Raw genomic sequence first — 71,630 nt, forward strand, 5'->3', positions numbered from 1 at the left:
GAATGGCTGGCTCGTTTGTCAGGCGAGCGCTCGGTTGTCAGGCGATCAACCATGCATCGTGTATCAGGAATCCAAGAGATAAACATTAGAGCCTTGTTGCTTGTAGAACGACAGTGGTTGTCAATCACGCGTTCATAAGTGAGAATGATGATGAGCGTCACATAATCATCACATTCATCAAGTTCTTGAGTGCGAATGAATATCTTGGAATAAGAACAAGCTGAATTGAATAGAAGAACAATAGTAATTGCATTAATACTCGAGGTACAGCAGAGCTCCACACCTTAATCTATGGTGTGTAGAAACTCCACCATTGAAAATACATAAGAACAAAGTCTAGGCAGGGCCGTGAGGCCAGCCCCCAAATGATCTAAGAACTAGATGTCCAAAGATGAAAAATACAATAGTAAAGGGTCCTATTTATAGGGAACTAGTAGCTTAAGAATTACAAAGATGAGTAAAAGACATAAAAATCCACTTCCGGGCCCACTTGGTGTGTGCTTGGGCTGAGCATTGAAGCATTTTCGTGTAGAGACTCTTCTTGGAGTTAAACGCCAGCTTTTGTGCCAGTTTGGGCGTTTAACTCCCATTTTGGTGCCAGTTCCGGCGTTTAACGCTGGGAATTCTGAAGGTGACTTTGAACGCCGGTTTGGGCCATCAAATCTTGGGCAAAGTATGGACTATCATATATTGCTGGAAAGCCCAGGATGTCTAATTTCCAACGCCGTTGAGAGCGCGCCAATTGGGCTTCTGTAGCTCTAGAAAATCCACTTCGAGTGCAGGAAGGTCAGAATCCAACAGCATCTGCAGTCCTTTTCAGTCTCTGAATCAGATTTTTGCTCAGGTCCCTCAATTTCAGCCAGAAAATACCTGAAATCACAGAAAAACACACAAACTCATAGTAAAGTCCAGAAAAGTGAATTTTAACTAAAAACTAATAAAAATATACTAAAAACGCAACTAAATATACTAAAAACATACTAAAAACAATGTCAAAAAGCGTACAAATTATCCGCTCATCATTCCCCCTCCCCTGTCACGTTTTCCTTCTTTCTTTTCTTTTTGTTTTTTTTCCTTTTATAAAAAAATTTCATAAAATTTCAAAAAAAAAATTTAAATAAATAAATAGCACCAATATTTTTCTTAATTTCTGAAATTAAGTTTGGTGTCCCCGTAGTAATTTTTCTCTAAAAAAAAATAAAAATATTTCTGTTTTGTCTTCTTTGCTTTCCTGTTTGCCACATGGTGCGTTTAATCCTTTTTGGTGTTTTGTGCTAAGGAAAAATAATGGAAAGAGATCACATGGGTTACTACTTACATCCAAGTAGTGATTCATACTATGGTGGATGGAGAAACTATCAAAATTTTGGTTAGCAAAGCCAAAACCAAAGAAACTTCAGTGCTCCATGTTCCAACTACCAAGAACCATCATCTCTCTACCCATGTCAAGAGCCACCATCAAATATTGAGACTTCTCAGAAGAAGAGTGTTATGGAAGTAGAAAGTCTTAATGCTATTCTTGCCCAGAACAAGCTTATAACTCAGTAATTAAGTCTACTTACTCAACAGATGAGTGGCATGCAAGTCCAAACTATCAACACCCAACACCCAAATTTTGAGTAGGGAGAGCAACCTCAGAGGCCACAAAATTTTAATCATAGTTCTCAGGATATTTTTTAACAGAATAATTCTAATAACCAACAGTTTCAGTCTTCTCAGCCCCAACAGAACAATAATTTGGAAGCAATCTTGAAAAATTTTATGCAGAAAACCAGAGCCTCAATAAGAAACTTGGAAGTGCAAATGAGCCAAATAAGCAAGCAATTAGAAGAAGAGAAAGATGCACAACCTCTAATGACCTTGGTAAGTAATGAAGAAGAGATTGCATTAGAAGAAAGCTACCAAGAGGAAGAGGTTGAAATTGAGGAAGCTTGCAAAGAGGTAGAAGAATTCAAAGAAGAACACAAGGGAGTGGAGCTTGCAAGACCTCTTCCAAAGCCATCACCATCCAATACAACATTCAAGTGGGTAAAATTCCTATCCTTAATCCTTACCTTCCCACTTGAATATGGACTACTCGAGACGGATGGTCAACTTAGAGCGCTTTGTGGCATTAAGAGTAAGAGGAAGATGGTTAATGGTAAGAGTTATCAAGCAAGGTTCAATATGGTTTCATGCTCCAAATTAAAGTGGAAGGATTGGTGTAGAGCTAATTTGAATAGGTCTAGAAGGTTGTTTGGATGTCTCTGTGAGAATTCAGATTGCTTGCCACCAGGTGAAAATAATGGTGATCCACAAGAAGACGGACGTAAAAGCAAGATTTGGGACCCTGGAACTCATTCCCATAATTAACTCTCTTGGGGCCTTGTCACTTGCTCCAATTTGCTCAAAGGCGTTATACGCCTGGTTTGAGATCCCGGTAGCCATTGGAATTACAAACATTGGTGGAGATTCTTGGATCAGTACAAGAACAAGCCACCATGACAAGGAGCTAACCACATGTCCAACTTAAGGACTTTAACTAAAAATGCTTGGTGGGAGACAACCCACCGTGGTATGATCGTTTCTTTCCATTCTTAGTTGTTTTTCGTAGTAGTAGTTTTCACATTTATTTTTATTGAGTTCTTACTAATTTTCTGATCATGCAGCTATTTTATCTCAGGAACCAAACACCTCAAGCTATATATATATATATATAAAAATTTGCCACGTGACGCGACCGCATCAGCGACGCGTCCGCATCGCAAGGAGAAGGGAGAAAATAAAAACGAACAGAGAGTCACGCTGGAGCGTGGCTGGAGGCGTGCCAGTGGCACAAATCGCCCCACGCGACCGCATCACCGACTCGTGTGCGTCATGTGGGAATATTAGCATCCCACGTGACCGCGTGACCCACGCGGCCGTGCCCTGATTTTTGACGTAAAAAGGGTGCACAACCAAATATTGTGCTGGAGTGGTGCTGGCCTGGTGCTAGACGCATAATCCCTATCACGCGACCGCGTTGCCAACGTGTCCGCGTAATTCCCTTCTGAAGCCACTCACGCGATCGCTTGCCCCACGCGATCGCGTCACCCCAAATTTGGCAAATATTTAAATTCGAACAGAGAGTTGTGCAGGCGCGAGGTTGCACTCGCGCCCGAAGCATAACATGGGTCACGCGACCGCGTGACTGACGCGACCGCATGAACTAACTAAAACGCAATCACGCGAACGCGTGGCACGCGTTCGCGTCGCTTGCGCCACGCTAGTTCGCCGCCCAGTTTTCTTTCTCTCTCTCTCTCTCTCCCAATCCTAATTCTCTCTTATTCTTTTATCCTTTTATTTTTTCATAATATTTGTCTCTTCTATTTTCAGTTCTTATTTGCTTGAGAACAAGCAAACCTTTAAGTTTGGTGTTGTTGGACGCTGCGCTTATTGGTTTTCTGGCACAAAAGGGAGGCGAATCATCTTCACTAAGGAGCACAACCTGAAGAATAAAACGACCACTAGGATAACTAAGGTGGTTGCGTTCCTTTCATATTTTTTTCCTCCCTTCTTTTTCTATGTTATGTTCCGATTTTCTGCTATTTTGTTTTGTTGTTGCATGATCCTTTATTAGTTAGAATTCTAGGACTAGTTTAGTTTCTTTTTTTTAATTTTATGCTGAAAAGATGTTTCATGTACCACTCACTGAACTTGAATCTAAAAAGAAAAGAAAAAGAAGTGATGTATTGCATGAGAAATTGAGTTTAATTCTAAGAATAGTCTTATTTACTTAAACGTGGTGGTATTTTCTGTAATTTTTGAATGCATGATATGAACAGTGCATATTTGAATTTGAATCAAGAGATGTTGATGTATAAGGAACAGGAATTTAGAGAATTATTATGACTTCTTTGAAATAAACAAAAATTTAATCCTTGAAGCAAAAGAAACAGCAAAAGAAAAAAATCATTATATAAATAAATAATCAATAATAAAAGCAAGGTCCAAGGCTCTAAGCATCAATGACTAGGGAGGTCAGACATGATTAAAAGCTCAAAAGAGTTGTTTCCCTAGTCATATGCTTGTGGTGTGATTGTGTCAAGTAATCCTTGAGACAGAACACTTAGAGTCGAGACCAAGTGCGTTTAACAGAGTATGCCAAAGGCTTTGAGCACCACTATCTGGGAGTAACTGAAAGAAAAATCAGAACTCAAAGGGAGTTCCCCAGTTAAGTGCTTGTGGTGTTTTTGTGTCAAGTAACTCTTGAGACAAAACATTTAAAGTCACGGCTAGGCTCAAAGGTGCAAAGCACCAAAGAAAAAATAAATTAAAGTAAATTTTGCTGTGTTCAAGGATTAAACTGAAATGTAAAGATCAGAGAATTCATAATATCATCCGGATTCTAATTCTGAATGACAATAACATTCTTGATTCAAAGGAGAGTGAGATGCCAAACCTATTCATGATTACAGTTATAAACCCACTATAAAAAGAGACATGAGCTTAATCGAACTTTCATTCTCATGCAAATTCACATCATAAGCTTATATTAGTTTTGGTTGCTTGAGGACAAGCAACAGTTTATGTTTGGTGTTGTGATACGTGAGCATCTTGTCTATCTTTTCCTAGTGAATTTGCATCTAATTTGTTGAGTTTAATTAAGAATTAATTATATTTTAGCCACTATGGATGCTATTTTGAGTTTTGTGCAATTTTATTTATTTTAGGTAGCATTCGAAGGGATTTAATAAATTTTCTGCAGAGAAAAAGAAGAAACCAAAGAGATGACCAGCGAAGACCGACGCAGACGCATGGCTCACGCGACCGCGCGGAATGGAGAAATTGCAATGACGCGATCGCGTGCCTGACGCGAACGCGTGGACTGGAATCTGCACAAATGACGCGAACGCGTCACATGCGCGATCTGCAATAATTCAGAAAATGCTGGTTACGATTTATGGGCTGTTTTTGACCCAGTTTCCAGCCCAGAAAACACATATTAGAAGCTGCAGAATGGACAAATCAAGTGGTCTCCACCCATAAACTGAAGATCTATTAATTAATTCGAATTTAAATTCAAATCTTATCTTTTAGGAAAAGATATTATTTTTTATTTTTGATTTTAAAACCTATTAGGATTAGTAATAAATAGAAACTCGGTACATTTAGACAGGTACCGTATTGTTACCAGAACCCTTATTTTTCTTCTCTGAACCATGAGCAACTAATCCTTCATTGTTAAGGTTAGGAGCTCTGTCTATTTGTATGGATTTATTCGTTTGATCTTTCTAATTTAATTCATGTTTTGATTTATATTTCAATAATTGTTTTCGCTCTTAATTTAATGAATATTGGGTGGAACGGAAGTATGACACATGTTCTAATTGAGTTCTTGTAAAAATTGGAAAAGCTCTTTACTTGAACAACAGCTTGAAAACATATTATACTGAATTTCTAATTGTTTGTATTTAACGGGATACGTGACATATAATCCCTTTATTTTTGGATAATTAGAATTCTTTTGGCATATAAACTAGATATTGATCATCACCCTCTAATTGGAATTAATTGACCAAGGAATTGGCAATTAATGAATTTTAAAGAAGACTAGGAAGGTCTAAGGAATTAGGGCCTAGTCACATATAGTTTGCCATGAAATTATATCTTGCATGATTAAATTAGTTAGTGATAAAAAATAAATCTAGAAAATAGATAACTCTGAAACCTTAACTGCTTTCTCAACATTTTATTCCCAACTCATTTATTTGTCTATCCTTTTGATATTCTAAGTTCGAACTTAAACCTTTTGAACATCTCAAAACCAATTTTTGCTTGCCTAACTAACCCAATCAATCAATTATTGTTGCTTGATCCATCAATCCTCGTGGGATCGACCCTTACTCACGTAAGGTATTACTTGGTACGACCCGGTGCACTTGCCGGTAAGTAGTGTGTGTTGTAAAATTCTGCACCAGGGTTCAGGAGTTTCGAAGTCTTCAATCATGCATTACTTGCTAAACAAGACTGAAAGCTTATTAAATCGCCAAATTTTCTAGCTGTAATGACCTTGAAAGCCAGATATTACCCATGTCAACTCTTCACCGATTCAAATATAGGACACAACTCTAGCTATACCTGGCAGAGTATATATGGCTCTAAGTGGGTCGTAAAGCTAGGAGGTTTTTGGAGGGTTGGCACAGGGAAAATGATTAGAATATGGGATGATCCGTAGCTGCCTAATTAGAATAGTTTAAAGCATGGAGTAATCTGTCAGATATGGATTCACAAGCTATATTGGATAATCTTATTAACTCAATAGACAAATCATGGAACCATAACGTTATTCAGAACACTTTTCTTTCCTTTGAGGCAGACAAAATTCTAGCCATTCCAATCGACATACAAGGGCAACAAGACACATTTTATTGGAAATATAATAATGGAGTTTTAGGTTAAGAGGACATACCGGTTGGTTCGACAGCAAGCTCAGACACAGTGAGGGGGGAACAACCTGGCAACCATCATTAATTGGAAACAATTTCGGCAGACTAAAGCCCCACCAAGAACGCTGAATTTTATGTAGAGATTCCTTCATAATTCTCTTCCCACAAAGCTTAGCCTGCAGTGGCGAAGGATTAATTGCTTAGCTTTATGTCCACAAGGCTGAGAATATGAAGAATCAACCATTCACCTTTTCTTACATTGCGATTAGGCTAAGTGTTTCTGGTTCAGTTCCCCATTTACGCTTCAATCAGCCAATTCACATAACACTTCCTTACAATCTTGGGTAACCCATATGTTCTACAAAATTGGAAAGTAACACATAGTTTTATTCTTTTATTGAATTCAAAAAATTTGGTTTGAGATGAATCATTTTCTTTTCAAGAATGAGACCAAATTACTTGAAAGCGTAGCATTGGATACGCAGCAACAGTTCTCCAAGTTCACCGCTGCTGTAACCTCCACGATTTCTTCTCTGGTAGTGTTAAGATCTCCGCCTTCAGGAAGCCACAGTCTCGCGTTTTGGACTGCACCACCACCAACCTTTTTCACGAGGAAGCGTCATTGTCCGCAACCACCATGGGGAGGTTGTCGCTACAGCCACATTTCCGCTCCCAGCCGTTCTCTCTGATAGCGAAGTAGAGACTACTGCTGTCTTTTTGGGCTTAGATTTTGTTAGACAAGGCTATTTTTTGGACTTTATTTTAGAATCTGATAACATACAAGTTATTACTACTTTACTAGATACATATACAAAGATTAATCCTTTTGGGCTGATTGTTTCTAATAGTAAAGCCCTTTTGTATAGCTTTAGAACTTATCAAATCTCGAGTTAAACCCCAAAATGGTCTCTGAAATTGGCGTCGTGCACTAAAATCATCCCTAATATTTCAATTGCACTAATTACGTCCTTAAGATTGACAAAAATGCACCACATTAATCCCTGACCCATTTTTCATTAACGGCGTGATGACATGGCTTGATGAGGTGGCATGTTAGTGACACGTATCACTTCATGATTTGACCATGTATAACAGTATGATGATGTGTTGACCAATGGCGTGGCATGCTGACGTGGATATTGTGGCACGTGTCACAATGCTATTTGGTCACGTGTCGCAAAAGTATTCGTCCACGTGACATCTATTATGTCATCATTGTAGATGCTGCAAATTAGTCCCTCACTTTGCGTTAAGTGACTCATTTTAGTCCCTGAAATTGAATACCATGCACTAAACTAGTCCCTTCACCAATTTTTTTCTTATTTTTTTAAAAATTTAAAATTTTCAACATTTTAGATGTATTAATTTCAATTCTATTTTTTCACATATCGTATAAATACAAGTGCTTTTATAAAAATTTTTAGAATTTTAGTTTTAATTATATAATTTTTTTCTATAATAATTTAACATTGGTAAATTTTGTAATATATAAGTATGTTATTATAAAAAAAGACTTATATGATTGATTAGATACATTTTTTCATAAAAAAATATATTTTTAACAAGAAGTTAAGAACTAAAATACACATTTTTCTGGTTTTTATGAAATACACATTTTTATTATGTGTAAATGGACTAGACTGAAGGCACTTCAAGCACCCTTACTACCATCTCCGACCTCCTTAGTCTAGACGAAAGAGGTCGGAGATAGTAGTGGGGGTGCTTGAAATATCTTCACGTCAATTCCAAGACAGCGGTTCAAGGTACCCGCAAGAAAAAAATATTTTATAAAAGCACTTGTATTTAAATAACATGTGAAAAAATATAATTGAAATTAATGGATTCAAAGATATTGATAATTTTAAATTTATAGAAAAAATTAGTGAACGGACTAGTTTAGTGCACGACATTCAATTTTAGGGATTAAAATGAGTCACTTAACGCAAAGTGAGGGACTAATTCGGTGCATCTACAATCATGACATTATGGATGACACGTGGACGAATACTATTACGACACATGGTACAAACAGACACGTGGCCAAATAGCATTATGACACGTGGCACAACCATCCACGTCAGCATGCCATGTGTCACTGGTCAACACATCATCATACCATTACACGTGGCCAAATCATGGAGTGACACATGTCACTAACATACCACGTCGTCAAACCATGTCATCACGCCGTTAATTGAAAATGGATCAAGGACTAACGTGGTGCATTTTTGTCAATCTCAGAGACAAAATTAGTACAATTAGAATCTCATAGATGATTTTAGTGTACGATACTAATCTAAAGATTATTTTGAGATTTAACTCATCAAATCTCACATGTGAAAAGAGATGAAAACTTAGTTGCATATGCATTAGCTAACACAATTCTTATCAGACCAAATGTTGTGTGGTTGGAGGAAACACCATCTGAGATTTGTAACCAGGTCCAACATGACATTTTGGGCCTTTCTACTTAATATAGCCTTTTCTTTTTAAATTCAAGAATTATAATTTAATCATAACCAAATAACCCAGGAGTAAACCAAAATTACCACTACCTTTCTTTTTATCCAAGATACCGATATTTTATTTTATTGTGTTTTTATTTTCTTCTTATCTGATGATGAAGCCCCAACCTTATGTCCTTACTGATTGATTTTTTGTTAGAACATTCTGATATGTTATTTTGGTCGTGGGTAGGGCCATAGACCCGGCCGAACCTGAAACAAGACGGAAACGGGTCACTTTTAAACAGTGAACCCGAACTAATCCCTCCAATGGCTACACTTCTGTTGACTATTTTTAGCTCGAGTTTTAAATCTCTAAGATTCCAATTTTATGACCAAAAACTATTTGCTCTGAACTCTCAACGACTGCGTTTCAATTTATTATATTCAAATATACAATAAACATTTTTCTCTATTCTTAAATTTTCTAATAGTCACCCAAAAAAAATTCTAATTACATAGTGTTCATACCCTGGCCCAATGATAAGGCCCAGAACCCCACGAAAAGCCCAATCCAAAAGATTGAGTCTCGCCCTATACCGACCTTCTCCCTACGAAGTCGGTTCTCACCAGGACTTACCCCAAAGAAGTCGGGGACGAAGATTAGCTGGCAGATAAACACACATTCAAATGAGTAACTTCCCCTAAAATCGCTCTACCCACTTCCAGAAGCCATATCGTAACCTCCCTAAGATAAAGGAACGATTATACACCCTGAAAAGTGGAACTACTCCAACGGTGGTTATTGGTTCACCACTATAAATACACTGACATCCCTCAGGTATCTCTAGGTCCCAATACTCTCTAGACCTGCTTGCACCCTTGCTGACTTGAGCGTCGGAGTGTCTTTGCAGGTACCACTCCCATTCACTCCTACTCACAAGTCGGACGGACGCCCAAAAGCACGATTCTCTTCGAAGGTTTCCCTCCACTAACGATTGGGCCAACCTAACGAGTCAAGCCAATTATCTCTGATTACCCAACGTAACATTGGCGCCGTTGCCGGGGAGCCGAGAGATCAACCAGTAATGGCAGACAACTCACCTGAAGATGGACATACAGCATCTGATTCCGGGCAAGAAAATCCAGATACCGGAAACAATGACGCAGACCTAACCCTTCATCAAGGAACCAGCGACCAGCATAAAGAAGGCACCTCTGGGCTCAAAAACCCAAAGGCAAATTCCTCGAAAGGACGAGATTCCGGAAAGGAAGGGCCACCCCATGCAATCGAGCTAATGGGGCTGGTCCACGGCCACCAAGGTCGTCTGGAGCAACTGGAACAGGAACGAGAATGACAACGAGAGGCAGAGCGAAACCTCAGGGAGGAAATAGAACGACGAAAAGAGTTAGAAAAAAAACTCAAAGCTTGAATCCTCCCTTAAAGGCCAAAACTCCCGCGGCAACCGAGAAGAGTCGCCCTTGGGAGGAGAGGACCCGTTCAGCGAGGACATAATGAGGGCGAAGGTTCCAAGAAACTTCAAAAGCCCTGATATGAACCTCTATGATGGAACCACAGACCCAAAGCATCATTTAAGCAATTTCAAAAGTCGGATGTATCTGGCTGATGCTTCTGATGCAACACATTGCAAGGCTTTTCCGACCACCCTGTCAAAAGCGGCGATGAAGTGGTTCGATAGCCTCCCTCCAAGATCAGTTACCAGCTTTGAGAACCTCTCAAGAAAATTTCTGATGCGATTCTCCATCCAGAAGGATAAAGAAAAACACGCACCGAGCCTCCTGGGAGTTAAACAGGAGGTCGGGGAACCTCTGCGTGATTACATGAAAAGGTTCAACAAAGTGTGTTTGGAAATTCAAGATCTGCCCACAGAGGCAGTTATCATGGGATTAGTAAATGGACTTAGGGAAGGACCCTGCTCACAGTCCATATCAAAAAGGCACCCGACCTCTTTGAGTGATGTACAGGAAAGAGCGTAAAAGTACATCAACATGGAGAAAAATGCCAGACTGAGAGAGTCGAGTTGGCGACCTGGGCACCCTCCCTCGATAAAAGAGAGGGAGAGGGAGCCCAAGAAGAAAGAAGACCTCGGTCTCGACAGACCCAGGAAATATCACTCTTATACTCCTCTAAAGGTTTCTATAGTGGACGTATACAGAGAAATTTGCAATACTGAAAGGCTGCCGCCTCCCAGGCCCATTAAAAATAAAAAGGGGGGAGTCGCAGCGATTACTGCGAGTACCATAAAATATATGGTCACTCAACAAACGACTGTTACGACCTCAAAAATGTGATAGAAAAGCTGGCCAGAGAAGGCCGACTTGACAGATATCTCATGGAAAGGTCGGACAATCACGGGAAGAGAAAGCGAGATGACGCGGATAAAAGAGACCCACTACCGCAGACTCCGGAGAGACATATACATATGATCTCAGGTGGATTCGCCGGAGGGGGACTTACCAAGTCCTCTCACAAGAGACACCTCAAGCGAGTCTACTAGGTCGGGAGCGAATCGCCCGACCTTCCCACCATCTCATTTACAAAGGAGGATGGGCAAGGAGTAATCCCTGGACACGACGATCCAGTGGTGATAACCATGATCCTAGCCAATGCCCATCTCCACAGAACTCTAGTAGATGAAGGAAGCTCGGCGGACATCCTTTTCAAACCCGCATTTGACAAGCTAGGGTTGGATGAGAGGGAGCTAAGAGCCTACCCCGACACCTTATACGGGCTAGGCGACACGCCAATAAAGCCACTGGGATTCTTACCCCTTCATACTACCTTTGGAAAGGGGGAAAAATCCAAAACTCTGAGTATAGACTTCGTAGTCATCGACGTGGGGTCAGCATATAATGCCTAATCGGAAGAGCTACCCTAAATCGACTCGGAGCGGTGGTATCCACCCCCCATCTCTGCATGAAATTCCCAACAACAGCTGGGGTAGCAACGGTGCGGGGAGACCAGAAATTGGCAAGAAAGTGCTACAATGAAAGCCTGAACCTGAGGGGAAAAGGCAAAGAGGTTCACATCATAGAGCTCGGCGGTGCAAGGGCCAAAGAAGAGTTGCGACCGCAGCCAGGAGGAAAACCTGAGGAAATACAGGTCGGCAAAGAGGAGGGGAAAAATACCAATATAGGAGCCAACCTAGGGGAAACTCTGAAGCAAGGGTTGACTAAGCTCCTAAGAGACGATTCTGACCTCTTTGCCTGGAAAGTCTCCGACTTGCCTGGGATAGATCCCGAGCTTATGTCCCACAAGCTCTCGGTGTATCCAGGATCCCGACCTGTACAACAGCGAAGGCGTAAGCTCGGCCCGGAACGAGCCCTAGTGGTGGAGGAGCAAGTACAGACACTCCTAGAAGCCGGCTTCATCAGAGAAGTTAAGTATCCAACATGGCTAGCAAATGTAGTGCTAGTCAAGAAGCAAAACGGCCAATGGAGGATGTGCGTCGACTATACCGACTTAAATAAGGCGTGCCCCAAGGACCCTTATCCACTCCCAAGTATTGATACTCTAGTAGACTCTAGCTCGGGGTATCAATACTTGTCGTTCATGGATGCCTACTCGGGATATAATCAAATCCCTATGTATGAGCCAGACCAAGAGAAAACATTGTTCATCACGCCCTAAGCAAATTTCTGCTACGTGGTCATGCTATTTGGATTAAAAAATGCAAGGGCCACATACCAAAGGCTGATGAACAAGGTGTTCGCCCCCCACCTCGGGAGCTTAATGGAAGTCTACGTAGACGACATGCTAGTAAAAACTAAGGAAGAAGCTGATCTCTTGACAGACCTCTCGCAAGTCTTCAACACCATAAGGTTACACGGGATGAGGCTAAATCCCGCAAAGTGTAACTTCGCAGTGGAGGCCGAAAAATTCTTAGGGTTTATGCTGACGTAAAAAGGGATTGAAGCAAATCCCGATAAGTGTCAAGCTATACTGGAAATGAAGAGCCCGACTTGCTTAAGGGAGGTTCAACAACTAAACGGCCGACTTGCAGTCCTCTCCAGGTTCTTGCCAGGATCAGCATTAAAATCCCTTCCACTGTTCTCTTTATTGAGAAAGGGATGCCAGTTCGAATGGACTCCAGAATGCGAAAGAGCGTTCCAGGAGTTCAAAAGGTTCTTGAGCCAACCTCCAATCCTAACCCGACCTCTAGTTGGGGAAGATCTCGTCCTATATCTGTCCGTAGTAGACAAAGCTGCGCATCAGCCCTGATAAGGGAGGACGAGGTCGGACAACATCCAGTGTACTTCATTAGCAAAGTTCTACAAGACCCCGAACTAAGGTACCACAAACTGGAGAAATTTGCTTACTCCTTGGTAATAGCCTCACGGAGGCTACGGCCTTACTTTCAAGCTCATACAATAAGAGTCCGAACGAACCAACCCATGAAGCAAATCCTCCAAAAGATGGATGTTGCAGGGAGAATGGTTCAATGGGCAATAGAGCTCTCCGAGTTCGACTTGAAGTATGAAACTCGGACAGCAATCAAAGCCCAATGCCTCACCGACTTCATAGCAGAATATGCGGGAGATCAAGAGGAAAAGCCAACTGCATGGGAACTCTATGTAGATGGATCCTCAAACAAGACAGGAAGCGGTGCAGGCATAATACTGGCTGACGAAAGGGGAACCCAAATAGAGGTATCCCTCAAATTTGAATTCCCAGCTTCAAATAATCAGGCAGAATATGAAGCCCTGATTGCAGGACTGAAGCTGGCAGAAGAAGTCGGTGCTACAAAAGTGATGATATAAAGTGACTCTCAAGTGGTGACCTCCTAGATAAATGGAGAGTATCAGGCTAAAGATCCGAACATGAAAAGATACTTGGAAAGAACTCTGGAGTACCTCGGGTACTTTGCGGAACCCGAGGTTAAGCACATAACCCGGGATCTCAATAGCAGAGCAGACGCCCTCTCCAAGTTAGCAAGTACCAAGCCAGGAGGGAATAATAGAAGCTTGATCCAGGAAACTCTCCAAGAACCCTCTGTCGTAAAAGTAGAGGACAAACGAGATGTCCTTGAGGTAACTGGGCTAAACCTCGGATGGATGAATCCCTTGGTCGAATATCTAAAATTCGACATCCTCCCCAAAGCGGAAAAAGAGATTAAGAAAATCCGGAGGGAAGCACAACATTACACTCTGGTGAAAAATATCATTTATAAAAGAGGAATATCAACGCCATTGTTGAAGTGCGTACCGACCTCAAGGACCACTGAAGTACTAGAGGAGGTTCATAATGGGATCTACGAAAACCATCTCGGAGCCAGGTCGCTAGCTAGGAAAGTAATCCGAGCTGGATTCTACTGGCCAACCTTGCAGAAAGTTGCCACAGAATTTGTGAAAAAGTGCCAACCATGCCAAATGCACGCAAATTTCCACGTGGCTCCCCCCGAGGAGCTCATTAGTATAACTTCTCCATGGCCCTTCGCAAAGTGGGGAATGGATTTGTTAGGTCCTTTTCCCCAGGCGCCAGGACAAGTCAAATACTTAATCGTGGGAATAGATTACTTAACAAAGTGGATAGAAGCAGAACCATTAGCCACCATCACAGCCCAAAGAAGTCAGAGGTTCCTCTACAAAAATATCATCACAAGGTATGGAATACCTTATTCCATTACTACAGATAACGGAACCCAGTTCACCGACTCCACCTTTAGAAACCTAGTGGCCAGTATGAAGATCAAATACCAGTTCACATCGGTGGAACATCCCCAAGCAAATGGACAAGTCGAGGCAGCCAACAAAGTCATATTGGCAGGACTAAAGAAAAGACTACAAGATGCAAAAGGAGCCTGGACAGAGGAGCTTCCCCAAGTGTTGTGGGCTTACCGGACGACACCACAATCTGCCACTGGAGAAATGCCCTTCCGACTTGTCTATGGTGTAGAAGCTATGATACCAGTGGAAATCAGTGAACAAAGCCCAAGGGTGACCCTCCATGATGAAATCGGGAACATACAGGGGCACAAAGAGGAACTTGATTTGCTCTCCGAAGTCCGAGAGCAAGCCCAAATAAGAGAAGCAGCATTGAAATAAATGATGACTATCAGGTACAACAAAAAAGTCATTCGAAGGAGCTTCACCGCAGACGACTTGGTCTTAATCAGAAATGACATAGGAGTCAACAAGTCTGGGGAAGGAAATTTCGCCGCTAATTGGAAGGGACCATACAAGATTAGGGAAGTCCTAGGAAAAGGCTATTATAAGGTGACCAACCTAAACGGCACCGAGTTATCAAGGTCGTGGCATGCTTGTAACATGAAAAAGGTACTATAGTTAAATGCGAACTCTACTCCCTGATGTACTCTTTTCCCAACTTCACGATTTTTTCCCAAAAATCAAAGGTTTTTTTTGAAGAAGGGTTTTTAACGAGGCACCACAGTAGAGACTAAGGGGGAATAGATTATTAAAAACCCTTAGTAGCAGTAAGGTACCTTCCCAAATAAATAAAGATCTTTTACAATATCTCTTATAAATTCCTTCTCGCCTGTTTTTATTTCTACAAAACGCGCCGACTTAAGCTCGACAAAGTGTGAAAATCCCATGAACCAACCTAGATGGTCGTCAGGATAAAACGACGAGGTACAAATCGGTGTAAAGAGGTAATAAAGGTTGATCGTGAGAAACTCGGAGACACTCCGACTCATAAGTCGAAATGAAAAACCGAGTAGGAGAAAAAACGCATCGCAAAAATAACCTAAGTCATAGGAACTCAATGAATCAAAAAATTGAGTATAAGGAATACCAAAAAGAGATCGAAAAACCTATTAAAAAGCCAAAGCTAAAGGCTGTCCTAAGCCCTTAAAATAAAAAGGCTCAAAGGGACAGACGGCCTAGAAAAAGGTTTTCAAAAGATCAAAGGGGTTTTTCAAAAACGCCAAAATCAGAAAAGCATGCACACCAAAAGGTAACTAAAACCCTTATCCAAAAAAGGAACTTTTTGTTAAACTTAAACCCTTATCCAAAAGGGTATTTCTAAGTATTTTTTGTTTACGGCCTTAAGAGGCCAAGAAAAATGTCAACCAAGTCACCACCACAAACATAAAAGAGTTTAAAAAAGAGGGGACCCACAGGCCGGGCCCCCATATAGCCAACAAATTTTTAGAGAACATCACCACCAGAGTCGGGAAGAGTAGTCAGAGCGCCATCAAGACCAAGGAGAGAAGTGTCCATAGGAGACGGAGAGGAGGTTCTGTGAGACCTCGAGGAACTCGGAGCATCCTTTGGAAGAGGAGGGGACTCAATGATTCTCTGCCCCCGAGTTTTCAAATTTGACTCAGAGACAACCTCGGGAGCAGGAGGAGAAACTATGGCACCATCAATGTCGACCTTGTCAGGATCCAAAGGAGAGAGATCCAGGTCGGGAGCAAGGACTCCGACCTGCTCCTTAAAAATCCTCCAGGCCTCCTCGGCTCCTTCAGCAATAGAGTCCTCCAACTCGGCGTAAGCATTCCGAGAATTCAACAAGTCCTTCCTCACCTCCACGAGGTCCTTGAACAAGCTCGAATAACTCTCCTGCGCCTTCTTCCTCAAGCCCTCCTCCATATTGCATTGGGCTTGTAACTTGCTCTCCTTCTCCCGAAGGCCATCCCTCTCCTCCTTCAACTTAGCGACCTCCTCCTTCAACTCCTTCTCGTGTTTCTGATATATGAGATGCCTTTCCTCCAACTCTTCAACCTTCGAGGTTGAACCCAGAGAGCTAAGAGGAGTCTTCTCAAAAATATCAAGAAACTTGGTGTACACCGCTGCCGCTCTGACATTCTTCTAAGCCAGAATAGTGAGGTGGTTCTGGATAGAAACATCATCCATACCTATACGAATATGGGGATAGATGTATTTTCGGATAAATGCAGGAGCATCCACCTTAGCCTCACCTTCAAAAGAAGAGCTAGACTCTAAAGTCTTCCGCTTCTTCTTCTCTGGCTCAGGAGAAGGTTGGGGGGAGGGGTAGGCTGAGAAGAAGCCGAGGAGGAAATGACGATGGGTTGAGAAGGAGTCTCCAAACTTCGGGAAGAAGGGAGAGGAGGAGGAAGAGGAGAGCTAGTTACCCTGGCGCCGCCAGCCCTGGCACGGGACCTCGCCTTGGCCTCCTGGACTCTCTGGTAAGATTCACTGGAATTCTTCTTCGCCATCTCTGTAAAAAAAACAATTAGTAGCCAAAACAAGTCGGAAGAAACAAAGTCGGAAAACATAAACAAAGTAAAGGCTACCTAATTGTGTCTAGACAAAGGTCGGAGCCCCCTGGAGAAACTTTTTAGTATCCAGATATAGGGCCCTCCCCCACACTTCTCGGAGGAGCCCCACAATGGCTGCCTCCACCTCATCCAGGTCGTCCAAACCATATTTCTCACAGGGGGACGCCTCTAGCCAGTACAGAGGAAAGCGAGGGGAAGAACTCTCGTCTAAGAAGAAGGGGTGGTGATCCTCTACGGCTTGTACTTTGAAGAAATAATTTTTGAAGTTATGAAATGATTCATCAAAAAGGGTGAAAATTCTCCGACCTTGTATAGCTCGGAAAGACACCCATTGTTGCTTGTTATTTTGCCCACTGAAGGGCTTAGTCATATGAAAGAGAAAAAAGAAAATTCTCAAGGACGTCGGGAAATCTAAAGCGTGGCTAATAAACTGGTAGATTTTCAGAAAACCCCAGGAATTGGGGTGAAGTTGGGTAGGAGCAACTCGGCAGTGACGTAAGACAGCAATTTTGAAATCAGAAAATGGAAGAAAAACACCCAAATGGGTAACCATGCTCTCATACATGTAGAAGAAATGAGGAGCCGCCTCAGTAGCCCTCCCGAAGCAAACCCGGTCTTCCGGACCCGGGACCACCAATTCATACTTCGGCTCATCCTCCTCAGAAGTACAAATTCTGTGGTGAGTGCGAAAGTTGGTAATAAATTCGGTATCAACCAAAGGTTTCTCTCCTAAAACAATGACATCGACCCACTGAGTAAGAATCTCTATGGAAGACATTTTTCTTTTCCTAAAAAGGATTATCGAAACCTACAAAGGAAAAAAAGAAAAAGATCAAGAACAGGGTCTCTAAGGGACATGGAATCAAACAGAAGCCTACAGAGTAAACTCCTCTCTCTAAAAAAGTAAAAGCATGCAAACAGAAGCATTTCACAAAAGAGAAGAGGAGAAAGGACTAACCTTTGTCTGGAAACAAGGTAGAGGAAGATGAAAGCCTTCAAACAAAGAATGCCCCACGAACAGATGAGAAGAAAATTTGGAAAAATCGCAGAAACGAAACAACGAAAGAGAGGGAAAGTATTTATAAACACGTTAGGGGCATAATGGTAAAAACAGAAGCGGTCATTAAATGAGTGCACCGTTACCAAGGTAATCAATCCCTACGCGAACCTCTAACGGACGCGACGTTTGATTAGACGTAACTGTGAAAATTAAAAGCCACGAAAAGTCACGTCGGATCACGTCGGTTCCCTCACAAGTCGGCTACGACCCCGAGTAGAATACTCGAACCCAAGTCTTAAAAGAAATTGGGCTCGAGTAGGGGCACTGTTCATACCCTGTCCCAATGATAAGGCCCAGAACCCAACGAAAGGCCCAATCCAAAGGATTGAGCCTCGCCCTATACCGACCTTCTCCCTACGAAGTCGGTTCTCACCACGACTTACCCCAAAAAAGTCGGGGACGAAGATTAGCTGGCAGATAAACACTCATTCAAATGAGTAACTGCCCCTAAAATCGCTCTATCCACTTCCAGAAGCCATATCGTAACCTCCCTAAGATAAAGGGACGGTTATACACCCTGAAAAGTGGAACTACTCCAACGGTGATTATTGGTTCACCACTATAAATACACTAACATCCCTCAGGTATCTCTAGGTCCCAATACTCTCTAGACCTGCTTGCACCCTTGCTGACTTGAGCATCGGAGTGTCTTTGCAGGTACCACCCCCATTCACTCGTACTCACAAGTCGGAGGGAAGCCCAAAAGCACGATTCTCTTCGAAGGTTTCTCTCCACTAACGATTGGGCCAACCTAACGAGTCAAGCTCATTACTTCCGGTTACCCAATGTAACACATAATAATTGTAATTTGGAGCTTATGGCTACCACGTAACAAGTTTATACAGGGCTTAGATTTCTAGAGTCGAATGCAAATCTGAAACAAGTAAATTACTATTAAATTACTATTTTATGCTAATGCTAATATTTTTTAAAATTAAATTATAATTAAAATTAAAAACTATCATAAATTTTAAATTATAATAAATTCTAATGTTAAAGTTGAATAATTATAAAATATAATAAATAAAAAATAAGAATTTATTTAATTAACGAAAACTATAACCCTCTTTAATTAATAGAGAGCGTTTATCGACGAAACATCTTTAGATACTGCAAATAAAGCCAATGAGATCTATTGTAATGAATTTTCATCAATGGAATTCATATGTTATCTTGGGACAAAAAAGAAGAAGAAAATATAAGGTACCCAAAGTGGATAAGGATGAAACACAATGACAGCAAAACTTTCCTTTGAATAATTCCTTTTTCCCTTAGTGAGACAAAGTTTCCACATAGACGTGCTGATTATTAAAAGGGAAGTTTTATAGTGACATGGTTTTGGTGGTTAAAGGTAGTATAAATTTGACTAATAAATAAAATATTAATATATAATAAAAAAATTAAATCTAAAATTAAAACAATTCTAATTTTTTTTTATAATTTTTTATGATTATTTTTATCAAAATAATTTTTTATAATTATTTTTATAATTATAAAAATAATTTAAAAAAATAACACCAAAATAATTTTATAATTATTATTTTATTATTATTTTTATTTTTAAAAGATAATTTTTATAATTATTTTTACTAAAATGATTTTTATAATTTATTTTATTTTTTAATTTTTTTTATTATTATTGTTTTTAATAATTTCTAAAATTAACACCAAAATTATTTGTTTAATTATTTTTATTATTATTTTTATTTTTAAAAAATAATTTTTTATAATTATATTTTTTGTAATTTTGAAAAACTAACACCTAAATAATATTCTGCCTCTTGGTATTAGTTTAAAAATAATTATAAAAAATTATAAGAGAGAATATTATTTTGGTTTTAGTTTTTTAAAATTACAAAAAGAAAAAATAATTATAAAAAATTTTTTGATAAAAAATAATAATAAAAATAATTAAAAATAATTTTGGTATTAATTTTAGAAATTATTAAAAATAGTAATAATAAAAATAATTAAAAAATAAAAATAATTATAAAAAATTATTTTTTAAAAATAAAAATAATACTAAAATAATAATTATAAATATAATTAAAAAATTATTTTGGTATTATTTTTTTAAATTATTTTTTATAATTATGAAAATAATTATAAAAAAATATTTTTGATAAAAATAATCATAAAAAATTATAAGAGAGAGAATTATTTTAATTTTAGATTTATTTTTTTGTTATATATTAATATTTTATTTATTAGTTAAACTTATGTCATCTTTAGCCACAAAAATTAATGTCACCATACAACTTCCCTTATTAAAAAGCTTATGTAACATTAAGATTTATGTCTTATGTATCCAACAACATGCATATGGCAAAATCTTTGGTGTGATTCCATATTCCATTGGTTGTGTCACTGTCACAATCATTACTCTGATCTCATGCAAATTCATTTCTACTGAATTTTATTTCGGTTTAATTACGTTGTTGGTCTTTATAGTTTCGTAGAATTTTCAATTAGATCTCTATATTTTTTTTCCTTTTAATTGAGTCCTTGCACCAATTTTTTTTTTAATTGGGTCCCTATACTTTTTTTTTCTTTTATTTAGGTCTCTATACCGATTCTTTATTTTTTAGTTGGGTCCCTATAAAATTAAGTCAATTACTACTAAGAGGGACTTAATTAAAAAAAAATTTTAGTGCATGAACCTAATTAAAAAAAAAAGTATAAGAACCTAACTAAAAATTTCACAAAACTATAAGACCAACAGAATAATTAAACCTTTTATTTCTGTTAACATGATTAGGCTAAATAATAATAATGCTGTGTTAAGGGATATAGAAGTTATGTTTGGCTCTTTTTCATTATATTCCTTTCTTTCATTATATTCCTTGTTTCAAATTGGTTCATTGTGATTCAAATTATACTAGGTTGGATACGAGTGATTCATAAATTTATGAATTCAAGTATAGTAAAGAAAAAAAAAGGTTAACTGAAAGAGATTATTTTAATTTCTCAAACTGAATTACCATAGAGTTTAGATATCAATGCAAAATAATAATAATAATAATAATAATAATAATAATAATAATAATAATAGTAAAAAATAAATAAATAAATAAATAAATAAATGAAGAAATATAACCTATGAAGATAATCCAACCAATCTTGATTCTTTAGTTGGATGAAAAAACTATCCTCACATTATCGAGGTAGGTAATGCACTATTCTTGAACAAAAGCCAAGTCTAAATTGTTGGCAAATGACTTGTTCTGCCAATTACAGCCGCCCAGGGACGGATCCATTCATATGGGTGTGCTGCAATTTGAAATTTTATTAAGTAGTATATAATAATAATATTTATTTATTTTTATTAAATTATTAAATTTAATTTCATAATAATTTTTTATTTAATTTTCGACACTTAGTAGTCAATTTGAGAATTTTATATTAGATGTTTATTATAATGATCAATTTTTAAATTTAAATAAGATTAGTGTTCTTTCTTAAAAATTAACTCGAAAGAATATTATCTATTTAATTGTGTTTCTTCTTTCAAAATTAGTTTTAGTTTTTTTCATAATAACTACACTATTTGAATAAACTTTTTTATTTATGAATATCATCAAGAGCTAATTATATGAAAGTTGAGTTTTAAATGATTGTTAATGATATATACAAAAAAAGACATTTTAATTATATTGTCAATGTTTTAAAATATAAAATATAAAAAATTAAATTTTAAATTATATGTTATTATTTAAATTACTATTTTAGTATTTTAATTTGTAATTAGATATTTTGAAACCTAATCATATTTTACAATAACAAAATATAATTATAGCAACAATTATGTTACGTATACATAAAATAATTACTTGTATAGAATAAATTTTAAAATACAAATTTTGAAATACAAAAATACACATTAAAAATAAGTTAAATGATATATATATATTTATACACAAATTTATAGTATGAATGTAATATTTTTATTATAAAAATTATTATCATGTTATATATATTTTGTCCCATTATCAAAATTTTCTGAATTCGTGACCTAAGCGCCCATATGTGTTGCATAAGTTTGATTAATATATCTTATAGGAAAATATGAGTAATTTATATTTTTTTCTCAAAAGAAGAAAAACTTATAAGCCACTAATATTGAACACCGTTTTCTAAATAATAGTTAAGCACTAATTATTTTTGTTTTTTCAGTTTCCATAAAATTGATCAACCTACTACTACTTCATCCAGAAAGGTCAACTTTAATCACCAATAATTTTTCTTTTTTCAGTTTGTATACCTACTTAGCTTCAAACGTGTAGAACTACTACTACTACTAGACCTTAATCTTAGGCTATAAATTAAAACAATAAAGTAGTCTTCTCTCTCATCATAATCCAAAACTCATCACACCCTTGAATATTGATCTTATATGTGATTTCTTCAATAATAATAATAATAATGGGTGTCACAGCAACATTCACACATGAGTTTTGTTCCTCTGTTGCTCCGCCACGCCTTTTCAAGGGCTTGATCACAGACTCAAGTAATTTGCTTCCAAAGCTATTACCACAGTTGATTAAAGATGTCACCATTATCCAAGGAGATGGAGAAGCTGGAACCATTGAACAAGTTAACTTTGCACAAGGTTAGCAAAAAGACATTATATATACAACAATTTGATTAGTTAATATTACATATGTAACACTACTATACTACTATTTAATTTTTTGATTAGCTTTTCTTTATTACTTTTTTTTTCCTTCAAAAATTTTAGAATAAAAAAATGGCTTAATTACTCTATCCGTTCTTATAATTTTACTCGATTTTCAATTAGGTTCTTATATTTTTTTATTTCGATTGAATCTCTATATCATATCAGATTTTGTAATTAAGTTCCTACTGTGATAAAAATGTTGGAATTAATGGAATATTTCGTTAAGCAAAACGAATATGTCTAAACACTTGACTGAATATTTTATATAGTTTAACAAAATATTCCGTTAATTTTAACGTTTTTGTCACGATAAGAACTTAGTTATAAAATCTGATATAGTATAGCGACCTAATTGAAAATTCGATGAAACTATATGGACCGACAGAATAATTAAACCTAAAACAATCATATTTTTTAAATTTTTTTCATTTTCACGAAATACTAAAATAAATCAAATTATAGTATCACATTTTTTAAAATAGAACAGCGTTGAGTGTGACATATATCTAGCCAAAATTTCGGAAAAATTAGTATATAAATTACAAATTAATTAGAAAATATCCTACATAATATCTTTTAGTAATCATAAAAAAAAGACGTTATGTATAATATTCATATTTTATTTATTTAATTTATTCCATATGTGCTTGATTATATTATAACTCCTGGTTAATGTTTCTCTTATGCAGCTATCCCCTTCAAATATCTAAAACACAGGATTGATGTGGTTGATAAGGAAAACCTGGTGTGCAAATACACTATGATTGAAGGGGATCCATTGGGAGAAAAGCTTGAGTCTATAGCTTATGAGGTGAATTTTGAGGCCACTAGTGATGGAGGTTGCATATGTAAAATGACTAGCAAATACAATGCCATAGGTGATGCTGAAATTAAGGAGGAAGAAGTAAAGGAAGGAAGAGAAAGCTCCATTGGAATTTGTAGGGTTGTGGAAGCCTACCTATTGAAGAATCCACAAATTTATGCTTAATTATTTTATTTAATTATTATATATAAGAGATGATGATATACAAACTTTATTCCATTTTTTTATAGAATTTAATTCTTATTAAGTCCTCACTTCTCATGTGGGTTTTGCAAAATATTTGTATTTTTTTTTAGTGACAATGAGTTGAAGATTATATTTTATAAACCAATAGCATCACATACATAACTCTCTAGCTAAATCTCCCGAATTCTTGTGCAACTCATAAAGCTTATGCTATGATCCAAAACATATACCAAAGAACCAACGTTTAGAACAATGTTCAATCATGGTTAATTACTATAATTCAGACTATTAGGTAATTCAACATTGTTTTGGACATAAGACGTTTGTTTTCCTTTACTACAACATTTAGGTTAAATTTGGTAAACAATTTAATAAAATTTTTCTTTTAAATAGTTTAAACAATAAATACTTATATTAAAAGTAGTTTATAAATAAGATATTTTATATTTGATTTTTTAGTTCTAAAAGTTCTTATTTTAAAATATATATATATAATAAAAAGTTTTTTATTATGAGAGAAGTCAATTTTTTTTAACTTTTCCATAATGACTTAAATAACTTCTTAATTAGAAAGCTACAATTTAATTTTTGAAATTGTACCAAATATTAATATTACTATTTTTCATAAGTTTAAAACTCAAAAAAGTAACTTTTGAAACTTTTTAAACAGACTCTTAATGTTAGAGGATGGTTGAGTCAAATGTTTTTACTAAAAAATATATATGTATAAATAAATTTTTTTTACTCATTCATTTAATAATAAATATTGAATTAAATCCATTTTTTTGTGGGGAAGTAAGACAAAAGCATGATAATCTCAAAGGTTCTCACTTGGTCCACCCTTAGAACCGTGTGACACTGTGAATGCTTCACCATAATTTTCTATATATGCTATATATAATTCATTATGGTGAAGGCAAAGATATATTTGACTTTTTGTGAGAATTATTAGAGAGCATAAATCATAATAAATTAAAGAGGTTAAATTAGCACCTGAACTAATCACCAAATGCCATAGCATGTAGAGACAGAATCTAATCAAGTATATATAATAAAAGAGGGCAATTATTCCTACCAAACTCTGAAGAAACCACCTAGAAATTTTGTAGAAAAGGACCAGAAAGTTTTGAAGTGGCAACTAATAGAATATTAATTCTGCTAATTATTTGTATTATGAGTGGTGACACGTGAAGAAATGAATTGATCACTAAAATAAGTTAACCTTTTCGTGCTACTTTATGCCAAGGGCACATCTCTTAATCATAATATTATAGCTAAAGTACTAAAAATACACTTAAATTATTTTATTATTAATAAAAATATTCTTAAATTTTATTATCGATAAAAATATTTTTAAATTATTTAAAAACGTAACAAAAATACACACTCGTAACTAGAGATGTTTTATGTTAACAGAAAAGAATAATGTAAGTATGTAACAAATAGACCTTCTTATATAATAAGTGAGACTTTGACATTAGCAAATAAATCACATTATGCTTTTTTATTAACGGGTCGATCTTTGATACGGTTGAATATTTTTGATATATTTTAAAATTATTTAAAAACAATTTTATCAATAACAAAATTTAAAAATATTTTTATCAGTGTAAAAATAATTCAGTCGTATATTTTGTAATTTACCCTAATATCATAATATGTGACTAATTGTAAAAGTTGGATGCTATGATTAATTGGCTGGCCGCAGGCCCATAGATGAGGAAGATTTTATGTGTATGTGCATTGATGCTATGCTCTAGTTGTGGTTGCTATACACAGCTACATTAGATACACCCAAAAAAAAAAAAAAAAGGAATCAATTGTTAACTAACAATAGTACTAACAGTTCTCAGATAGTAATAGAGGTACATTTATTGCTTAAGACACAAACAACAGCATTAGTTTGCCTGAAAATGAAAAAAATTGTGACTGATGTGTGTAGCAAGTCTTTGCCAATGTTGGATCCTTTCAAAATTAAGTGGGCATTGGATATCCATCCAACTTTACGCATAAATCATGTCAAGATTTTGCAGTACCAATATGCCATCCATAATAAAAGTGAAATCCCTTTGCTTCCTTGTTATACAAAATGCTCTAAATGAGCTTACTTTTATCGTAAAATTATTTTTTAACTTTTATTTTTTAAAAAATAATAATTAAGATTAGAATTTTAAACTTAAAATTTAGGATTTAAAGTTAATTTATTATTATTATTATTATTATTATTATTATTATTATTATTATTATTATTATTATTATTATTATTGTCAATAATATCATTTTTTAATATGTATTTAGACTAGAACAATGCTATGCATACATTTAGAAGTAATCAAACAACTAATAACCCTTGTCAAAAAGCCAAAAGTAAAAGGCAGGAAAAAAAAAAACAAGAAAGAGGTGAGAAAATTTTTCACTTTTCTACAAAAGTTTTTCAACTACTTTTTCCTTTAGAATTTAGATTAATTATTTCCAAATTGTATTAAACATTCAAATCTGAAGAGGTACTGTATTTAAAATTTTAAATATTCTTATAGTCTTTGACTTTAGACAATGACTTTGTTGGACCAATGAAGCAATACAATTTATCTTTTGTTTTCTTCCCTCTCCATGCCACAAAAAAAAAAAAAGATTCCTAATTCTTTGCATACTCTTACATATATATTTTTGCCTTTTACTTATTCCCTGCCCCATACAAATAAATGGTACTCACAATATTCTCAAGTACCATAATTCAAACTCAAATCTCAATTGGTTTCTCTTAATTCAATTCAATTCAATCCAATGTACACTTCCATGGTTCCAGCTGAATTGCAGGTACATAACACATAATTGATTATAAACATGTCAATGCAATTATGTCTTTCATTCACACTACTAACCCATCATGAAATAATGCAGATACTGCAGAAACCTCGAGTAACAGAGGTACATGTTCGAATGGACTGTCAAGGATGCGTGCAGAAGATCAAGAAAGCACTCTCCGGCATCAATGGTAAGATCACTTGCATGCATGCCAGATGTATGATTAATTTCCCCAACCAACAAAACATTGTATATATGATAAAGCAACAATGCTACTATTATTAACCATTCATTTAATCCGATCACAGTGGGTTGGCAATCTAACACGGCCAATCCTATCCGTCCAACCGGCACTGTTAATATATAATATGCATGGTCATAAAAATATATATTTACATATGATGAACGAGTAGAGATTTAAATCCAAATTCTTCTCTTTTGATAAGAACACATTGAGGGGTTTAAGCTCATGGTAGAATTACGGTGGAGCTTAAATCTTACCCTAGCTTACCCTATCCCATCCCTAATTTGATAGATAAAGCTTCCATGTTCATGCAGGTATATATGATCTATATATTGATTACCCCCAACAGAAGATAACAATCATAGGTTGGGCAGATCCAGAAAAGATTCTCAAGGCAATCAAGAAGACAAGGAAAATTGCCACCATTTCCAATATAGATCTTCCAACCGATGTGCCGCAACCACCACCACAAGAAGAAGCAGAACCAACACAACAACCAGAACCTGAAGCAAATTCAGAAAAGGCACCTGAACCAGCACAAGAAGAAGCACCACCACTACCAGAGGAACCCCTGAAAGGCGAACCACCAACCAAGGTAACATCACCAAGACCTCCAGAGAATAATAATGAATGTCATTGCCAGAATCCACCACCTAGCACCCCGGAAACTAGAGATGTTGGAGAGGTTCATGTGATGCACCAACATCACCCATATAACTATGTGAACAGATATGATTTTGGCCATAACTATGTAGGATATTCGGATAGATTTCAATACCAGAATAGGAATATGCCAATGTTTCTAGGAGAGCGACCCCAACATGTTCATGTGACACATAGCTACAATGCTTATAGGCCATCACCTTATGTCACTGAATATGAGTATGTTAGGTCACCACTGATGAGCGGATAATTTATACGCTTTTTGGCATTATTTTTAGGTAGTTTTTAGTAAGTTCAAGCTACTTTTAGGGATGTTTTCATTAGTTTTTATGTTAAATTCACATTTCTGGACTTTACTATGAGTTTGTGTATTTTTCTGTGATTTCAGGTAATTTCTGACTGAAATTGAGGGACTTGAGCAAAACTCTGAAAAAGGCTGACAAAAGGACTGCTGATGCTGTTGGAATCTGACCTCCCTGCACTCGAAATGGATTTTCTGGAGCTACAGAACTCCAAATGGCGCGCTCTCAACGGCGTTGGAAAGTAGACATCCAGAGCTTTCCAGCAATATATAATAGTCTATACTTTATTCGGAAATTGACGACGTAACTTGGCGTTGAACGCCAAGTACATGCTGCTGTCTGGAGTTAAACGCCAGAAACATATCATGATTCGGAGTGAACGCCCAAAACACATTATAACTTGGCGTTCAACTCCAAGAGAAGCCTCAGCTCGTGGATAGATCAAGCTCAGCCCAAACATACACCAAGTGGGCCCCGGAAGTGGATTTATGCATCAATTACTTACTCATGTAAACCCTAGTAGCTAGTTTAGTATAAATAAGACTTTTTACTAGTGTATTAGTCATCTTTTGACCATTCGGTCTTTTGATCATTCAGGGGGCTGGCCATTCGGCCATGCCTGAACCTTTCACTTATGTATTTTCAATGGTGGAGTTTCTACACACCATAGATTAAGGGTGTGGAGCTCTGCTGTACCTCAAGTTTCAATACAATTACTATTACTTTCTATTCAATTCTCTTTTATTCTTATTCCAAGATATACGTTGCACTTCAACTTGATGAATGTGATGATCCGTGACACTCATCATCATTCTCACCTATGAACGCGCGTGATTGACAACCACTTCCGTTCTACTCTAGGCCGGGCGCATATCTCTTAGATTCTCCAACAGAATCTTCGTGGTATAAGTTAGATAGATGGCGGCATTCATGAGGATCCGGAAAGTCTAAACCTTGTCTATGGTATTCCGAGTAGGATTCTGGGATTGAATGACTGTGACGAGCTTCAAACTCCTGAAGGCTGGGCGTGATGACAAACGCAAAAGAATCAAGGGATTCTATTCCAACCTGATTGAGAACCGACAGATGATTAGCCGTGCTGTGACAGAGCATAGGAACGTTTTCACTGAGAGGATGGGATGTAGCCATTGACAACGGTGATGCCCTACATACAGCTTGCCCTGGAAAGGAGTAAGGAGGATCGGATGAATGTAATAAGAAAGTAGAAATTCGAGAGGAGCACAACATCTCCATACGCCTATCTGAAATTCCCACCATTAATTTACATAAGTATTTCTATCTTAGTTTATTTATCTTTATTTTCTATTTATTCCATTAATCAAATTTAAACCAATAATCCAATTATACTTGAATTCACCTGACTGAGATTTACAAGGTGACCATAGCTTGCTTCATACCAACAATCTCTGTGGGATCGACCCTTACTCACGTAAGGTTTATTACTTGGACGACCCAGTACACTTGCTGGTTAGTTGAACGGAGTTGTATCCACACATAAGTGCCATAATAATGATTCCATACAACAACAAAGAATACTACATTGATGTGATCACAATTTCGTCCACCAAGTTTTTGGCGCCGTTGCCGGGGATTGTTCGAGTATGGACAACTGACGGTTCATCTTGTTGCTCAGATTAGGTAATTTTCTTTTCAAAAAGTTTTCAAAAATCTTTCAAAAATATTTTTTTTATTATTTTCGTTTTTCTAAAGTATATTTTCGAAAAAATATAATAAAAATCCAAAAAAATAATAAAATCATAAAAATCAAAAATATTTTGTGTTTCCTGTTTGAGTCTTGAGTCAATTTTTAAGTTTGGTGTCAATTGCATGTTTTAAAAAAATTTTACTTGCATTTTTCGAAAAATTTCATGCATTCATAGTGTTCTTCATGATCTTCAAGTTGTTCTTGATAAGTCTTCTTGTTTGATCTTGATGATTTCTTGTTTTGTGTTGTTTGTTGTTTTTCATATGCATTTTTCGTTTGTTAGAGTCCATGCATTAAAGATTTCTAAGTTTGGTGTCTTGCATGTTTTCTTTGCATCAAGAATTTTTCAAAATTATGTTCTTGATGTTCATCATGATCTTCAAAGTGTTCTTGGTGTTCATCTTAACATTCATAGTGTTCTTGCATGTATCTTGTGTTTTGATCCAAAATTTTCATGTTTTGGGTCATTTTTGTGTTTTTCTCTCTCATCATAAAAAAATTCAAAAATAAAAAAAATATCTTTTTCTTTTTTATCTCCTAATTTTTGAAAATTTGAGTTGACTTAGTCAAAAATTTTAAAAATTAGTTGTTTCTTACAAGTCAAGTCAAATTTTCAATTTTAAAAGTCTTATCTTTTCAAAACTTTTTCAAAAATTAAATCTTTTCCTTTTTTCTTATTAATTTTCGAAATTTTTTTAAAAATATTTTTCAAAATATTTTTCTTATCTTTTACATCATATTTTCGAAAATTAGCTAACAAGTAATGTGATTGATTCAAAAATTTGAAGTTTGTTACTTTCTTGTTAAGAAAGGTTCAATCTTTAAATTCTAGAATTTTATCTTTTAGTTTCTTGTTAGTCAAGTAATTAATTTTAATTTTAAAATCAAATCTTTTTCAAAATATCTTTTTTGTCTTTTTAATCATAACTTTTTATCTTATCTTTTATATCATATCTTTTTCAAAATTTTATCTTTTTCAAAAAAATTTGATTTCAAAATATCTTATCTAACTTCTTATCTTCTCATCTTTTCAAATTTGATTTTAATATCTTTTTCAACTAACTATTTAACTTTTTGTTTGTTTCTTATCTTTTTCAAAACCAACTAACTACCTATCCCTCTCTAATTTTCGAAAATATCTCATCTCTTTTTCAAAAATTCTTTTTAATTGTTTTAAATTTTAATTTTAATTATATATTATCTTTAATTTTCAAAAATCACTACCACTTTTTCAAAATCATTTTCGAAAATTTTCTATCTCTCCTCTTCTTCTATTTATTTATTTATTCACTAACACTTCTCTTCACTTCTCTTCATCTCAAATCACCACCTCTATCCTTACCCATTCTTCTTCACTCTTCTTCCCTTTCTTCTTCTACTAACATAAAGGAATCTCTATACTGTAACATAGAGGATTCCTCTTTCTTTTCTTGTTCTCTTCTTCCCTATATGAGCAGGAATAAGGAAAAAGACAGAAGCTTCCACCTCTGAGTCATGGGAAATGGAAAGACTCATCTAAAGGGTTTATAGCTCAGTGGTAGAACATTTGACTGCAAATCAAGAGATCCCTGAGATACCTCAGGGGATACACGTTCCTCCACATAATTATTGGAAGCAACTAAGGATAAGAACACCAAAATCACTAGGGATCATGCAACAGAAGCAAGGAAGAGACATAAAGGAGCTCAAAAAGCACCATTGGACCTTCAAGAAGGCGCCACCCTCACTCAGGTGGACTCATTCCTTGTTCTTATTTTCCCTGCTTTTTCGGTTTTTATCCTTCATGTCTATCTATGTTTTGTGTCTCTACTTTATGATCATTAGGATGTAGTAACTATGTCTTAAAGCTATGAATAAAATCCATTATTCCTTCACCTCTCTTAAATGAAAAATGTTTTAATTCAAAAGAACAAGAAGTACATGAATTTCGAATTTATCCTTGAATTTAATTTAATTATATTGATGTGGTGACAATACCTTTTGTTTACTGAATGAATGCTTGAACAGTGCATATTTTTGATCTTGTTGTTTATGAATGTTAAAATTGTTGGCTCTTGAAAGAATGATGAACAAAGAGAAATGTTATTAATGATCTGAAAAATCATGAAATTGATTCTTGAAGCAAGAAAAAGCAGTGAAAAAGAAGAAGCTTGCGAAAAAAAAAATTTGGCGAAAAAATAGAAAGAAAAAAAAAAGCAAGCAGAAAAATCCAATAGCCCTTAAAACCAAAAGGCAAGGGTAAAAAAGATCCAAGGCTTTGAGCATCAATGGATAGGAGGGCCCAAGGAAATCAAATCCAGGCCTAAGCGGCTAAATCAAGCTGTCCCTAACCATGTGCTTGTGTCATGAAAGTCCAAGTGAAAAGCTTGAGACTGAGTGGTTAAAGTCGTGATCCAAAGCAAAAGAGTGTGCTTAAGAGCTCTGGACACCACTAACTGGGGACTCTAGCAAAGCTGAGTCACAATCTGAAAAGGTTCACCCAGTTATGTGTCTGTGGCATTTATGTATCCGGTGGTAATACTGGAAAACAAAGTGATTAGGGCCACAGCCAAGACTCATAAGTAGCTGTGTTCAAAGAATCAACATACTTAACTAGGAAAGGCAATAACACTATCCAAAATTCTAAGTTCCTAGAGAAGCCAATCATTCTAAACTTCAAAGGAAAAAGTGAGATGCCAAAACTGTTCAGAAGCAAAAAGCTACAAGTCCCGCTCATCTAAGTAGAATTAATATTCATTGATATTTTGAAATTTATAGTATCTTCTCTTCTTTTTATCCTATTTGATTTTCAGTTGCTTGGGGACAAGCAACAATTTAAGTTTGGTGTTGTGATGAGCGGATAATTTATACGCTTTTTGGCATTATTTTTAGGTAGTTTTTAGTAAGTTCAAGCTACTTTTAGGGATGTTTTCATTAGTTTTTATGTTAAATTCACATTTCTGGACTTTACTATGAGTTTGTGTATTTTTCTGTGATTTCAGGTAATTTCTGACTGAAATTGAGGGACTTGAGCAAAACTCTGAAAAAGGCTGACAAAAGGACTGCTGATGCTGTTGGAATCTGACCTCCCTGCACTCGAAATGGATTTTCTGGAGCTACAGAACTCCAAATGGCGCGCTCTCAACGGCGTTGGAAAGTAGACATCCAGAGCTTTCCAGCAATATATAATAGTCCATACTTTATTCGGAAATTGACGACGTAACTTGGCGTTGAACGCCAAGTACATGCTGCTGTCTGGAGTTAAACGCCAGAAACACATCATGATTCGGAGTTGAACGCCCAAAACACATTATAACTTGGCGTTCAACTCCAAGAGAAGCCTCAGCTCGTGGATAGATCAAGCTCAGCCCAAACATACACCAAGTGGGCCCCGGAAGTGGATTTATGCATCAATTACTTACTCATGTAAACCCTAGTAGCTAGTTTAGTATAAATAAGACTTTTTACTAGTGTATTAGTCATCTTTTGACCATTCGGTCTTTTGATCATTCAGGGGGCTGGCCATTCGGCCATGCCTGAACCTTTCACTTATGTATTTTCAATGGTGGAGTTTCTACACACCATAGATTAAGGGTGTGGAGCTCTGCTGTACCTCAAGTTTCAATACAATTACTATTACTTTCTATTCAATTCTCTTTTATTCTTATTCCAAGATATACGTTGCACTTCAACTTGATGAATGTGATGATCCGTGACACTCATCATCATTCTCACCTATGAACGCGCGTGATTGACAACCACTTCCGTTCTACTCTAGGCCGGGCGCATATCTCTTAGATTCCCCAACAGAATCTTCGTGGTATAAGTTAGATAGATGGCGGCATTCATGAGGATCCGGAAAGTCTAAACCTTGTCTATGGTATTCCGAGTAGGATTCTGGGATTGAATGACTGTGACGAGCTTCAAACTCCTGAAGGCTGGGCGTGATGACAAACGCAAAAGAATCAAGGGATTCTATTCCAACCTGATTGAGAACCGACAGATGATTAGCCGTGCTGTGACAGAGCATAGGAACGTTTTCACTGAGAGGATGGGATGTAGCCATTGACAACGGTGATGCCCTACATACAGCTTGCCCTGGAAAGGAGTAAGGAGGATCGGATGAATGTAATAAGAAAGTAGAAATTCGAGAGGAGCACAACATCTCCATACGCCTATCTGAAATTCCCACCATTAATTTACATAAGTATTTCTATCTTAGTTTATTTATCTTTATTTTCTATTTATTCCATTAATCAAATTTAAACCAATAATCCAATTATACTTGAATTCACCTGACTGAGATTTACAAGGTGACCATAGCTTGCTTCATACCAACAATCTCTGTGGGATCGACCCTTACTCACGTAAGGTTTATTACTTGGACGACCCAGTACACTTGCTGGTTAGTTGAACGGAGTTGTGTCCACACATAAGTGCCATAATAATGATTCCATACAACAACAAAGAATACTACATTGATGTGATCACAATTTCGTCCACCAACCACCAAGGTACAGACATTATAATAGGATGGAATACTACACTACTAGAGACTACAATCACTCCTACTACAATGGCAATGGAAATGGAAACATCACATCCATGTTCAGTGATGAGAACCCAAATTCATGTAGGATAGTGTAGGAGAAGAACATTAAGGTTGTTCTTGGTAAGTGTTTCAACTTTCAAGACAAAAATAATATTGTGACTTGAGACGATGCCATCAAGTTTTTCATGGCAATTCGGCAAAACAACAAAATTTGAGCTCAGAAAACAAAAATATGGGATAAAGTATGTTTTTTTGTCTCATATTTGTATTTTTTTTTCCAAAAAGACCTATAACGTTTAATTTCATTCAATTTTGTCTCTAACGTTTTTAATGTGTCAAAATTGTCCCTGAATATTAACTTCATCTAAAATGTTAGGGATAAAATTGAAAACATCCAGGAATAGTTTTGACACAAATAAAAAACATTAGGGACCAAGTTGAATGATCCGAAAACGTTAGGAATAAAATTGAATGAAATTAAATGTCAGAGATAATTTTAAAGAAAATCATAAACATTAAGGACAAAAAGTATACTTTACCAAAAAATAATGTATTTTTGGTTTTGCAAGTGAGGGATGAAAACAAGAATCAGATTCTCATCTTTTGGGTGTGCCAGAAGAACTGATTCTAGATTCCTTTCCCCAGAGAAAACAATGCATGCTACCTTATTTTTCATAAAACAAAACGTAAGCATATATTCACAAAGATATTATTGATGACTTGCAGTACTATTCCCATAGTCCCATGGTTTTCCTTATTTGAAAACTTTATCTTTGCAAATCCTAGAAATGAGAACATGCTCAACAAGTAGAATACTAGATTCCTAGTGAATTCTAAGTCTAGAATGATGATGATTGCTATCCCTACTGAATCCATTCAGTTAATATATTGCATCATTCTGGTTCTATGGGTAAGCATAATCATGCTTGTGATGCCGTAAAATGCATCAAATAGAAAAGGGCCATACTAAAATCTTCAGATAAAAATGATTATAGTTCAATGAAATAAATTTCTGCACTGTTTCTCACCCTTTAATTTCTGCATGCACTTATTATAATATTTATTCTGTGTATATTTTACTTTTCATATCTGATTCTATGTATGCAAGCTTCAATTCACATCCATAAGATGTTCAAAACACTTGAGAAACCTGTGTGAAACAATTAAGTGCGGAAATTAAACCTTTGAGCTTGTGATCTTTTAGTACAAGACAAATTGATTGCGCCACAACAAATTAACATAAATTTCAATGTGAAAAAAAATAACAAAGAAAGAAATAAGCAAAGAACATTTTTAAAAAGGAAATTGTGATTAAAAATTAGGAGAATAGCATCGCTTGATCAAGCTTTTAGAACACAGAATTATGGCTCAAAATATATTTTCTTTAATCGAAGTATCATCCAAATCCACCTCATGCTTTACACGAAAAAACAAAACTATTAGATTGAGTTCTCCTGTGATGACACTACCAAAATTTCCTTACACATGAATGAAGAAATGAAACTGTACAAATAATGTGTTTTCACGCAACATGCAAGAATGTAAATCTAAGGGATGAACAAATGAATGATTGGACTGTCTTATTTTCAAAGAATATTGAACCAAAATCTTAGAAGGTGGATGACCGTACACTTTTTTCATCGACATCAATCAAACAAGATACCCAAGAAGATTGAATCTTCTGGTGAAGTGAAAGAGAATCACAGTGCTGAGGCTTTTCTTCCACTGGTACTCAGTAAGTAGAAACACGACGAGGAAGAGTTTGTAGGGTTCCGAAGTTCTGGACAAGGTTCAGGATTGACAAAATCCGAAGATCCTAAGACATTTGAACATTCCCAGGCACTTGAAATAGAGTTTATAGACAAGGTTATGTTGGAAAGGCATATGTTGGTGAAAGGGGATTCTTCTATTCCAGCAAAGCTTCCGGCAACAGTGATGTTTCTGCCAATAACACCCTTCAAGGTGATAAAATCCAAATGTGGAAGAGCGTTTGGATCAAACTTGTCATCAGGATGAGAACCACAATGACCTGTGGCCGCAATCGCAACATAGACATTGTCCATTTGTATGTCAGATATAACAATTTCTTTCATGTAACCACCTCTACCTCTGGTTGTTCTGAACTGGACGCCTTTATCTGAGTCGAGAACATGAGAATGTTCCACGAAAACATTCGAAAGACCACCAGACATTTCACTACCAAATGCAAGAGTAGAGCCAGAAAATGCACTCAAAGTCACCCTTCTAATGTGTACATTCTCTGTTGGTCTACCATAGGCAACACCATACTCATCCCAACCACTTTTAAGAGAAATTGCATCATGTCCCATAGCAACAATGCAATCTTCTATACAAACATTATTAGAAGAATCTGAAGAATGAAGTACACAAACATTAGCCAAGTGATATTATAGGCCAAAGTGAAGTCCATAATATGTTACATTACATACCAGGAACTATACCAACAGTAAAAGGTGATTCTGCAGGAGCAGAAATTGATACATTTTGAATATGTACATAGCTGCATCAAATTAAACATAACTAAATCAGTTAAGAGCTCTATTTAATTAGAAAACTGAGCATTGTTTCAATAAAAGCACATACCTGCAATAAACAGGGTGTATTGCGTATGCCGGGGCATTCAAGATTGTGAGATTTGAAACTACCACATAATCAGATTCGACGAGTTCAATCAGATGAGGACGGCTATGATTCAGTGTATGCAAGGTAAACCACTCCCACCAAACAGATCCCATGCCGTTGATGGTTCCATTGTTACCTGAAGAAGCACATCAAAATATATAACATCAGAGTTCATTGTAGAAACAAAACAATGACAAAAAAGAATGAAACTTGGGACCAGAAAACTAGAAACCTGTTATGACCACATCATGTAACTGGTATCCATTGATCAAGCTCTGGTATCGTCCCCCGGGAACTTCGAGCCCTCGGCCATAAGAAGGTAAGGGCTTTACAACATCCCAATGAGTTGGATCCTGAACAAAAAATCAAGAACATGCTAAAAACACCAAAGCCTAAGTAAAAGTGTGAAACACACTTGAATCTTGATTAATTAACCTTACAACATCCCAATGAGTTGGATCCTGAACAAAAAATCAAGAACATGCTAAAAACACCAAAGCCTAAGTAAAAGTGTGAAAAACACTTGAATCTTGATTAATTAACCATTGTACTAGAACATGTGATCCATCAATACCTGAGATCCAATAATAGTAGCACCTTTTTCCAAAAAAAGGGTAAGGTGGCTAGTGAGGTTGAAGCTTCCTGTGAGCCATTTTCCGGGCGGCACATAGAGCTGAGCGCCGCCTTTATCAGCGAATGACTTGAGATAGAAGACAGCATTTTGGAAAGGGATTGTGTTGAGTGTTTTGCCATCTCCAACAGCACCAAACTCAAGAATTGAGACACTGTGTGGTCTAGGATCAAGTGTTGGATTCAAACTACATTGTCCACCATATCCATCAACAATTATCACGGCATTGCTCCATGCCAGAAGCAAGAGCAATGCCACCTGAAAAAGATAATAGTAAAAAGATGGAAAATGCAACCCACTGATTCTCACAAGATTTCCTACAAATGCAAATGATTAATCCAAGGTTAAGGCACAATGCTCAAATATAGTAGAAACAATAAAAGCACAACGCTCATCTGAATTCAGAATGCATGATGCTAACACTACACACTAATGAATTGCTAACAGTTTATACAGTTTATACTTGATAATGACACCCAAAAAACAGAGGCTAGTTTATCAGATCAGAAAGGAATGAGAGTTGATTTGATTTGATTTGATTGAAGCAATACAATTGGTGGCAATTACCATTGCCATGTGCCTATGAAAAGGAATAATACAAAGACCAAACCAAAACAGAATCACATACATAATAAGAACATAGACACCCTTTGACTTAAACATAAAAAAAAAAAAAAACAAACAAAGATTGTAACTTGAGAAGGCCTTGTGAGTTATAATCAAGACCCAGAATCCAAAATTTCATTACGGGCAGAAATAAGAAGAGAGAGGAATGAAGAACCAAAAGAAACGTACTTACAAGCATCTTCTATGAGTCAAAGGTGTGGCAAAAGGGTTAGAGACCAAAGGGGAGACAGGAACCGGTACGCACTAGTGCCAAAGCAACTACTAGTGACTAAACAACTTACACAAAAGAAAAACGCAAAAGAGGCAGGGAGAGAGAAAGAGAAAGTAAAAAGAGGAGGAAGAAGAATGACCAGCCGCAGGAAAAGGATGCAGCTTTGTGCAGTTTTATGAGAATTTTATAAAGCATTAATAACAAACAATCATGTAAAATGTAAATGATTAATGGTCCTTTCACACATGGGTGCATATATGATATATGTAATGTATATTTGGTTTTAAGAAAAAAAAAACTTGATGGGTATTGGTTGGGAGCATAGCTAAATTATTTTACAATCTTGCTATGCGTGTATTATTTATAATGGGTTATGTTAACTATACATAAAAATTAACTATACTTTAAAATATAAAATATATATTAAAAATAAATTAATAAAATAAATATATGAGGACTATTTTTAACATATATAATATTTTTAATTTATAATAAATATTATTTTAATATTAATATTGTTTATAATTAATACATATTTTTTATTTTGTTAATTAATAAAATTAACTATAAAAAAAAGGGCAACCCGGTGCACAAGCGTCCCGCGTTTAACGCAGGGTCCGGGAAAGGGCCGCAACCAAGGTTGTAATGTACGCAGCCTAACCTGATAACTATATAATTAATTATTCATAATAAGTATATTTTTATATAAATATAAAAAATATTTAGTATAAATATTATAAATGATAATAAAAAATAATATTGTAAATTATGTTATAATAAAAATAATAAACTTTAAATTTTTATACTCATTATTTGAATTTGAATAAGTATTTTAAAAATATATAATTACATGATAAAATAAAATTTATATGAGATTAATTACATCTTTGTGGTTAGTTTCATAAATATTTAAATTGAATTTAGAATTTACATTTGATAGTTTGATTTTTCTTTCTAAGAATATTTTAAACTAATTTTTTTTTTGAAAATTTGAATTAAATTCTATTTTTAAAATAAATTATATGCCAATTTTTAATTGGTAAATTTATATTACCAATATATGCTAATTATCTTAATTTTTGTATACTTTTTCTTGGTCAAAATTAAAGTCTAGCCATACCACATACAAAAAATGAAGTATCTTTTATGCCTATGTTTATATAATCGAACCATATCATATTATATGTATATTAAAAATTAATCATCAATTAATTATTGCGTACAAATATATAAAGGGTAAGTATGATTTTGGTCCCAAAAGTTTAGCGCCAAAATCGAAATCGTCCATCATCTAATTTTTTATTTAGAATCGTCCTTAACGTTTTTTCCATATTAAAATCGTCCTTTTTATTTAAATTTTTAATTTAATTTCTAAACTACCCCTGCTTTAAAAAAGGGGTAAGTATTGTTTTGGTCCCTAACGTTGAAGCTGAAAATCGAAACCGTCCCTCATCTAATTTTCGATTTAGAATCATCCTTAACGTTTTTTTCGTATTAAAATCGTCATTTTTAATTTTTTTAGACAAAAATACCCTCACCACTACCAACAAAATTATCTTCTCAACGCGTGTAGGAGGGAGGGGAAAGGACGCGGGGTGGAGGTGGGGGTGGGGGAAGGGGAGACGGGGAGGGGGAAGGGGGGCGGCAGCGGCAAATCTTGGAACCGCCGTCGCCGTCGTCGTGGCCGTCGCCGTTGGGGATCGCGAGGGAGAGAGGAGACGCGAGCCACTGCCGCTGCCTCGCCGCATCGCCGCCTCGCAACCTTGGTGTTGGTGGTGGTGGTGGTGGACCGGCCAAACCAAGCCAAAACCTTACGCTATAATCATGAATTAAAAGTAGTGAGATACTAGTACACTTTAGGGCTTGTTTGGTGAGCTTATAAGAAAAGATCTTTTTTTGAGTTATCTTTTTTTAAAAGATCTTATAGAGAAGTAAAAGTAATTTTATGTTTGGATATCTCATGTAAAAAGGTCTTTTTATATATCAATTATGTTTGGGTATAACAATATAAAAGTATTTTTTTGTTTATTTATTACATGAAAAACATCTTTTTTAAGGAAAAAATCTTTTAAAAAAAGATGTAAATTACAGCTTCTCAAAAAAGATCTTTTTTTGATTTTACTGGTACTTTTACTTTTACTACTAGAAATTTGCCAAACATGTTAAAAAATAAAAAAAGATCTTTTTTCATTGAAAAAGATCTTTTTTTAACAAAATAATGGCGCCCAAACATGCACTTAAAGATAGATACATACGTAATCAAAGTTTTAAAAACCAGACCGGACCGGCCGGTTCAACTGTAAACCGATAACAAAAGCAGTCCGATCTACTATCTAAAATCACTGATAGAAAATCTACTCAAAAACTGGCGAACCGGTCAAAAACCGGACGGTTGGATCGGACCGGCAACCGGCCGGTTCGGATAAGACGACGCCGTTTTTTATTTTAAAAAAAAAAAGAAAACAGAAGCAAATGCAATAATGCATTCGAGACCCAACACCCCCTCTTCTTCCCCCAACATTCGTCACACCTGGAGAACTCTGAAGAAAGGAAAAATAAAAAACCCTAGCCCTTCATCGCCGTCGCCATTCCCGGATCCTCAGCGCCGCCGCCGTCCCTAGGTCCTCAGCGCCGCCGATTCTTCCTCTTCCCCGTGTCCGGAACCCAGTAGATCGGCACGTCGTCTTCATCTTCGCCGGCTTCTCGGCACGGAACCCAGGTTAGTGGCTTCTCGTCTTCATCTTCAGTTCTTCACTGAATGTTTAGTCTTGTTCTTGGCTTGAACTTTGAAGCTCTGAAGTTGTTGTTCTTCGATCTTCTTCTTCGGCCTTCTTCAATTTTTGTTCCGTTTTTCTTCAATTCTTCTTCTTGGGTCTTGGTTTGAAGTTTGTTTCTGAATGTATTTGTCGATGGATCTGTAATTAACTAATTACCCAGGTTAGTGTTTTCTCTGTTTTCAAATTTATTGTTACTCTGTTTAGTGTTTTCTAATTGCTCGTTGGCTAGTGTTTTACACTTTTACTGGTTTACTGGTTGCTGATGGCTCCAAATTTTTTTGTTCACATTTGCTAATGGCTTTGATTTGTAGTTGCTGGTTTTGCTTTGATTTGTAGTTGCTGGCTTCTAATTATTGCTGGTTTTGCTGGCTTTGTTTGTTGCTGAATGTTGCTGGTTTTTGCTGGCTTTGTTTGTTGCCGGTTGCCGTTCGGTTAGTGGCCTCCGCTTCTTCTTTTGAAGTTCTGAAATTGTTGTTCAATCATGGTGGTTCCATTTTTCTTGTAATCTTCTGTAATTGGCTGTTGCTGATGGATTTGTCTTGTATTTGTTAGTTGGTGATGGTGATGGCTGTAAATTTTTTTTTTCAAATTTACGGGTGGCTGGCTCTGATAGTCTGATTTAGTGTTTTACTGATTTGAAATTGCTGGATTTAGGCTGAAATTTTTGTCAAAAACTTTAATAAGAGCATTAACTTGTTTTACTGTTATCACATTCAAGAACTTTAATAAGAGCATTAAGTTCATCAGTTTGTGCTTTTCATCTCACTACAAGAGCTAACTGTGAGGAAACAGTGGATTCTAAGCTGACCACTTTGCTGACTTATTTTATCAGCATCTTCTTCCAACTCTTTTGTTTCAAATTTATTGATTTAGTCTGAAATTTTTGTCCAAATTTACTAATGGCTCTGTTTTGCAATTACTAGTTGCTGATGGCTCTTAATTTTTTTGTTCAAATTTACTGATGGCTTTGTTTTGTAATTGCTGGTTTTGCTGGGTGAAGGTTTAGTGTTTTGGAATGTTTTATAATGTGCTAATGTTTGTAATTGCTGGCTTTGTTTGTAACTGTTGGGTGAGGGTTTAGTGTTTTGTGATTATTGGTTAATGTTTTGGTTTGTTTGTTGCGGAATGCTGTAGGCCAAAGCAAATTTGCAACAAGTTCTTGCAGATTTTGATGATTGATAAATCATGATGTTGGGATTTAATATTTAGATATGTTTTTTTACTATTTAACTTTTGAGTTTGTATTTTGATAAGGTCATATGGATTTGGTTGATGATATTTTATGCAGTGTTTTAAATTTTGAAGATATTTTAAAATTTATATTACACTATAATTATATTTTAGGATGTTTATTTATAATTTATTTATTATTCTATTCTAAAATGGTTTATCCGGTTGAACCACCGGTTGGACCAGTGAACCAGTGACTAGAGCGGTTTGATAACCAGTCCGGTTCTCAGAACCTTGTACATAATACTTAAAGAATAATAATATAACAAAAGCCTGTGAAGGAAAAAAAATAAACAAAATCGTTAGCCGTTTTTACGCACGAAACGTTAAAGTGAAAACATCGCATATATATACTGGTCAAAAAATCGGCTGAACCAGCAATTAATCGGTGAACGGTCAGACCGATCGGGTTTTTTAAGACTTTTCCGGTTCAGTGGTTTAGCAAAAAAAAAAAAAAAAGGTCCCCAAGCCATACCCCTATGGCCCATCCCATCCCTCTTTCTCTCTGAAAATCCAATGAAGGACAACCCTCCTTGGAAGTTCGAACGCAGCCGCAGCCACCATCGCTCTTCACTCATTGCGGATCTCTTCTCCTCCGGGGACAGACCGTGGGTGCCGCGTTGCGTGTGGAAGCTCTGTTCGCCAGAAGTTCGAACGCAGCCCACAGCCACCATCCCTCTTCTCCTATCAGAGGAAAGAGGAGCTGCAGCCGCCGCCACCACTAGTGTAGTCTCGTCGTCGGCCCTGAAATCGTCGTCTCTGTCCTCGCGTCAAGCCTCTGTCTTCGAGTCCCTTCCCTCTCTGTCCAAGGTCACATATCTGTTGAAATAATGGTTGATAGTTGATTTGAATGATTCTGTTGAATTTTTTTGTTGAGTTAATTTGTCTGAGTTAATTTTGTATGGAGTTATGAGTTGGGGTTTATGGTGGATTTGAATGTTGTTAATTTTGTATTCTGAGGCAGGAGACAGGGTTTGTTGCTGATATGATTCAGAATTTTGTTTGGATGTTAAGTTTGTATATTTTTTGGTTAATTTTTCTGTTTTTGGTTTCTTTTGGCTTCTGAATTTAGTTTGGAGGTTAAGTTTGTATTCTTTTTTTGTTTAATTTTTCTGTTGTTGGATTTTTTTAGCTTTGGATGCTGAGTTTTCTTTGGATTCTGAGATTTGTTATTGAATACTTGATTAGAAGTTTTTGTTAAAATTTGTTGTGATTCTGAATTCTGTTGCTGATTCTTTGGGTTTCTGTATAAATTTGTGTTTTTCATTGGTACTGATTACTTGATTATTAAAAATTATTGTTGAAATTTTTGTTATTCTAATCTTTTGATCCGCAATTTCCCATTCATCCATGTCGTGAAACGATAAGTCGTGAAACGATGAAGGGAACACTCTGTGCATGTTGGAATGACGTAAAATTATAAAATTTTGAATTTTATTAACTTAGAAGTTATTAAATTTAATTATTTGAAATTTATATATTAAATTTTAATAATTTAATTAAATTGGTTGAATCTTGATTGAATCTGAGAATTATTAAATCGATTATTTTATTGGTTTATTGACCAGTTGGTTCTTGCAACCTTGATTATATGCATCTCCATCCTTTTCACACCGACACTACTCTCCCCACTCTCACTATAGTCAAATACCTTATTCTCTATCTGGGTTTTACCCTCTTCTCTTTTTACCCGCTTTATTATCTCAAAGTCTTGGTTTTGATTGAGACCCTGTCAGGCCATTTCTTCTCGTGTCCAACACTTTCTTGTTTTGTTGGCTTTATCAATTTTTTCTATTAATCTAATGTCTTTACCATAACTCTCTCTGTGTGTATCTTTGTTCATATGCGATTCCAGTAATGACGAGCTGAAGAAAGAATCAAATATGGAAGGCGATCTTCAGAAGTCTTTGTCCTTGCGCCCCAATCGTAGAGGAGACCGAAATAATCAAACCGCATCTGATAAAGGTAATGGAGGAATGCCATCAAGTATGTTTGGTTCTTAATTTGTTGAAAAAGCTTGTCTTTTTCTTTACTAAATGGCATGCTGGGAAAGTAAACAACTAGTTTGGCTTTGGCTGATGTACAAAATTTGTAACCTTTTTTTGGGGTTGGCTATGCAGATTCAGAAGCGGGTTTCCTTTCTTCAGGGTGGGCCTCCCAAGATGGTTACCCGGTTAAGATTGTTTGGAGGAAGGGGTTTATTCGGTTGGTTCTTGTTGCAGGGATCCTGTGGATGCTATTAATTCTTGTTGCATTGTTGTTCCATATATGGTCTTGTCAATCTACTGTCTCCTTTTTATCAGGTTTAGCACATTCCGCTACTACTTGTGTGCCTTCTCAAGTTCATCCATTATCATTAGCTGTCCTTGATTATGATCACATGAGCATTTCATCATACTTTTATCCTTCACTTGATCTATTGGGAATTAGGCAGAAAGGAATAGATAACATCAATGTTAGATTTTAGTTTTTGTGGCTGTATTCCATTGCCCAGTATTAGAAAGCGAACTCCCTAAACCCTAAATCTATAGATATTTGTCTTTGAGCAATATAATTTGGAGATTCTGTCTCTCTCTAGTTTATATCTAAAAATAGTTCCCCCCCTGGGGGCCGTTTTTCTTTTTCCCTTCACTGTAGATTCAGGAAGTAATTCTGATTTTTATTAAAGCTTGAACTAGTAGAATTTGGTACTGAAACATGAATTTAATGATTTATTGGTGTATAAGAAATTATTCCTCCTCTATTTCCTGTTATTCTAGTTACTTTGCCCTTAACTCTTTGATGATTCAGAGGTTTCACTGAAGGGAAATAGGACTGCATAATAATTAATATGCATTTTGTTTCTGAAGCATAACTGTGCAAATGCATATGTCTACGTTGTTATTGGTGTATTTATATGCACATTTGCTATGAGTATGATTGCAACATGATGGGGACATTCTGATTATTTAATTTTATGCTTCACCAAATTTGTCTTCAATTTTCTTCACCAAGATAGTCCATGAAGTGTCATAATATCTGAAATTATGTGGTTTCTACTTGACCTGCAGTTATGTGTAACAAAGAAAGCAAGGTTTACTACATGTTAGACACTATGGGACTTGTATCAAAACCTCACAGTAAGATTTTTGCAGTTTGGCCTCCAACCATTCATCTTAGACTATACCAAATAATAACAGATGGTTGATTTACTTCTTCTATTCATTAGGGTGCCCTATTCCTGTTGCCAACAACCCTGATAAAATTATTATCCCAAATGGAAGAACTTCTGACAAAATTGTTAAAAAGTTATCATATGTTATGGAAGATGAAATTTCACATAATGGTTCTCAATCATCTCCTCTATTTGGAGGCCATATAAGTTGGAAGCAGAGGGAGGAAAGTTTCAAACTAAAATCAAATATGAAGGTAAATTTATTGTGATGTTTGATATAGTTAATTCTGATTGCAACTGCTTTACAGTTTTATAAGTTTATGTGTTATCTGCCATTGCTGAATCTTGTTTTCCTGTGGGCTCCATGATCAGGTGCACTGTGGATTTATCCAAGGCGGTGGTGCTGACATGGATCCTGTAGACATCAAATATGTCAAGAAATGTAAATTTGTTGTTGCATCTGGCATTTTTGACGGCTATGATCTACCTCATCAACCATCAAATATAAGTGACCGCTCCAAGAAGCTCTTTTGCTTTCTTATGGCGGTGGATGAAGTATCTCTGAAATTCATTAGGGAAAATGCTACTGTCAAAGTAGACAATGATGGTGGAAAATGGGTAGGAATTTGGCGTCTTATTCTTCTTAAGCATCCACCTTATGATGAACCAAGAAGGAATGGGAAGGTTCCCAAGATTTTAACTCACAGAATGTTCCCTGAAGCACAATATAGCATATGGATAGATGGTAAAATGGAGCTGATAGTTGATCCATTGCTAATGCTTGAGAGGTACTTATATCCGTCATTATAATTTTGCCTGGTCTTAAAGATGATATGAATATTTAAAAGATAGTGATGTGTGTAACCCTGAAAACGGTGTTTGCCGTGCAGATATCTATGGCGTGGGAAGCATTCATTTGCCATTGCCCAACATAAGCATCACCGCAGTATATACGAAGAGGCAGATGCAAACAAAAGGCGAAAGCGATATGCACGACCCCTCATTGATCTCCACATGAAAATCTACTATTATGAGGGAATGAAGGAATGGAATCCAAAAAAAGGGACTGCTAGTGGTAAGAGAGGAAACTGAGCCCTTTTTTAAAGTTTGATTTCAACAACGATTTTTGTACTCTCACTCTCACTTCTGATATTCCAAATCAATCCTCCTCAGGTTTTAGCTCTTGAATCACAATAGTAAATCCTTTTTTTTTTATTTTATTTTATTTTTTTTTAAAGCATGGCGAATGCTTCAAAATTCTGCTCATCAATTCCGGTATTGTGTTATTTCTGACAGTAAGTTTAATATTTCAGATGTGCCAGAGGGAGCAATCATACTCCGAGAACACACTGCGATGAACGACTTGTTTAGCTGCTTGTGGTTCAATGAGGTTCATCTCTTCACACCAAGAGATCAACTTAGTTTTGGATATGTTGCTTACAGATTAGGGGAGTCATTCAACTTCTTCATGTTTCCAAACTGTGAATATAATTCACTGTTTGTGTTGCACCCTCACACAAGAGAGCACTCTTCTCCCATTGAATGGGTTAAACGGTTGGATGAACTCAAGAATAGCAACTTAAGAGAAACTAGAGGAGGATTAGGTTTATTCACCCCTTATCCAGGGAATCTTAAATCTGTTGTTCTGCCAAATGTAACAAGAACATCTAAAGCAGGCTGAATTTTTGTTTGATAACATTAATACATCTCTTATGTAATTTTTCCCTCGAGATTTATTGTTAATTTACTTAATGAATGTGAGGAAAAGATATATTTTTGTTTAACATTATCCATCTCTTATGAACGCTAAAATCGATTTTATTTTCTCGTTTTTTCCTCGGTTGTGCATAAACGACAGCTGATTAATTGAGATTGAAAATAGACAACTAAGAAAATACGATTGAAAATTTACACTATACCAAAATTACTCATGATTTGTTACCATTCCTTTAACTTCAGTACTTTAATCGAGTCAGAAAAAAAAAGGGGGAACAACGATCAACAAAGATTTTTTGGATTTAGAAAATTGCCAAAATAGCAAAATCATCAAGACCAGTTATATTTTTCTATGGGAGATGGTATTTATTAGGGACGCAATTCTCTTAGAAAAACCAAACAAGAAAAAATGCAAAAGATTTCCTTGAAGGAATTAAATTAAATGATAGTCACCAAATAAATTGTTCCAGAGACCGCATTATTTAAAGCCTTATTGCCTATCCTTGGTCACGCCATCGTAGATGATGTCCGGCATTCCTTCTAGAATCTCGATCCGATTCGCACTAAAATTATTGGATCGGATCCACTATTCGTAATTTTTATACTTGGATCTGATTCGATCCGCACATTTGATGATATCAAATCAATTTCCATAAGAAATTGTAGTATCTCCTTATGTTGAAGGCGAATTGCGACTTGGACAAGTCGCTATCCTTGAGGTCAGACACTTTGTAGTAATCATTTTCTAAAATTTCAGTAATTTTATAGGATTCTTTTTAGTTTGCTGTCAACTTTCTTTTGCCTGACTTTTTGTAACTCGATATTATTTCTTATCAGGATGAGGTCTTTTGTAGTGAATTTTATCGTACCTCGTAGCCATCATTTGTTTTAAAACCTCTTTTCTTATCCGAATTTGTTCTTGAATTTCTGAAGGAGGTCGAACTCTTCTTTTTGAACTTGAATGTTACCAACTTCATTGTAGAATTTCTCAAAACCTTTTCTCTTATCTGAGTTTGCTCTCAGATTTCTGGAAGGAGGTCGAGTTCTTCTTTTGTATTCCGACTTCATTGTAGAATGTTGCCCTTGGTTTTTTTTTTATTTATGTCGATGTGAATCATCGCTTCTGTGCCATATGCATGTCGAAAGGAGATTCTTCAATGGTAGTTTGAGTCGTTCCATATGCTTATAGCATTTGTGTGAGCTCTGAAGAGTCGGTTAGTAGAAGCCAACTCACAACACTTTTTTGCCGGTGACCTGCTCCCAGATGAATTCCACATATTTCATTATGGGTTTCATCTAGAATCTCTTGTATTTAAAGTCGGGATGCATTTTGATAGAGGTGCTGAGATCCTTTTTTATAGAGAATATTATAAACTAAGGTGTAGTGATGAGCTTCTTTCATTAATCTCCTTGCCTCCCTTTACTCTTGAGGAAGGATGTCGAACTTGATATATTCAACGTTTGGAGTCACCCATCCCTAGATTGTGAGGATGTCCGTCTTGTGATAACGTGGACACTTCGATCCAGAGTGCTTATAGAATTTTGGTGATATTTCTCTGTCTTGGCATTCCCATCTTCTTTTGCAGTCCAACGTCCTTATAGCCATGTATTTGTCTAACCGACCTTTTCTAGCCAATTTTTCAATTACATTTTTCAAATTATAGTATTTATTAGCAAAGTGATCATAGATTTAATGGTACCCATAGTAATCTATTCGACTTTCTTTATAATTGTTTTGGTTTCGTAATGGAAGAGGTATCTTTTTGTGGCATATTTTTTCGTATATACTTACTAGAGAAATACAAAATGGAGTGTAGGAGTATTACCTTTGGGGGTCGGTCATAATTCTTGTCTTCCTTTTGGTTTTTCTTGTTACCTCGGGACTTGTGTCTCTTCTGATAATGACTTGGATGTCTCCTTCATGGAAGTGACTATATCATAAGGAAGACTTACATTTAGGTTCACTCCAATTTTCACTGTATTTGTTAGGTTGTACGATTGTAATTTTTGTGCCAGCAAATCCATCAAACGAAGTCCTTTTACAAGACTTTTTGGTAGATTCTACAATTAAGTCTTTAATCAGACCAGTTGTTTTTTCTGCTGGAGTAGTAGAGATCTTGTTTACTTCTTTTCTTTTTATATATTTTCTCTTGCCAATTGAGTCTTCTTTTAGTTGAACATTCTTTTTGTTAATTAGCTTTCGAGTTTATTTTGGTTTGCTTTTTGCAATGACTTTGAGACGGTGCTTTCTTATTTATTTTTCTGGAGGGCATCCACCTTTAATGGAGTGCAAACAGCATCAAATTCTACATGACCATTTTTTTCATTATCGAAAATTGATGTGTCTTGAGTATCTCTTGACTGGGTTGCATTTAAATTGGTTGATGCTGCATTCTTTGGCATGAACATAAGTTGGGAAGAAAGGTTTCATTGATTTTACCAACAACATTTTTCATTCTTCCTTTAGTTACTGACCAATACGAAATATTTTATTTATTTTATTTTTTCTTCATAAAACCTATGTATTTAGAATATGCAATTGCTCCATTACCATGAGTGGGTATCTGCAGTTGACTTTCCTACTTGGTCAGTAGATCAACACTGTATAGTAGAAGCATGAATCTTCAAAAGGAGTGTGCATCGTGTAAGTAGAGATTCAGTATCGTGATTCTTTTCGAGGTTGTTGTTAAGAGAAATGTATGAACACACTAGAGTTTTACAGCAGCAGAACTTCTAGCTAGAAGAGCTCAGATCAATAGAGAATAGTTTGCTGTTAACCACACACTGTAAAGAAGAAAACTAGTTTTATTTATTGATATTGAATTCACACACTTACAATGGAGTATATATATATATATATATATATATATATATATATATATATATATATATATATATATATATATATATATATGTATACACATTAAAGCAGAGGAGTTTAGTTAGGTTGCTAAGGTGGAGAAAACAGAATTAACAAACTTTCCACCTTTTGTGGTTAACTAATTGATATAGCTAATCTAACTACTCTAACAAAATTTTTCACCTTTTGTAGCTAACTAACTGATACAGCTAATCTAACTACTCTAACCAACTATCTTCTAATTTGTGTGCTTACTCTCAACACCTCCCTCAAACTTAGGGAGGGATGAGTCCCTATCCGAAGTTTGATTTTAAACCTGGTGAAGAGGGTAATTGAGAGTGGTTTGGTTAATAAGTCCGCCACTTAATCAGGAATCGAGATATGAACCACATAAAGATTTTTAGAATTAATCAAGTCCCTGATAAAATGGAGATCCATCTCCAAATGCTTGCACCTGCTGTGCAGAAAAGGGTTGGCAGCAAGCACACAGGTGCTATGATTATCACAGTAAATTGTTGGAGTATTTGTTGGTGGACTCCCAACTCTTTCAACAGCTGCTGGATGCTCATGATCTCCGTTTGAGCTTAGGCCATCGCCCTATATTCTGCCTCTGTGGTAGACCTGCTAACCTTTGACTGCTTGCCACTCTTCCAAGTTATTAAATTTGTGCCGAGATAGATACAGTAACCAGAAGTTGACCTTCGATCATCCAAGTCTGAGGCCCAGTCCGAATATGCAAAGGAGACAATACGATAATCAATGCATTTGAAAAAAATTAAGCCCTCTTGAAGTGTACCTTGAAGGTATCGAAGGATCCTCTTGACTGCTTTCCAATATTGAACGGTTGGTGAGTGCATAAACTGTGGACTTTGTTCACGGCAAAGGCTAGATCTGATCTTGTAATTGTGAGGTACTGCAGAGCTCCTACGATGGACCTGTAACCCTTAGGATCTTCATAAAGGTCTGAGTCATTCTTACTCAGCTTCGAAGATGTCATCATAGGTGTAGGCATAGGATTATAATTATGCATTCCTGCACGATGTAGCAGATCCTTTGCATACTTTGTTTGAGTAAGTAACAATTTCTGCTCAGGCAAATAATGAGCTTTAAGGCCTAAAAAAAGTGAAACAAACCAAGATCTTTTAAAGGGAAAATACAGTTTAACTATTTAATCAAAGTATCAATTGCAGCAGAATTGGACCCTGTAACAATTATATCATCCACATATATCAATATGTAAGTGACATCAGAATTTGTGTTTCTTATAAACAATGCCACATCAGAAGTTGTATTCCAAAATCCAAGGGTTCGTAAGGTAGAAGCAAGAGTATGATACCAAGCCCTTGGGGCTTGCTTAAGACCATAGATGGCCTTGTGCAAGTTGTAAACTTTGAGTAGCTGCCTTTCATTGTACCCAGCTGCCTGTTGCATATATACATTTTCAGATAATGCTCCATTTAAGAATGCATTATCAAAGTCAAACTGCCTGAAGCACCAATTATTGGTGAGGGCAATAGTGATGATGATTCGCACTGACATTGGCCTTACTATAGGGCTAAAATTTTTTTCAAAGTCAATCCCCTCCACTTGATGAAAACCTTTGGCAACTAATCTTGCTTTATACCCCAAAGTCTTACCCTCTGCATTCTTTTTGATGGTATATACCCACTTGCACCCAACTATGGTTGTATTGGGTGGAGGATCAACCAGGAACCATGTCCCACATTTGGCTAGGGCTACAAATTCATTGTCCAAAGCCTGCTTCTAATGAGGACAAGTGAGAGCCTGTTCAGCATTTTTTGAAACTTGAGTGAATAGATCAGGAGTTTCAGCAATGACGACCAGATTTTTAGGCTGTATAGCACCTGATTTTAGTCTAATGGTCATGAAATGAGTGTTGGTAGAAAGGGGGTGGAGGTGTAGTAGGAAGGGCCTAAATCTCTATTCCAGAGATAAGGAGAGTGTTGGTTGCAGTAGGTGGACTAGAGAAGGAGAAAATTGAACAAGCCTCAAGTGCTGATGTAGATTTAACAGTAGTTGAGGGAGAAGAAAATAAGGGATGAGTGGAAAGGGTTGGAGGGGCTGGCAATGTGAGATGAGTGTGTAGCAGGTGAAGAAGGAAGTTGGCTAAGAAAGGCAGACGAAGAATCAGATAGGCCAGAGTGACTGATCAAAGGAACGACTCTAGCTGGTGCATTATGAGGAGAATATGGTGATGACAGTTTAGAGGGAGGTGAAGTTTTCCATTGCTGAAAGGGAAAAATTAGTTCCTCAAAGAGTACATTTCGAGAAATAAAAGACTTGCCATCCTGACTGAGACATTTGTAGCCATTATTATTTGAATGATAGCCTAAAAATACACACATTTCAAATTTAAAATTGAACTTTCTATTATTGTATGGTCGTAGCAAGGGATAGCAAGCACATCATAAAATTCTTAAGGACATATAATCCGGTAGTTTATGAAAGAGTGTTTCATAAGGACTACGAAAATTCAACTTTGCTATAGGTAACCTATTGATAAGAAAATATGTAGTAGTAAAGGCAGCATCCCAATATTTTAGGGGCATGGATGCAGTAGCCAAAAGAGATAAACCAATCTCAGTTATATGTCTATGCTTCCTCTCAACACTCCCTTGTTGTTGGTGAGTGTAGGGGCATGATAGACGGTGTGAAATACCATGCTCTTGAAGGAATGATGTAAAGGATTTTAACAAAAACTCCATGCCATGATCACTTTGAATGCTTTTTAGTTTCATGTTGGTTTGATTTTTCATGAGTGTTTTGTAATTTTGAAGAGCAAAAAGGGTCTGTGATTTGTTAACAAGAAGAGAAATAGATGAAAATTTTGTATATGCATCGACAAAGCATATATAATATCTAAAATCAGACTTTGAGATAAAGGGAGCTGGCCCCAAACATCAATGTAAACTAGCTCCAAATGACTAGTGTAAACAAAATCAGAATCTTTAAAGGGTAACTGATGCATTTTGGCCATAGTGCAAAATTCACAGACTTGGTATGGTAAATCAGACTTAGAGAAAGGAAGATTGCATTGGGACATGACTTTTTGAACAGTGTCTAAATTGCTATGTCCAAATCTTTTATGCCAAAGTTCAATAGGTAGAATAGGCCTAATTTGAGTGGTAAATGCAATAGGATTGTTAGTAGTATGCAGATATCTAGAGGTATCTTTTGTGTGAATGAGACTGTCATTACCAGGATTGAGTTTTAAGTGCACAATTCATAGTCGAGGATGTAAATTTAGGCAAATAAATACATAATGCAGCATTAGAAATAATAGGATTGAAAACAGTAGAAGAGGAAGCATGCTTAGCAGACGGAATCAGAAGTAAAACTAGAAAATTGAAAAAAATAAGAGAAAGATTAGAATTATTTTTATTCATCATGATGTCTTTATTAAGATCATTACAACTCTGATTTTTACATACAGCAACAGTATTGAAAGAAAGCATAGAATTTTGTGAAACTTTTGAATGGGCTGAGGCTTTTGAATTTTCAGCAGTGGATTTAAGTATTCTATTTCTTGGAACAACTAATTGATCAATACAATCGATTTCTCCTTTAGCCATTCCTTGAAGGAGATGATCCCGAGTAACCTGATCACGGATCTCACAAAAATCAGGCCAAAACTAAAAAAAGACATGATTATCCTTTGCAAATTGAGAAACACTTAATAAATTTTGAGAGATATTAGGAACATGTAAAAGAGTATTCAATTTAAAATATATATTGCGACATTTATCATATAGAAGAGATGAGCCATGGTATAAAATAGGAATCCCATGGCCATTACCAACAAAGACTTGTTCTAGACAATTCGTAGTTTCTGATGTATTGAGAAGGTTAGCATGATCAACAGTTAGGTGGTGGCTAGCCCCTGAATCAGGGTACCATGCAGTGTATGGGAGAGTCAAATTTGTAGAAAGATAAGCCCTTGGTTGGTGAAAGGATGATGAGGGTGGTGGTGGGAACGAATTGTTGTAAGGAACTTGTGGTGGAGGTGGTGTAATAGACTGCGCTGAGGTAGTCAAATTCTGGTAATGAGGAGTAGCGGGTGAAGAGTTTTTTGAATTCTGGTATTGGGGATCATATCTAAAGAAGCAGTTCTGCACCATATGGCCAATTTTGCCACATAATTGGCATTGTGGTCACTGAGCACCAAATTTTCCACCACGGCCAAGCCTGCCTCCACGCCCTTTTCTTCCACCAGTCCCTCTATTGAAATTAAACCAAGGAGTGGAAGGAGTTTGTGCTAGATTGGCCAAAGCAATTCCTTGATCAGGTTTCTTGTATCTATCAAGTAAATCTTCATAGCTAAGTAAAAAGGACTCAGCTTCTTGAACTGTAAAGTTTAACATTCGTGACATTACCGAAGTGACATATCCATGGTATTCCTCTGTGAGACCATCTAGGATAGCTTGAATATGATCATCCTCGGTGAGAGGATATCCAATGGCTAGCAGAGAATCCACGTGTTTTCGAATGAGAGCCAAATATTCAGTGACACTTGAGGTTTTCTTGACAAATTGGAGTTGTGTCTTGAGGCTTTGAATTTGGATTCTTGAGGATGTAGTGAAATACGAATGAATTACATTTTATACCTGATAAAATTATTTGCAGTTTACCACCTTATGCTTGAATGTGACTGACATAGATGCCAGAATCCAGTTCATGAGGGCTTTGTCATTCTGCCTCCATTCTTTGAACTAGCTTGATTCTTTCTTGCTTGAAGGAGAAGCTGATGGTTTTGTAGGGGTGACTTGTTTTGTTGAATCGACTGCTGCCTTTTCTTGAATAGGTTCTTCTGAATTAAATTCAGGAGGAATTTTTGAGGGATCCAGATGATCTTCAAGTTCGAGAGTTTCAAGGGTGAGAAGAACAGCTTGCTGCCATGTGGAGAAATTATTTTCTTCAAGCTTGTCTTGAATTGGAACCAAGGTATTCTTGATAGTGGAGGTTGAATTCGGAAGAAGAAACGCCATGGATCTTCACAACCTTGCTCTTGATACCATGTTAAGAGAAATGTATGAACACACTAGAGTTTCACAGCAGCAGAACCTCTAGTTGGAAGAGCTCAGATCAATAGGGAATAGTTTGCTATTAACCACACACTGTAAAGAAAAAAACTAGTTCTGTTTATTGATTTTGAATTCACACACTTACAATGGAGTAGATGTATATATATATATATTGTTCCGAGGGTTTACCTGAAACTGTAGGTCGATCTCGGATGAGATCTTCTGTGCTGGTCAGAGCCGACGTGTTCGGCAGGTGTGTAGCAGCCGGAGCTGGTGTGTCCGACTTGTGGAACTGAGAATGCTGCTGATCCCTTGTCACCGAAGGGTGGGGGGTACCTGCAAGGGACTCCGATGCTTAAGTTAGCAAGGGTATTAAACAGGTATTGAGTAGAATCAGAGTATGAGTTATACCTGGGTGCTCCAGTGTATTTATAAAGGTGAGATGTGACCTTCTATGGATAAGATAAGTTAGTTATCTTATCTTATCTTATCTTTTGTCGAGGTCAGCTTATCTTCCATGGAACCGCCCTTATCTCTATAGGCTTAGGCTGCCTTTGGATCGGGGTCGTATTCCTTGAGTTGGGCCCTTCTTTGGGCTTTCCTGTCGATTTGGCCGAGTTCTTTACGAAGAAGTCGGTCTGCTTGACCTAAAGAGGTCGGTCGCTTTGTCTGTAGAACATCCCGGGTCGGACAGCTCAACCCAAGGTATGAACAGTGCCCCTGCTTGAGCTCGGTCTTTTTGTTGAGGTCGAGTCCTGGACTTCGGTCCTTCTCTAGTGAAGCCGAACTCAAGCATTTTGTCGATTCCTTTGTAGAAGCTTTTGAATGTAGAACGTTTTTCCTCTAAAAGCGCGCGCTTTTGTATCGGCACTTTGGGAACGTGCGAGGGTTTAATGCCTTCATTAATTTTAACATTAATTGCCCCGTTTCCCTTAGGCTCTTTATTTTGATTTTGAAAACCCAGAAACGGTTTCTCTCCTTTGCCCTTTTCGTAACTTCTTTTCTCCGCTCTCTTCGCTCTCTATTTTTCGTTTGCGCTTCTGCTTTCTTGTGTTGCGCCTTTCGTTTGGCGATTTTCTGGGTAGCTTTCATTTCTGCGCCTCCATTTCTCTTTCTCGAAGCTTATTTCGTCTCCAGGTTAGTCCCCTTTCGTGCTTTCTCTTTGTTTTTGTTTTTGTGATGAGGTTTTGATTTTGATCCTCCTTTTAGAGAAAGTTTGGATCTTTTTGTTTCCATTGTGCCCTAGATTTGTTGAAATGTGCATTCTGGGAGTTTCTCCATCTTCTGCATGATCCTTTTTGCTTTTGCTTGATGCTTTTAGGGCTTTGCATGTTCTTTGTTGTTTCTGTTCTGATACCGCTGTCCGCATCTGTTCCTCGTTTTATTTGAAGGTTGCTTTTGTCTGATTCTGAAAAAGGGTTGCATCTTTAATGGTCTCTGCTTGGCGTGTTTGATGTTTTAGGGATGGTTTTTGCTGGTTTAGACCGTAAGGCAATATTTTTTATGACTTTTTGTGTTTTGCTTTGATGGAAAAATGCTTGTTGTTTGAAGCCTTATTTTCTTGTTTTGAGAGGTGCTGGGATGCGAGAAGTAGATTTTTCCTAGAAACCTTGCTTTATTATTGCCTCCAAAGGATGCCTCAGGACTTTGGTTTGAGTCTTGGGGTTTTCCTTTTCTGTGTGTTCGCCTGTATCGTATTGAGTTGTTTTCTCCTTTGTCCAAAATGTTTTTAGTAACCCCATCTTCTTTTCTTACTTGTAGGATTAGTTGGCCTCATGTCTTCTCGAAATAACATTGTAGAGATGTCTTCCAGAGTTCCCGAGGGGATGTCCGATTGGCTGAACTCCCTTGTTTTGTTGTGTGTTTCTGTTGTGGATGCTGAATTTTGCACAGAGCTAAAGAAGCGCCATAGGATTTGTGGTAACAGTGCTCGTGAGGAGGATTATGAGCTTGTTGCTCCTGATTCTGATGAGAGAGTTTGTTTTCCGACTTCCATCGAGAGGGAGTGTCCCTTCTTCTATGCCTATGAATACTTCTTCAGTCAGTTGAACGTTACTTTTTCTTTTACTGCTTTCGAGACCGACCTGTTGTGGTCGTGTAATATTGCCCCATCCCAGCTTCACCCAAATTCCTGGGGTTTTATTAAAATTTTTCAGCTTTTCTGCCGAGAATTAGATGTAACACCCTCTCAGACTCTTTTTCTTTATTTTTTTGTTTTCGCCAAGCCTGGCGGTTCTTCAAAAAAGAAAGCTTCCTGGGTTTCTTTCAGGTCCGCCCAAGGCCATAAAGTTTTTGCTATGTATGATGAGTCCTTTAAGGGCTTCAAGAATTACTTCTTTAGGGTTCGTGCTGTCGAGGGGGCCCGCCCCTTTTTTCTTGATGAAAATGATGAGTCTTCTTTTCCTCTAGAGTGGCAGAGGGATGTGAGAGTGTCTCGCTATACCTGGGAGATGCTTGATGATGTTGAGCGTGCCTTTGTTGTTGTTCTTGAGGATCTATGGGGGGAACCACCTCTTCTTAATACAAAAAGGTTTTTGAATGACCCGTCCTTAGTTCGGACTGTTTTGGGTACTTGTCTGACTTGTTTCTACACTTGTTTCTTAATTTTTTCTTCCTCTTATTGTGATTGTAACTCTTTGCTGTGGCTGATTCTGTATTTGTAGAGATGTCAAAGAACAACGACTCCATGAAGGCCTTTAAAAAGGCAAAGAAGGCAACTGCTGCTCTGAACATCTCGGCCAAGGTGGCCGGAGAGGGATCTTCTCTGGTCCCAGTGAAGCCTCCTGTGTCGAGTTCTCCTGGGCCGAGGAAAGTAATTCCTACTCCTCGGTTTCGTCAGGTCGATCCTCCACAGACTTCTTCCGTTGCTTCTGGTGCTCCTCCCTTAAAAATGCAAAAAACATCCGAGCCCTTTAACCTGGATGCCCCGGATTTTGATGCTATCGAGTTTGTTGACCAGCAAATTGCCCCCTATGGTGGGCTCTCCATGGACGATGTGTCTCTTCTTCAGCATCTGGATTTTATCACCAAAAGTAGTGTGAAAATGACATATATGGGTGCGGCTATTTTTCGAACTGTTCAGGGGATCCCGATTCATGCCACAAAATCCTTCATGGAGGAGGCCAAATCAGAATTTTATCGGATCAAGGGTCTGAAGGATGAGTTGGAGGTGAAGTTGGCGAAGGTAGAGAAGGAACTGGAGGGTGAGAAGGCCAGCTCTATTGCCTTGGCTGCTTCTTTGAAGTTGGCTGAGGACATGGCACTGAAGCATAAGGATAGCTATGTCTCAGCTTATAGGGAGTTGATGCATCTCCAGGATGATTTGGAAACTGCTCGGGTTAATTATGCCGAGCTTCAGGATCACCTTGTGGGCAGCGTGACTGCCGCCTCTGAGAACCTGATGGAGCAGTTCCGGATTGTTGCTCCTGATGCCGATTTGACTCTCGTTAGTCTTGATAATGTAGTAAAGGATGGCAAGATTGTCCCAGATGATCCTGATGATGATGTTGAACCTCCCCCAGTGCCTTCTATCAAGGTGTCGACCTCCTCGGTTCCTCTAGTTATGTCTGATCCGGATTGTCAGATTCTGAACCGGGATGATGGAACTGTAGATGCTGTGCTTATTCAGACTTGCCCTCCTTCTCCCTATATTAATGCTGCCGGGAAGGCTCCCGATCTTTACTGATCTTCTTTTTAAGTATTTGTGTAAATAGCCCGGTTTGTGGGCTTTTGAACTTTATTGTTTTGTTTAACTGCTGACGCTTTTTAGTTGCCTGCCTGGCAACTTTTACTTTGAAAAACAAAAGTAGCTTTCTGAGGTAGATTTTGGTAGCCTCTTGAAGCTTTATTATACTATGCTTCCATTGCGCTTTAACATGGTATCTCTTCTGGTTTTTGAGAGTGTTGGAATCTTGCTGCTTGACCTCTTTGGATTGCTTTTGCACTTATTGTTTGTAACTTGGATCCTTTGAGGTCGTGACTGTATGGGTCCAACGTGTTTCTCGATTTTCATGCTTTTGCTTGTATTTTTAGCGTCCCATAACCGATTTCTTTATGTTGGTCCCCTTCTAAGTTATTTTTATAATCCTCTTTCTTGGACCTTTGTCAGGTCTCTTTCAGGGATTACTTTTATAACTTATCTTGTAGGCGACCGATTTTGTTAGATCGATCTCTTCTAAGTTATTTTTGTAATCCTCTTTCTTGGACCTTTGTCAGGTCTCTTTCAGGGATTACTTTTATAACTTGTCTTGTAGGAGACCGACTTCGTTAGGTCGATCTCTTCTAAGTTATTTTTGTAATCCTTTTTCTTGGACCTTTGTCAGGTCTCTTTCAGGGATTACTTTTATAACTTGTCTTGTAGGAGACTGTTCCGGGGGTTACCTGAAACTGTAGGTCGATCTCGGACGAGATCTTCTGTGTTGGTCGGAGCCGACGTGTCCGGCAGGTGTACAGCGACCGGAGCTGGTGTGTCCGACTTGTTGGACTTGGTGGTGGTGCTGATCCTTCGTCCCCGGAGGGTGGGGGGTACCTGCAAGGGACTCCGATGCTGAAGTTAGCAAGGGTATTAAGCTGGTATTGAGTAGAATCAGAGTATGAGTTATACCTGGGTGCTCCAGTGTATTTATAATGGTGAGATGTGGCCTCCTGCGGATAAGATAAGTTAGTTATCTTATCTTATCTTTATCTTATCTTTCATTGAGATCATCTTTAAGGGAACCGCCTTTATCTCTATGGGCTTGGGATGCCCTTGGATTTGGGGCGCGTTCCTCTATTTGGGCCCTTCGTTTGGGCTTTCCTGTGACTTGGCCGAGCTCTTTGAGGAGAGGTCGGGTTGTCCTGACCTGAAGAGGTCGGTCGCTTTGTCTGTCGAACATCCCGGATCGGACAGCTCGACCCAGGGTATGAACAGTGCCTCTGCTTGAGCTTGGTCTTTCTGTTGAGGTCGAGTTTTTGACTTTGGTCCTTTCATGACGAAGCCGAACTCAAGCATTTTGTCGATTTCTTCTTTTTGTAGAATCTTTTGAATGTAGAACGTTTTCCTCTAAAGGCGCGCATTTTTATATCAGCGCTTTGCTTTGGGAACGTAAAAGGGTTTAGTACCTTCATTAATTGGTATTAATTGCCCCGTTTTCTCCTGGCTTTTATTTTGAATTTTCTCAATAAAAAACGGTTTCTCTTCTTCGCTCTTCTTCGTAACTTCTCCTTTTACTCTCTCATTTTCTGTTTCTTTCGTAACTTCTTCCTGCAATGTCTGTTCTGTCATTGCTTTCTGTGGAAGAGGCGTGATTACCAGATTTTCTCCTTCTTTTTTTGCGGTTTTTCGCTTCGAGGGGTGGCTTTGTTGCTTCTGCTCTTCGACTCTCCTTCGAGGTTTTTCTTCTATTTCTCCAGGTTCGATTTTTCTTCCTCTGTTCTTTTATATGTCGGTAGAAAGTTTGAATTTTGCTCAGAGAAAGTTGGGATCTTTGTGTTTTTACCATGCCTGATTGTTTGCGCGTTCTGGATTTTCTTTGTTTTTTGGTGCGAGTCTTTTGCCTTTCTCGTTGCTTGAATCTTTTCTTAGGGCTTTTGCATGTTGTCACCGCTTTTGGTTGCGCCTTTGGTGATGATTTTTGCTTGATTCTGAAAAAGTTTGTGTCTTTGGTGATTTTTTGCTTGGCATTTTTGATGTTTGATAATGCTTTTGCTGATAGACTGTAGAAAGGTGGTGACTTTGTGTTTATGTTTTTACTTCCTTTGTTTCCTTTGAGACTTTATTTTCTTTCTGATGAGTGCCGGGGCGTAAGCTGTAGAAATTTCTTGAATCCTTGCTTTGTTATTGCCTCTAAAGGATGCCCTAGGACTTTTGGTTTGAGTCTTGGGGTTTTCCTTTTTGTGGTTTCATCATCTGAGAAATATTGTCCGAGTTGTTTTCTCCCTATCCGAGATGTTTGTCGTAACCCCTATCTTCTTTTATTACTTGTAGGATTTAGTTGGCCTCATGTCTTCTCGCAATAACATTGTAGAGATGTCTTCCAGAATTCCCGAGGGGATGTCTGATTGGTTGGACTCCCTTGTTTTGTTATGTGTTTCCGTTGTGGATGCTGAATTTTGCACAGAGCTAAGGAAGCGTCATAGGATTTGTGGTAACAATGCTCGCGAGGGGGATTACGAGCTTGTTGCTCCTGATTCTGATGAGAGGGTTTACTTTCCGTCTTCCATTTGAGAGGGAGCGTCCCTTCTTCTATGCATATGAATACTTTTTCAGCCAGTTGAATGTTACTTTTCCTTTTACTGCTTTTGAAACTGACCTGCTGTGGTCGTGTAACATTGCTCCATCCCAGCTTCACCCGAATTCCTGGGGTTTTATTAAAATTTTCCAACTTCTCTGTCGTGAACTAGATGTAACACCTTCTCAGACTCTTTTTCTTTACTTGTTTGTTTCCGCCAAGCCTGGCGGTTCTTCAAAAAAGAAAGCTTCTTGGGTTTCTTTCCGGTCCGCCCAGGGCCATAAAGTGTTTGCGATGTATGACGAGTCCTTTAAGGACTTCAAGAACTACTTCTTTAAAGTTCGAGCTGTTGAGGGGGCCCGCCCCTTTTTTCTTGATGAAAATGACGAGCCTGCTTTTCCTCTAGAGTGGCAAAAGAATGTAAGAGTGCCACGTTACACATGGGAAATGCTTAGTGAGGTTGAGCGGGCCTTTGTAGTTGTTCTTGAAGATTTGTGGGGGAAGCCTCCCCTTTTGGATACGAAGAGATTTTTGAGTGATCCATCTTTGGTTCGGGCTGCTTTGGGTACTGTCTGCTTTATTTTTATACTTGCTTTCCGAGCTTTTTTCTTCTTCTATGTTGTAATTTGTCTTTTGTGGTTGATTTTGTGTTCTTCAAAGATGTCGAAGAATAATGACTCTATGAAGGCCTTCAAGAAGGCGAAGAAGGCAACTGCTGCTTTAAACATTTCGGCCAAGGCGGCCGGAGAGGGATCTTCCCAGGTTCCAGTTAAACCTCCTGTACCTAGTTCTCTCGGGCCGAGGAAAGTAATTCCTATTCCTCGGGTTCACTTGGTCGATCCTCCGCAATCTTCTGCTGCAGCTCCTGGTGCCCCTCCTTGTAAGAAGCAAAAGTCATCCGAGCCCTTCAACCTGGATGCCCCAGATTTTGATGCTATCGATTTTGTCGACCAGCAAATTGCCCCCTATGGTGGGCTTTCTATGAACGATGTTTCTCTTCTTCAGCATCTGGATTTTATCACTAAAAGCAGTGTGAAGATGGCTCATATGGGTGCCGCTATATTTCGAACAATTCAGGGGATTCCGATTCATGCCACAAAATCCTTCATGGAGGAGGCCAAGTCAAAATTTGATCGGATCAAGGGTCTGAAGGAGGAGTTGGAGGTAAAGTTGGCGAAGGTGGAGAAGGAGTTGGAGGGTGAGAAGGCCAGTTCTATTGCCTTGGCTGCATCTTTGAAGCTGGCCGAGGACATGGCATTGAAACATAAGGATAGTTATGTCTCGGCTTATAGGGAATTGATGCATCTTCGGGAGGATTTGGAAACTGCTCGGGTTAATTATGGTGAGCTTCAGGGTCACCTTGTGGGTAGCGTAACTGCTGCCTCCGAGAACCTGATGGAGCAGTTCCGGGTTGTTGCTCCTGATGCCGACTTGACTCTCATCAGCCTGGACAATGTCGTGAGGGATGGTAAGATTGTCCCTGATGACCAAGATGATGATGAGGCTGATCCTCCCCCAGTGCCTTCTCTTAAGGTGTCGACCTCTTCTGTTCCTCCCGTTACATCTGATCCGGATTGCCAGATTCTGAACCGGGATGATGGAACCGTAGATGCCGTGCCCCTTCAGACTCGTGCTCCTTCCCCTTGTCCTGACGCTGCCAAGAAGGCTCCTGATGTTTGCTGATCTTTTTCTGGATGTATAGTTGGCCCGGCTTGTGGGCTTTTAAAACTTTTCATTGACATTTCCTAGTTGCTTATTTAGCAACTTTTTATTTTGAAAAATAAAAGGTAGCTCGCTTTCCCTTCACGGTAGGTTTTGGTGGCCTTCCGGGCCTTATAACTTTTGTGGAGTAACAGAGGTAGTTTTTTAACTTGGTATCTTTTCAGTTTTCTACTGATGTTTGAAATCTTGTATCTCGACCTCTTCTGATTGCTTTGTTTGTAGCTTGGATCCTTTGAGGTTTGTGACTTATGGGTCCAACTTGTTTCTTGGTGGTTCTTTTGCGCTGGTCCCCCCTTTAAGTTATTTCTGTAATCCTCTTTTTTGGACCTTAGTCAGGGCTCTTCCGGGGATTACTTTGATAACTTTTTAGTGGCAGGAGTCCGATTTGGTTATGTCGGTCTCCTTTAAGTTATTTTTCGTAATCCTCTTTCTTGGATCTTTGTTAGATCTCTTTCAGGGACTACTTGTATAACTTTTTAGTGATAGGAGTCCAACTTGGTTATATCGGTCTCCTTTAAGTTATTTTTCGTAATCCTCTTTCTTGGATCTTTGTCAGATCTCTTTCAGGGACTACTTGTATAACTTTTTAGTGATAGGAGTCCAACTTGGTTATATCGGTCTCCTTTAAGTTATTTTTTGTAATCCTCTTTCTTGGATCTTTGTCAGATCTCTTTCAGGGACTACTTGTATAACTTTTTAGTGGTAGGAGTCCGACTTTGGTTATGTCGGTCTCCTTTAAGTTATTTTTCGTAGTCCTCTTTCTTGGATCTTTTTCAGATCTCTTTCAGGGACTACTTGTATAACTTTGTAGTGGTAGGAGTCTGACTTTGGTTATGTCGGTCTCCTTTAAGTTATTTTTCGTAGTCCTCTTTCTTGGATCTTTGTCAGATCTCTTTCAGGGACTACTTATATAACTTTGTAGTGGTAGGAGTCCGACTTTGGTTATGTCGGTCTCCTTTAAGTTATTTTTTGTAGTCCTCTTTCTTGGATCTTTGTCAGATCTCTTTCAGGGACTACTTGTATAACTTTTTAGTTTGGGGCTGACTTTGTTATGTCAGGCCCTTCGAAGTTAAAGTAATCCTCTTTAATAAGGTTGGCCAGACCTCTTTCCAGGGTTTACTTATAACTTGGGTTGACTTGGTCTGACTTCTGAATGTCGGCCAGTCTTTAAGTTATTATATTAGCTACTCGTAAGACCTCGTCAGGTTCTTTTTTGGATTACTTTCGATAACTTCTTACATTATTCTGTGTTCATCTTTGCCGATTTGTAGAAAATGGTTGGCATCTTTAGATCGTCCTTTGGGTGAATCGCGTTTTCACCTTTATCGGACGATTGTCTTTATCGTGGTCGCGCAGTGAATTTGTTTTTCACTTTCTGCCGACCTATTGCTTTATAATCGGACGATGAATACTTCAGATTAATGCGTCTTGGAATCTTGTAGAATATCTAAATAAACTTTATTCAAAGAAAAAATGCAAATATATACATGTGGGAGTTTCCTTGTCCCTTTAAGTCGGGTATGATCTAGGTCTCGACATGGTGCCTCATTAAAAAACCTTTTCAGGAAAAAGAGCGCATCCATTTAGTGAGATCCTTTACCTTTTCTAACTGTAGTACCTTCTTAGGTTGCAGGCATGCCATGATCGGGGAAGCTCTCGTCCATCAAGCTCGAACAATCTGTAGTAGCCCTTCCCAGTACTTCAATGACTCGGTAGGGTCCTTTCCAGTTTGCTTCCAGCTTTTCTTCTCCGGGTCGAGTTGTTCCAATATCATTTCTGATTAGGATGAGATCATTCTCTGCAAAACTTCTCGGCACTACCTTTTGATTATATCTGGAAGCCATTCGTCACTTTAGAGCTTCTTCCCTGATCTGAGCTCTTTCTTGGATTTCGGGTAGCAAGTCGAGCTCTTCTATCTGAAGTTGGGAGTTTGCTCGTTCATTGTAGTGGACTACTCGGGGAGATTCTTCTTCGATTTCTATTGGAATCATTGCCTCCGCTCCGTATGCTAGTCGGAATGGTGATTCGTTTGTAGTAGAATGGGGGGTTGTTCGATACGCCCATAGGACTTGTGGAAGTTTCTTGGCCCAGGCTCCCTTTGCTTCTTGTAGCCTCCGCTTTAGTCCGGCCAATATGACTTTGTTGGCCGCTTCGGCTTGTCCATTGGCTTGGGGATGTTCGACGGAGGTGAACTAGTGTTTTATGTTCAAGTCGGCCACCAATTTTTTGAAGCCTGCCTCTGTGAATTGGGTACCGTTGTCCGTGGTGATGGAGTATGGTACCCCGAACCTCGTAATAATGTTCCTATATAGGAATTTTCGACTTCTTTGAGCGGTGGCATTGGCTAGGGGTTCTGCCTCGATCCATTTTGTGAAATAGTCTACTCCTACTATGAGGAATTTTACTTGTCCCGATCCCTGTAGGAAGGGTCCGAGAAGGTCGAGTCCCCATTTCGCAAATGGCCAGGGTGAGGTCACGCTGATGAGCTTTTCTGGTGGGGCAATGTGAAAGTTGGCATGCTTCTGGCATGGTGGGCATGTCCTCACAAATTCTGTAGCCTCCTTTTGTAGAGTTGGCCAATAGAATCCCGCCCGGAGTATCTTTTTGGTGAGAGCTTGCGCTCCGAGATGATTTCCACAAATGCCGCTATGCACTTCTTCCAAGACTTCCTTTGTGTTAGAAGTCGGTACGCATTTTAGTAAAGGCGTTGATATCCCTTTTTTGTATAGTGTGTTGTTTATGATAGTGTAGTACTGTGCCTCCCTTTTCAGCCTCTTTGCCTCCTTTTCATCTGTAGGGAGTGCTTCTGTTTTGAGGTAATTTATTATGGGGGTCATCCATCCTTGATCCCGACCTATAATGGCTAGGACTTTTTCTTCTTCCGCTATTGACGGATTCTGTAGTATCTCCTGGATGAGGCTTCTGTTGTTGCCCCCTGGTTTGGTGCTGGCTAATTTTGAAAGGGCGTCAGCTCGGGCATTTTGCTCAATAGGTATGTGGTAAATCCTATATTCCCCGAGTTATCCGAGCTGTTCTTTGGTTTTATCCAAATATTTTTTCATGGTCGGATCTTTGGCTTGGTAGCTTCCTGTTATTTGTAAGGTTATGACTTGTGAGTCACTATAGATGTTGAGTTTCCGAGCTCCAACCTCCCTAGCCAGCTTTAAACCAGCTAGTAGTGTTTCGTATTCTGCCTGGTTGTTTGAGGCCGGGAATCCGAATTTAAGGGAGAGCTCAAGTTGAGTTCCTTGGTTGCTTTCAATTATCACACCCGCACCGCTTCCTGTTTTATTCGAGGATCCTTCCACGTATATGTTCCACTCTATGGGAATTTCCGGGGTGTCTGTGAATTCTGCGATGAAGTCGGCCAGGTGTTGTGATTTGATGGCTGTCCGCACCTCGTATTGGAGGTCGAACTCAGACAACTCGATTGCCCATTGTAGGATTCTTCCTGCTAGATCTGTTTTCTACAATATCCCTTTTATGGGCTGGTTGGTCCGAACTTTAATGGTGTGCGCCTGGAAATATGGGCGAAGCCGCCAGGATGTGAGGATCAGAGCGTAGGAAAACTTTTCTATTTTCTGGTAGTTCAGCTCAGATCCCTGTAGCGCTTTGCTAATGAAGTAGACGGGTTTTTGCCCATGTTCGTCTTTTCTGACTAGCGCTGAGGCTATTGCCCGGCTTCCTACTGCGAGATATAATATGAGCGGTTCTCCTTCTTGTGGCCGAGATAGGATAGGTGGCCGTCCTAAGAACTCCTTGAAGTCTCGGAAGGCTTGCTCACATTCTGTCATCCATTCGAACTATTTTCCCTTTCTTAAAGTAGCATAGAAGGTAAGAGATCTTATCGCAGCTCCTGCTAAGAATCGGGATAGAGCGGCCAACCTCCCGTTGAGTTGTTGTACTTCTTTGACACAGGTTGGGCTCTTCATGTTGAGTATGGCTTGACACTTGTCTGGATTTGCTTCAATCCCCCTTTGTGTGAGCATGAAGCCTAAGAATTTGCCTGCTTCTACTGCAAAGGTGCATTTTGCAGGATTGAGCCGCATATTGTGTTTCCTGATAGTGTAAAACACTTGAGTCAGGTCGGATAATAATGTATCTTCGCTTTGTGTCTTTATCAACATATCGTCTCTATAAACTTCCATGATTTTTTCGATGTGATCTGAGAAAACTTTATTCATTAGCCTTTGATAAGTAGCTCCTGCGTTCTTGAGACCGAAAGGCATCACGATGTAACAGTAGTTTACTTTCGGTGTTAGGAACGAGGTCTTTTCTTGATCTGGTGCATACATGGGGATTTGGTTGTACCCTGAATATACATCCATGAACGAGAGATACTTATATCCTGATGAAGCATCTACTAGAGCATCGATACTTGGGAGTGGGTAAGGGTCTTTTGGGCAGGCTTTGTTGAGGTCGGTGTAGTCGGTGCACATTCGCCACTTCCCATTTGACTTTTTCACCAAGACGACGTTTGCTAGCCATAGTGGGTATTTAACTTCCCTTATGAACCCGGCCTCTAGTAGCACTTGTACTTGTTCTTCTATAGCTTGAGATCGTTCTGGTCTGAGTTTTCTTCGTCTTTGTTGTACCGGCTGGGACCCCAGGTAGACTGCCAATTTGTGGCTCATTAGTTTGGGATCAATGCCCGGCATGTCGGCAGCTTTCCATACAAAGAGATCAACATTATCTCGTAGGAACCGTATTAGTGATTCCTTTGTGTCTTCTTTCAGGATCGTGCCAATATTAGTTGTTTTATCCGAGGTGTCTCCGATCTGGACTCTTTTTACTTCTCCTTCGGGTCGTGGTCGGAATTATTCTCGCCTCTGAACTCCACCGAGCTCGATTGTATGGAACTCTCCTCCTTCGCCTCGGAGGTTTAGACTTTCGTTATAACAGTGACGTGCAATCTTTTGATCTGCCTTTATTGTAGCTATCCCTTCTGCGGTTGGGAATTTCATACATAGATGTGGAGTTGAAACTATTGCGCCGAGTTGATTTAACGTTGTCCGACCTATTAAGGCATTGTAGGCTGAGCTTACGTCGATCACGATGTAGTCTATCTTGAGTGTTCTGGATTGGTTCCCCTTTCCGAAGGTTGTATGCAGCGATACGTATCCCAGCGGTTGAATTGGGGCATCTCCTAGTCCAAACAGGCTATTCGGGTACGCTCTTAGCTCTTTTTCTTCTAGGCCGAGTTTGTCGAAGGCAGTTTTGAATAAGATGTCGGCAGAGCTTCCCTGGTCAATTAGTGTACGGTGAAGGTTGGCGTTTGCCAGTATGATCGTAATGACTATGGGGTCGTCGTGTCCCGAGATGATTCCGGATGTGTCTTCCTTGGTAAACGTGATTGCTGGGATGTCTGGGGCTTCCTTTTTTCCTTCGACGTGGTATACCTCTTTGAGGTGTCACTTGCGGGATGATTTGGAGATTCCTCCTCCAGCAAATCTGCCGTGTATTACGTGAACGTGTCTTTCCAGTGTGCGAGGTAATCGTTCAGATCGTCCGACATCCTCATCCCTTCTTCTTTTTCTTGGTTCATCATCCCGATTGGCCAAAAACCGATCTAGCTTTCCTTCTCTTACTAATTTTTCTATGACGTTTTTAAAGTCGAAGCATTCGTTGGTGGAATGCCCTCGAAGTCGGTGGTATTCACAGTATTCATTCCGATTTCCTCCTCCTCTTTTGCCTTTAAGTGGCCGAGCTGGAGGGATTTTCTCTGTATGGCAGACTTCTTTGTAAACATCTACCAAGGATACCCTAAGAGGAGTATAGTTATGATATTTTTTGATTTTCTCTCTGGAGCGATCTTCCTTTTTCTTGGATTCTTTATCTCGGTAGGCAGAACCGAACCTTGAGGCTTCGCCAAGTCGAGAATTTTCCGCCATGTTGATGTATTTCTGCGCCCGTTCTTGTACTTCGTCTAAGGATGTCGGGTATCTCTTTGATATAGATTGGCTAAATGGTCCTTCTCGCAGGCTATTTATGAGGCCCATAATGGCAGCTTCTGTTGGTAGATTTTGTATGTCCATCCATGTTTTGTTGAATCTTTCTATGTAGTTGCGAAGGCTCTCCCGATCTCCTTGCTTGAGCCCTAGTAGGCTAGGTGCGTGTTTGGCTTTGTCCTTTTGTATGGAGAATCGGGCCAGGAACTTTTTGGCCAGGTCGTCGAAACTCGAGATGGATTTTGGAGGTAGGTTGTCAAACCATTTAATGGTTGTCTTGGTGAGAGTCGTTGGAAAGGCTTTGCAGCGAACTGCATCTGAGGCATCAGTGAGGTACATTCTGCTTCTGAAGTTGCTGAGATGATGGTTGGGGTCTGAGATGCCGTCATATAGAGTCATATCCGAAAGTTTGAAATCTTTTGGAATTTCGGTCTTCATAATTTCTCTGGTGAATGGATCTTGGTCTTTCTAAGAGCTATTCTCCGTGGATGGTCGAGTAGCTTTAGTTTTTAGATCAGCTTCGAGTTTTATAAGCTTATCTTCTAATTCTCGGCGTCGCCTTATTTCCTGACGTAGATCTTCTTCTTTTTCACGTTGATGTTGAGCTTCTTTCTCAAGTTGCTCCAATCGATTTTGAAGCGCTTCTATTACTCCTGGATTGGATGAATTTTTGTCTCTGTTGGGTTCCGGAGTATCTTTGAGTATAGTATCTGCGTTTTTATGCGGCATTCTGTCTTCCAAACCTGAATCGTGGTCATTGTCATGGTCATCCGCCATGTTGATGGGATGACTTCCAGGTTCCCCGGCAACGGCGCCAATGTTTCGGGGGTTACCTGAAACTGTAGGTCAATCTCGGACGAGATCTTCTGTGTTGGTCGGAGCCGACGTGTTCGGCAGGTGTACAGCGACCGGAGCTGGTGTGTCCGACTTGTTGGACTTGGTGGTGGTGCTGATCCTTCGTCCCCGGAGGGTGGGGGGTACCTGCAAGGGACTCCGATGCTTAAGTTAGCAAGGGTATTAAGCAGGTATTGAGTAGAATCAGAATAAGAGTTATACCTGGGTGCTCCAGTGTATTTATAATGGTGAGATGTGGCCTCCTGCGGATAAGATAAGTTAGTTATCTTATCTTATCTTTATCTTATCTTTCAGTGAGGTCATCTTTAAGGGAGCCGCCTTTATCTCTATGGGCTTGGGCTGCCCTTGGATTTGGGGCGCGTTCCTCTATTTGGGCCCTTTGTTTGGGCTTTTCTGTGACTTGGCCGAGCTCTTTGAGGAGAGGTCGGGTTGTCCTGACCTGAAGAGGTCGGTCGCTTTGTCTGTCGAACACCCCGGGTCGGACAGCTCGACCCAGGGTATGAACAGAGACCGACTTCATTAGGTCGATCTCTTCTAAGTTATTTTTGTAATCCTCTTTCTTGGACCTTTGTCTGGTCTCTTTCAGGGATTACTTTTATAACTTGTCTTGTAGGAGACCGACTTCGTTAGGTCAATCTCTTCTAAGTTATAGCAATTCCTCTTTAATAGGGTTGGCCAGACCTCTTTCCAGGGATTTGCTGATAACTTGGGTTGACTTGGTCCGACTTTTTAGTGTCGGCCAGTCTTTTTAAGTTATTATGTAGCAATCATAAGACCTCGTCAGGTTCTTTTTGGGATCACTTTCGATAACTTCTTGCATTATTCTGTGTTCATCTTTGCCGATTTGTAGATGGTGGTTTTTGTCCCGGTTTGATCGTCCTTTAAGTGAATCGTGTTTTCACCTTTGTCGGTCGATCATTCCTATCAGGATCGTACAATGAATCTGTTCTTCACTTTCTGTCGATCCGTTGCTTTATAATCGGATGATGAATGCTTCAGATTAATGCGTCTTGGGAATTTGTAGAATATCTGAAATGTATTTTATTCAAAGAAAGTGCAAATATATACATGCGAGAGTTTTCCGTACCCTTAAGTTGGATTAAATCTCAATCTTGACGCCTCATTAAAAAACCTTTTCAGGAAAAAGAGTGCATCTTGTGATGAGATCTTTTACCTGTCCTAGCTATAGTACCTTCTTAGGTTACAGGCGTGCCATGATCTGGGGAGTTCTCGTCCCTCGAGTTCGGATAGTCTGTAGTAGCCCTTCCCAAGTACTTCTGTGACTCGGTAGGGTTCTTTCCAGTTGGCTGCCAGCTTTCCTTCTCCGGGTCGAGTTGTTCCAATATCATTTCGGATTAAGATGAGATCATTCTCAGCAAAACCTCTTGGCACTACCTTTTGATTATACCTGGAAGCCATTCACCGCTTTAGTGCTTCTTCTCTGATTCGAGCTCTTTCTTGGATTTTCGGAAGTAGGTTGAGCTCTTCTCTTTGAAGTTGAGAGTTGGTTTGTTCATTGTAGTGGACTACTCGGGGAGACCCTTCCTTGACTTCTATTGGAATCATTGCCTCCACTCCGTATGCTAATCGAAATGGTGATTCGTTTGTAGTAGAATGGGGGGTTGTTCGATATGCCCATAGGACTTGTGGAAGTTCCTCGGCCCAAGCCCCCTTTGCTTCTTGCAGTCTCCGCTTCAGCCCGGCCAATATGACTTTGTTGGCCGCTTCGGCTTGTCCGTTGGCTTGGGGATGTTCGACGGAGGTGAACTGGTGTTTTATATTTAAGTCAGCCACTAGTTTTCTGAAGCCTGCATCTGTGAATTGGGTGCCATTGTCTGTGGTGATGGAGTATGGGACCCTGAACCTTGTAACGATGTTCCTATATAGGAATTTCTAGCTTCTTTGAGCAGT

The 71,630-nt window shown here is 38.0% G+C and overlaps 4 protein-coding genes across 6 annotated transcripts; 3 read left to right on the forward strand and 1 right to left on the reverse strand.

Moving 5' to 3' along the window:
* Nucleotides 1–22,448: 22,448 nt before the first annotated feature.
* LOC112794227 (pathogenesis-related protein STH-2-like) lies at nt 22,449–23,891 on the forward strand. Its single transcript, XM_025836331.3, has 2 exons — nt 22,449–22,745; nt 23,504–23,891. The coding sequence occupies exons 1-2, from the start codon at nt 22,559–22,561 to the stop codon at nt 23,800–23,802; spliced, it is 486 nt and encodes a 161-aa protein (XP_025692116.1). The 5' UTR covers nt 22,449–22,558; the 3' UTR covers nt 23,803–23,891.
* A 2,497-nt stretch (nt 23,892–26,388) lies between these two features.
* On the forward strand, nt 26,389–28,571 carry LOC112794228 (heavy metal-associated isoprenylated plant protein 21-like). Of its 2 annotated transcripts, XM_025836333.2 has the most exons (4): nt 26,389–26,640; nt 26,725–26,818; nt 27,187–27,467; nt 27,924–28,571. In XM_025836333.2, the coding sequence occupies exons 1-4, from the start codon at nt 26,608–26,610 to the stop codon at nt 27,936–27,938; spliced, it is 423 nt and encodes a 140-aa protein (XP_025692118.1). In that variant the 5' UTR covers nt 26,389–26,607; the 3' UTR covers nt 27,939–28,571. The 2 variants fall into 2 exon arrangements, with proteins under 2 accessions (XP_025692118.1, XP_025692117.1); XM_025836332.3 differs by lacking the exon at nt 27,924–28,571 and having other exon boundaries at nt 26,454–26,640; nt 27,187–27,912.
* Nucleotides 28,572–35,455: 6,884 nt separating this feature from the next.
* Nucleotides 35,456–38,443, reverse strand: LOC112796390 (probable polygalacturonase). 2 transcript variants are annotated; one of them, XM_025838822.3, is made up of 6 exons: nt 38,164–38,443; nt 37,312–37,685; nt 36,970–37,090; nt 36,699–36,873; nt 36,545–36,615; nt 35,456–36,465 (listed from the first exon to the last, which is right to left on the reverse strand). In XM_025838822.3, exons 1-6 carry the CDS (start codon nt 38,171–38,173, stop codon nt 35,795–35,797), a joined length of 1,422 nt encoding a protein of 473 aa, XP_025694607.1. In that variant the 5' UTR covers nt 38,174–38,443; the 3' UTR covers nt 35,456–35,794. The 2 variants fall into 2 exon arrangements, with proteins under 2 accessions (XP_025694607.1, XP_025694608.1); XM_025838823.3 differs by having other exon boundaries at nt 37,312–37,626; nt 38,168–38,438.
* Nucleotides 38,444–40,671: 2,228 nt separating this feature from the next.
* Nucleotides 40,672–47,151, forward strand: LOC112796391 (probable hexosyltransferase MUCI70). Its single transcript, XM_025838824.3, has 8 exons — nt 40,672–40,925; nt 44,069–44,178; nt 44,334–44,516; nt 45,264–45,332; nt 45,422–45,621; nt 45,740–46,155; nt 46,258–46,442; nt 46,681–47,151. Exons 2-8 carry the CDS (start codon nt 44,097–44,099, stop codon nt 47,046–47,048), a joined length of 1,503 nt encoding a protein of 500 aa, XP_025694609.1. The 5' UTR covers nt 40,672–40,925; nt 44,069–44,096; the 3' UTR covers nt 47,049–47,151.
* Nucleotides 47,152–71,630: the final 24,479 nt, after the last annotated feature.

The sequence above is a fragment of the Arachis hypogaea genome, chromosome 4 (genome assembly GCF_003086295.3).
Source record: "Arachis hypogaea cultivar Tifrunner chromosome 4, arahy.Tifrunner.gnm2.J5K5, whole genome shotgun sequence".
NCBI classification, from domain to species: domain Eukaryota; kingdom Viridiplantae; phylum Streptophyta; class Magnoliopsida; order Fabales; family Fabaceae; genus Arachis; species Arachis hypogaea.

Coding starts and splice junctions, on each gene's coding strand:
- LOC112794227 (XM_025836331.3), top strand. CDS start 22,559: ATGGGTGTCACAGCAACATTCACACATGAGTTTTGTTCCTCTGTTGCT. Junction 22,746..23,503: donor ACAAGTTAACTTTGCACAAG/GTTAGCAAAAAG, acceptor TCTCTTATGCAG/CTATCCCCTTCAAATATCTA.
- LOC112796391 (XM_025838824.3), top strand. CDS start 44,097: ATGGAAGGCGATCTTCAGAAGTCTTTGTCCTTGCGCCCCAATCGTAGA. Junction 44,179..44,333: donor TCAAACCGCATCTGATAAAG/GTAATGGAGGAA, acceptor TTGGCTATGCAG/ATTCAGAAGCGGGTTTCCTT. Junction 46,443..46,680: donor AAAAAAAGGGACTGCTAGTG/GTAAGAGAGGAA, acceptor TTAATATTTCAG/ATGTGCCAGAGGGAGCAATC.
- LOC112794228 (XM_025836332.3), top strand. CDS start 26,608: ATGTACACTTCCATGGTTCCAGCTGAATTGCAG. Junction 26,641..26,724: donor TGGTTCCAGCTGAATTGCAG/GTACATAACACA, acceptor GAAATAATGCAG/ATACTGCAGAAACCTCGAGT. Junction 26,819..27,186: donor AGCACTCTCCGGCATCAATG/GTAAGATCACTT, acceptor ATGTTCATGCAG/GTATATATGATCTATATATT.
- LOC112796390 (XM_025838822.3), bottom strand. Junction 37,091..37,311: donor CTACTATTATTGGATCTCAG/GTATTGATGGAT, acceptor TTTTTTGTTCAG/GATCCAACTCATTGGGATGT. Junction 36,874..36,969: donor ACATGATGTGGTCATAACAG/GTTTCTAGTTTT, acceptor GTGCTTCTTCAG/GTAACAATGGAACCATCAAC.